The 62,250-nt window shown below is 40.2% G+C and overlaps 1 protein-coding gene across 2 annotated transcripts; it reads left to right on the plus strand.

The window, feature by feature from the left end:
• The first annotated feature begins 1,329 nt into the window (after window positions 1-1,329).
• Window positions 1,330-58,177, plus strand: COG2 (component of oligomeric golgi complex 2). Of its 2 annotated transcripts, XM_021677314.2 has the most exons (18): window positions 1,330-1,526; window positions 21,488-21,649; window positions 23,082-23,147; window positions 25,402-25,482; window positions 27,085-27,188; window positions 32,260-32,368; window positions 32,942-33,121; window positions 35,123-35,247; window positions 38,944-39,070; window positions 42,854-42,993; window positions 47,509-47,570; window positions 49,016-49,167; window positions 50,875-51,072; window positions 52,013-52,085; window positions 52,371-52,513; window positions 53,964-54,103; window positions 55,592-55,772; window positions 57,495-58,177. In XM_021677314.2, the coding sequence occupies exons 1-18, from the start codon at window positions 1,455-1,457 to the stop codon at window positions 57,594-57,596; spliced, it is 2,217 nt and encodes a 738-aa protein (XP_021532989.2). In that variant the 5' UTR covers window positions 1,330-1,454; the 3' UTR covers window positions 57,597-58,177. The 2 variants fall into 2 exon arrangements, with proteins under 2 accessions (XP_021532989.2, XP_021532990.2); XM_021677315.2 differs by lacking the exon at window positions 32,942-33,121 and having other exon boundaries at window positions 1,349-1,526.
• The last annotated feature ends 4,073 nt before the right edge of the window (window positions 58,178-62,250 follow it).

The raw sequence follows: 62,250 nt of genomic DNA on the forward strand, positions 1-62,250 counted from the left end.
AACAGGGACTTAGGATGCACTTTTCCCAATCGCTCCTCTGGCAGAATATTTTGATTCTCCAGCTAGCTTCCAGCTCTCATCCTATTCATCTGTTCTCTAGACACTGGCAGGAAATAGGTTCTTCAACAGGGCCTGCTAGGTCCAGTGCTAGGGAGTAGATAGTTTTGGATTCTACGCCTCCATTTTTTTTTTTTAAGTGACCAGTTTTCTATTCCAGATACTTGAAATACAAAGTCTCATGGTAAGGTCTTGCCCTCTGCTGTCCGATTCCTTTTTACTGGCTATCATGGCATTAATGTCATCTCCAAAGAGAAAAATTGGGAGGAGAGGCCTAGATTCCTCAATAAAAGCAGGAAGGAAAGGTCTGCAGAATGAAGAGTGTGAAGTGAGGTTTGTGGTTTGAGTCGTCAGAACGTAAAGGAGAAAAGAAGGAAAATGAATCATCATTTGACACGGTATTTACAGCTAGCGGAAGGGACAAGAGGAGAAAAAAGCAAGGGAGGAAAAGGAAGAACGTCTCAGAATAAAATTGGGGTGGGTGGGGGAGGAGGAGGAAGACAGTCTGAGAAATTGGTTTGGTTGCACAGTACCGGCCACAACACAAACATTTGTCCATTCCTGATTGAAATTAAAAACAAATATGCATACCCATGTATTTGTCTGCTGTGTTTAATCAGATAGCGAGGCATTCCTTTAAGAATCTTGAAGACCCAAAGTTGCGCTCAGAGGCTGCCCACCTGGGACGGAGCCCCAGGTTGAGCAGGAAGCTGCCCAGAGGACCCAAAGCTGCGTAGCTGACCACCTTTTTCCCTCTGAGTTCCCAGTAACTGAGCCCAGCAGAGGAGACGCTACACTGCTCTGTGGGTGCAGAAGCTAAGGGCGGAGTCTCCATAGAGGCGTCAGGGCCCACCAGGAGCAGTGACCCCGCATAGGGAGGTGAAGAATGCGACCACAGTGATAATGTCCAATCTGGAAAACGGGCCTGAGAACCAAAGGGCCAACTTCCGGCCATGCATAACGAAGCGGAGCAATCTCAGGGGAGAAGGCACTGGAAAAGCGTTGCAGGCCAATTTTTCCCAGTAGGAACGGTGCGGTGGGAGGGAGACCCGCTCACCCCTTTTGATCCACCCCTGCAGCTCAGCCACGCCTCCTCGGGAAGAGAGCTGCCTTGCAGGAACCCGCGCGAGGCTGCAGTGCCGCCCTCCGCCGCATGAGGGAAGCACGGCCTAACCTGAGCGGCGGCGGCGGTCCCCGCGCCCCTCTTGGCCAGAGTCAGGCGCAGGCTGGCTTGCGGTGCCGTCGCTCATTGGCTGCGGCGCGGGCGCTGCCATGTTGGCGGAAGCGGACCTCTCGTGCCTTGGAAACTGGCGGTGGCTGCGGCCGCCGCGTCAGTCTGCGCAGCCTCCTGCGTTTTCTCGCTTGGATCTTGGCACTGAGAGGCGGTGGCCGGCGGGATGGAGAAAAGTAGGATGAACCTGCCCAAGGGACCAGACACGCTCTGCTTCGACAAGGACGAGTTCATGAAGGTGCGCGCGTCCTCAGCTCCCCGGAGCCGGGTCATGGGGGTGCTTCTGCCCTGTGCCCTCTGGGGGCCCTCTCTTCTGGAGGCTGCTCCTGCTCGCGCACGCTCGGTGTTAGGTCCTCGGCAGAGACCTCGCTGCACTTCACGATGAGTCTTTTGGCCTCAGGTTTGACAGGTGCAGCCTGGAGAAAACACTTCTGTAAAATCGTGCATGTTACATGGAAAGGCCTGAAAGTTCTGGGCAAGTGGTTTTGAGCTGAATGTCAAAGCGCCTGTTAGCCGGTCCTGTTACCATGCAGTGCAGTAAGATTGCCAGTCCCCTTGTCGGAAAGAAGCTTGCTGACCAGAGCCTTGGAGCTCATTAATTGTGTGTTGAATCAATCTCCGAGCCCACGTACTTTCCTAGGGACTCGGGTCGGAAAAAAAAGAACTTAATCTAAAGTTTTGCCTAACATTCAGCTAAAGCTTCTGGAATGGGATATTTAGAAGCTTAGAACGTTCTTGCTGACTATTGCAGTACAACAAAGCAAACCATTCCTCTTTAAAGAAGTTGCTCAACTTCTTTTACATGATGCACATGAGGAAGTTGGTAGTTGTAGGTCATAAACTTAAATATAAACTGAAAACACTACGCTGATGATAAAGGTTGATCAGGCGCAGCCTTGAAAATGGCCAGGCTTTAAGTCAGAGCTAGAAGGAGCTTTGCCTACCTATTTGGTGTGTCCCTCTGGGTCTGCACTTGAAGCATTCAAAAAATGTTTTTATTTAATTTCCTAAGGCCTAGGATTTTTGACACCATTTAGTAGTTGGTTTCAGTGTTAACAAGCTAAAAGTTTTTAGCTTGTTAGTAGACACCTACAATTTTGAGCAAGTGAGTTGAAATCTCTTACTCTGCCTTCTTGGTGATTTACAATGTTTTCTATTTTTCTAGATTAATTAACCTATTTCTTTTGGATAATATTTGCATTCAGATTACGTCTCCAAAGCTCTATTTTTTAAAAAAGTATATATGTATTTTCTCCAGTGTGACCATATCATTTTTAGTGTGTAGGGCTTATCTATACCCAGAAATAGCGTACCTTGTTCTTGTACAGTGATATTCCTGCTAAACCACTGTACTAAAAGGTGTAACTTTATTAGGATGTCTGAAAGAGTGTACAGAACCAACTCATTGATGCAGAATCCCTTTGTTTTGCCCACTGGCTAAGAGCTACCATGAAATGAGGGTGGAAAGAAACAACTAAGGATACGTGCTGGGGAGAGGTGCTCTGGAAGAGGAAAGGCCACACAGATCAGGGCCCTTGTTGACCTGAAGAATCTGGGAGTACAGAATACTCTCAACTTGTCCATCTCTTGACATCTTCAGGCTTCCTTCAGGCTCAACACCAGCATCTTCTCTGACTCACTAGCCCCACCACCTTTCCCACTCTGAGTTGACAGAATGCCTTTGGTAAATGCAGCTTCAGGAAGTGAAATCACAGAAATGTAAGTTCTAAAATAGAACTTAGAGTGCCAACTGGGGAGGTGGTTGGAATGCCAGCGGTTGCATATGCCTCTGTGAATAAGCCGTCCATTTTGTAGTGCTTATAAATGTGACAACATACATAGAAGAAAATACATAGAACAGCTGTTCTGTGTAAAATACTGTTGATCTTTTAGGTGGAGTTTGACGATAAAGGTTATTTGCAATTTGTGTTTCCTTAAACATATATGAATATATATAAGTAATATTTCCATGGCAGAAAGGATGGGTGGAGCACTTGCTGTCCAGGGTGTATTTCTATGTTTGTGTCTCATTCAACACATTTTGTAATTGGATAGGTTTTGTGCATGTGAGAAGGTGACATTTGCATTAGGAGATTTGAGATTGCTTGAAATCCAGTCAGTTGATGGGAAACTGTGATTAGGTTGCCAAAGATCAGGAGGGCATGCTAGTGCACTGGTAGCAATTGTTCAGTCAGTGGGCTTTCCACGATCCCCTGCTATGCGCCAGGCAGCAGTCTAGACATGAAGGTACAAGGATAAATAAGATAGGGTTTTTGGCGCTCTAGCATGGTGATAGGAAGGGCATGTGTGCCGAGAAATGGCACTTGGTCCAAAGTGGCTAGCATATGGAAGGATGGCCAGGAGTGAGACTGGGTGGGGTTGCAAGTTGCAATGGGCCTTATATACTGTACTGACAGATTTGCACTTGATTCAGTATTCGTTGTGGAGTATAGTCAGGCTTAAAGCAGGAAATGACATGATCATATCTGTTGCCATTGGAGCTGACTGGTGGCAGGAGGCTACTTAAAAGTTATTTCATTGGGAGGCCGAGGCAAGGCTCGCGAGGTCAAGAGATCGAGACCATCCTGGCCAACATGGTGAAACCCCGTCTCTTCTAAAAATACAAAAAAATTAGCTGGGCGTGGTGGCACACGCTTGTAGTCCCAGCTACTCGGGAGGCTGAGGTAGGAGAATTGCTTGAACCCGGGAGACGGAGGTTGCAGTGAGCCAAGATTGTGCCACTGCACTCCAGCCTGGTGCCAGGTGACGGAGTGAGACTCTGTCTCAAAAAAAAAAAAAAAAAAAAAAAAAGGTATTTCAGTGGTTTTTATGAGATCTGAGAGATACAGGAGGGGATAGTTTGTGAAGAATATTATATAAGTGATCAAAAAGCAGGAGTGACAGATGAACGAATCACTTGAAGGGTCGAAGGTGGTGGTGGCATGATACTGTTGACTTCGTCAGCTTAAAGAAAGTATGCACCCCAAGCAACATAGTGAGAACACATTTCTACAAAATATTAAAATATTAGCCAGGTGCGGTGGCAGATACCTGTAGTCCCAGCTACTTGGGAGGCTGAGATGGGAGAATTACCTGAGCCTGTGGAGGTCAAGGCTGCAGTGAGCCGGGATTGCAGCACTGCATTCCAGCTTGGGCAACAGATCAAGACCCTGCCAAAAAAAGAAAAAAAAAGAAAAAGGTACAAACACCCTTAGAGAGGGTTGAAAGTCAGTAGATGAGTTGGGATGTAAGATACTGGGAGTAGGAGAGAGGTGATAGGCTAACAGGGATAACTTAAACACACTTAACCTAGGTGTGCTGTGGAAGTCACATCCTTCTGTCTCGTGTATGACTTCATCTGTTTTATAGAAAAAATAGTGGCCATCAAGTGGCAGCTCTTTCATCTTGCTGATAACAGCCTCATTCTTGCATTTGTATCTGTTCTCACTTCCATTTTTAACCTGCTGTGTAGGACAGTGGTCCCCAACCTTTTTGGCACTTTTAGAAGACAATTTTTCCAGAGACCAGGATGGTTTGGGGATGATTCAAGCACATTACATTTATTGTGCACTTTATTTCTGTTGTTACTATGTTATAATACATAGTGAAATAATTATGCAACTCACTGTAATGTAGAATCAGTGGGAGCCCTGAGCTTGTTTTCCTGCAGCTAGACAGTCCCATCTGGGGGTGATGAGAGAGACAGTGACAGTTCATCCAGCATTAAATTCTCATAAGGAGTGCCTAACCTATATCCCTCAAATGTGCAGTTCACAATAGGGTCCATGCTGCTATGAGAATCTAGTGCCACCACTAACCGGAGTGCCACTGACCTAACCGGAGGTGGAGCTCAGACAGCAATGCAAGCCATAAATTGTAAATTTATGAGTGGCTGTAAATACAGGCTGCACTCCTGCTGGCCACCTGGTTCCTGACAGGTAGTTGTGGACCCCTGGTGTAGGGGGCTTTCCTTCCTCGGGAGGTCTGCCTCACATGCTTGGATCTGGTGCCTTCTCCCTTCTCAGGATCCTATTATTCCCACCCTCTCCACACTTCTTCCCATTGGCATTCAGACACACTCGTTTCAGTTTCTTCTACTGGACCCTCCAACCTCCAGTTAAAGCCCATCACACTCTTCCATCTCACAGCCAAATGCTCAAGGGTTGTCAATACTTTCTCTCCCTTCACTCTTAGACTCACTTCATTCTGGCTTCTGGCCCCATCATTCCACTAAAGACTTCTCACCAAAGTTAACTAGATAGAAGTCGATCCACTAGATCTTTTCTGCCTCTTCCCTGACCTCAGTAGACCAAGTGCCACCTTCATTTGCTTTCTGAAACCCAGTGCTGTCTGGCTTTCTTTTGGCCTCTCTGGTCTACTTCTCTCTTTTGCATAATCATTGTCCTCCTCATAGCCATTAAATGTGGGTTATGAACTCAGCTGCATGTCTGTTCCTTTTCACAGGCTTTACACCTCTCCCAGGTGACCCACTTCATGGAGCTTCAGTGACTACTTGTAGAGGTGAACGGTTAATACTTCTGGCCCAGATATCTTCTGATCTGTAATCCCATGTGTGCAACTCCTTGACCTCTTCTTGGCTATCTCTGTGGCACCTCAAACTCAGCATACTTAAAACTAAATTTGTGGGGGGAAAATGAAAAAACCAAACTCTTCTCCTCAAACCTAGCTCTCTTCTAGTTATTACCTAATTTAGGTAATCCCTCCATCCAGTTGTGAGTCAGAAAACCAGGGGTCGTCCATGATAACACCTCTCTTCTTCACTTCCTCAAATCCAATCTGTTACTCAGCCCTGGGATTTCACTTCCCAGACGTCTCTGAAATTCATCTACTTCTCTCCATCTCCTCTTTTCCCACTTTCTTAGTCATCTTTATCTCTGGCCATTATAATCTGGTGACTTCTTACCATAGTCCCCTGGCATCCGTTCTTTCCTTCTAGTCCGTTTTCTACATCACAAGCAGGGTGGCCTTTTCAAAACGCATCTCAGTGCTTGCATGTAATAGGTGCTTGTATGTAATCAGACTGCCACCTGTGTATACTATGAAAACATGAGAAAGCATTTTCCAGAACATTTGGAAGTATTCCCAAGCAGCTCATTGCATTGATGGACAGTTTCTACTGATCAGCAGCTATCTTGGTTATCAGATTGAAAAAGCGTAGCATATATAGAGTTGGGTACTATCTGTGGTTTCAGGCATTGACCAGGGGTCTTGGAATGTATCTCCCTCACTTAAGGGGACCCCTTACTGTAGTTCTGAGGCTCCTCTGTATTCTAAGTGCATGAATAGGGAATACTGAAACAGGAAGTGTGTCCAAGAGAATAATGCCTTGCTGATTGAATAACAGTAACCTGGACATGTGGGCCCCAGTTTCATCTCTGCTAACCACTCACGTGTGATTTTTGTACAAATCACTGGCCTCTGTGGGCTTCATTTCCTCATTTGTGTTAAGGGGTGACACTTGTCTCAGTACTCTTTGCAGTGTCTCTGGCTTTTGACATTTTATGTTTCTGCGAATAAAGAAACTTACAGTTGCCCCTCGGTATCCGCAGAGGATTGATTCCAGGACACCCCTCACCCCTTCACAGATAGCAAAATCTGCAAATGCTCAAGACCGTCTTGTAAATGGTGTAGTTGCATATATATGTTATTTGCATATAACCTGCTTACATCCTCTGGAGTACTTTTAATCACCTTTAGATTACTTGTAATACCTAATAGAGTATAAATAGTTGTTATACTATATTTTTATTTGTTACTTTTTATTGTTTTAATTTTTAATTATTTTTTTAAAGGATCTTTTCAATTCATGGCTGGTTGAATTAGAGGATGTGGAATGCTCGGATACAGAGGGACATCTCTAGTAGATTCTTCCAGTTTGCAGATAAGGAAACTGAGGTCCAGAGGTGTTACGACTTCCCCCACAGTCACATAGCTAACTGGGGCAACCCAGGGCCCTTATCTCCTGACTCCCAAGCTTCAGTACTGGAAAAATAATCATGGCACGCTCTTCTTTCTAGATGGTAGGAACTTTGAGATGAGTGATTTTGAATATTATCAAGAACAGCCCAAAAGATGTCACATAGTCCCTATGCTAAAGCACATGCATTTTATCAGTAGGGACAAGATTGAGGGCCATCACTTGTTTAAAACAAATTGTAACTCTTGGCCTGTAGACAAAAAGCAGACGTAAGTGTGAAAGCAGCACAACCCAGTGTTGCCAAGTGCCTGGCACAGCATGTGCCATCCTCATTTCACAGCAGCTAAAATGCTGACCTTACAGGTTCACCGTTTCATTTTCAGTCTTCATGAAAAGCTTGAATTCTCTTTGGCTTCTGTTGCAACAGAAATAAATAATATATTTGAGACTGCTTGTCACTAAATTTTCTGATTACCCACATGTGGAGTGATTTCCTAATGTGAAATACTTTTTTTGATGGTATGAGATCGGTGCCATTGGATATACACAGTTTATGTTATAAAATATATTACTTGAATAAAATATTGAACTCGTGGTCCCTTTTTATTACTTGGGATATTTCTTTGTTCAAAGTTAGATAACATGATGTAAATAGATCTTTGTTGTTTAACTAATCATATACATTTAACATCATATTTCTTTGAATATTTACAAAACGAATCACAAACTGGGGCTTGGGCTTCCTCAGGTGATCCTAATACACCCACAGAGTTGAGTATTTCAGAATGAGATCATTCTGCTTAAGAGCTCAAGAAATTAAGTTGAGAAAGTAAGCTAAAAGACCACATAGATTATCATTAGTGTTAAATTGGGATAAAAAGGAGAGCAAAAGAGAAGAAATCAGCTGGGTCAGAGCACAGATATTTGTTAAATGGAAGTGACGGGATGTAGGTTTTCTTTGCCTTCTCATAAATATGTTAAACACAGGTACAATATTGAACAGAGGATTTAGACATTAAACTGATTAATCCATTTAAACATAGTAAGTTCTTTAGAACTTAAGTGCTACTATTTTATAAAACTTCTAAGATCATCTGTCCATAGATGCTGGAAAGCATTTTAGCATACATTTTGAATTTCTCAACCTTCAGTAATTTAGTAACCAAATAAAGGTTTAGAATGAGCTTTGGGAGACACGAGTTCCAGACTAACTGGGTCATGCGTCAGTCGGGCCACCCTGCACTGGGGACAGCACTAGGTTTGAGGGCGGGGCAGGACGGAAGAGGTCCAGGGACGTTTTTGCCCATGGCTTGCTGTTATGAGGTAGGGTGCCCTTTTTACTGTCTTTCCCATGGCTGATACCTTCGTGACATTCAGATCTCAGCTCAGATATCACTTTATAAGGGTCTTCTACCTCCTTTTCATCACTCGCTTTCATACGGTTCCATTTTATTTCCTTTGTAGCATTTACCACTCTTCATAATGTTTATTTGTTTACATGTTTTATTTTTTCTCATTTCTGCAATTGAATATATGCCCATTGAGAACTTGTCTTTGCTTTTTATTGCTGTGACCCCTGTACTTACAGCAGTGCCTGAGTTCCACTGTGAATATTTATTTATTGGGTATCTCATTGTGGTTTTATTTTTGTTACTTATTTTATTTTAGATCCAGGAGGTACCTGTGCAGGTTTGTTACCTGGTTGTAGTGTGTAATGGTGAGGTTTGGGTGTCTAGTGTACTCATCACCCAGAAAGTGTTGTACCCAATAGGTAATTTTTCAGCCCTCATCTTCCTCCAGTGTTTCCCCTTTTGAGTCCCTGGTGTCTATTAATTTCATCTTTATGTCCACATGTACCCATCATTTATGTCCCACTTATAAGAGAGAAGATGTGGTATTTGACTTCCTGTTTCTAAGTTAGTTCATTTGGGTTAATGGCCTCCAGCTCCATCCATGTTGTTGCAAAAGATATGATTTCACCTTTTTATGGCTGCATAGTATTCTGTCGTATATATGTACCACGTTTTCTTTATCCAGTCCTCCACTGATAGACACTTAGATTGATTCCATTCAGGTATCTTTTTTTAGATAATGATTTCCTTTGGGTGGATATTCCCTAGTAGGATTACTAGGTCAAATGGTATTTCTATTTTTAGCTCTTTGAGAAATCTCCATACTGTTTTCCATAGCACTTGTACTAATTTACATTCTCACCAACAGTGTGTAAGCATTCCTTTTTCTCACATCCACAGTGTTGTTTTTTGACTGTTTAATAAAAGCTGTTCTGATTGGTGTTAGTTGGTATCTCATTGTGATTTTAATTTGCATTTCTCTGATGATTAGTTATGTTGGACATTTTTTCATGTTTGCTGGCTGCTTGTATGTCTTTTGAGAAATGTCTGTTCATGTCCTTTGCCTGCTTTTTGATGCAGTTACTTGATTTTTTCTTGTTGATTTGTTTAAGTTCCTTGTAGACTCTGGGTATTAGTCTTTTGCTGGATGTGTAATTTCCAAATGTTTTCTCCCATTTTGCAGATTGCCTGTTTACTCTGCTGTTTGCTTTGCAGAGGTTTTTAGTTTAACAGTCTCCTTTGTCTATTTTTTTGTTGTTGCATCTGCTTTGAGGTCTTAGTCATGAATCCTTTGCCTAGACCAATGTCCAGAAGAATTTTTCCTAGATTTTATTCTAGGATTTTTATAGTTTCAGGTCTTACATTTAAGTTTTTAATCCATCTGGACTTAATTTTTGTGTATGGTGAGAAATAGGAGTCCAGTTTTATTTTTCTGCATGTAGTGAATATTTAATGTTTATCGAATATGCAGGGGCATTTATTATCTGTTGTCCCTTTGTCTTAAAGAATGGTTTGAAACACACAGACATACAAGAGCTCATACTAATCTTTTATGACTTTTAACCTGTAGTTTATTTAATGTACAGTTTAGCACATAATATTTGTACTGGTATGTATCTCAATGAGACTGAACATGTTTTGAGGGTAGAGATCGTGTCTTCAGCTTGGTGTTCCCTCTTAGAATCACCTCCCATCATTATGAATACAGAATGATGATGTCTGGGGGATTTGGGTCCTGTCATGGCTACAATAGCTGGTGATATGATAATTTTCTATATTTGGGGAACATTTTCCTTTTTGACATTCAGCATGAGGCACCTTACAGAATTTTGCTCTTCTGTTAAAAGTTCTGAGAGATCCAAGATGGCTGATGATTAGCAGCTCGGGCACGTACCTCCCAGTGAAAGTGTAAAGAACGAGAGGACGCCACACTTTCAGACGAATATTAGTTGCTCACGGACCAGGAGATTCCCAGTGGAGGAGCTCCACGGGTCGCCAGGGCGACTCTTGTGGCCGGCGTGACGGTTTTGCTGGTGCCTTAGCACGCCAGTTCTTGGTGCAGAGTCCGGAGATTCCTGGGCAGAAAAGCACCATCAATCTTAACACCGCTGTTTTGGCCGGCTCAGTGGATTGCTCAGATTTCGGCACAGGGAATCAACAAGTTGGACGTCAGAGACCCAGTTAGAAAGTCGGTAATTATAAAGACGACAGACGGACAAATATATAATGAAGGGAAGAAACCAGCGTAAAAAGGTAGAGAATACTCAAAATCAGAATGCCTCTCCCTCTACAGGGGATTGCAATTCCTCATCAGTAACGGAACAAGGCTTAATAGATTACACGTGTGTTCCAATAACAGAAGCAGGTTTCAAAACGTGGGTGATAAGAAACTTCTGTGAATTAAAAGAACTTGTTCTAACCCAATGCAAAGAAACTAAGAACCTTGAAAAAAGGTTTGATGAAATGTTAACGAGAATGGACAATTTAGAGAAGAATATAAGTGAATTGATGGAGCTGAAAAACACAACACGAGAACTTCGCGAAGCATGCACAAGTTTAAACAGTCGAATTGATCAAGCAGAAGGAAGGATATCAGAAGTCGAGGACCAGCTCAGTGAAATGAAACGAGAAGACAAGAATGCAGAAAAAAGGATGAAAAGGAATGAGCAAAGTCTCCAGGAAATATGGGACTATGTGAAAAGACCTAATTTACGTTTGATAGGTGTACCTGAATGGGATGAAGAGAATGAAACCAAGTTGGAAAATACTCTTCAGGATATCATTCAGGAAAATTTTCCCAACCTGGCAAGGCAGGGTAATATTCAACTCCAGGTAATACAGAGAACACCACAAAGATATTCTTCAAGAAGACCAACCCCAAGGCACATAATCGCCAGATTTATTAGGGTTGAAATGAAGGAGAAAATACTAAGGGCAGCCAGAGAGAAAGGTCAGGTTACCCATAAAGGGAAACCTATCAGACTTACAGCAGATCTCTCAGCAGAAACCCTACAAGCCAGAAAAGAGTGGGGACCAATATTTAACATCCTTAAAGAAAAGAACTTTCAACCCAGAATTTCCTATCCAGCCAAACTAAGCTTTATGAGCGAAGGAAAAATTAAATCTTTTGCGAACAAACAAGTACTTAAAGAGTTCACCACCACCAGGCCTGCTTTACAAGAGCTTCTGAAAGAAGCACTATACATATAAAGGAACAACCAATATCAGCCTTTCCAAAAATGTATCAAAAAGCAAAGAACTTTAACACAATGAAAGATTTACATCAACTAATGGGCAAAACAGCCAGCTAGCATCAAACGCCGGTATTAAACTTTTATATATTTTAATTGGATAAAAGGCCAAAACCCATCAGTATGCTGCATCCGGGCCCATCTTACTTGCAACAATACACAAAGACTCAGAGAGAAGGAGGAAGATTTACCAATCAAACAGAGAGTAAAAATAAACTAATAAACAAAAAGCAGGAGATGCAATTCTCACCTCTGATAAAGTAGACTTTAAAGCAACAAAGATCAAAAGAGGCGAGGAATGACATTGCATAATGGCAAAGGGATCAATGTAACAAGAAGAGCTAACGATTCTATAGATCAACGAGATAGAAAATTAACAAGGATATTCAGTACTTGAACTCAGACCCGGAACAAGTAAACTTAATAAACATTTATAGAACTCTCCACTTCAAATACACAAAACATACATTACCACCTCACGCCTATTCCAGAGGTGACTATATAATTGGAAGTGGATCACTCCTCAGTAATCGCATAGCATTTCATAGGTTTAAATTAAATATTGGTTGGCTGTTTGTTATCTTCTTCCCTTATTCCTTTCTGACTACATCATTAAGTATAATTATCAGTATAAAAGAGGTTTTCAATACCCATTACTAAATTGCATTCTAGCCTGGGCAAGAAAGCAATACTCCCATTCTCTCTCCCTCTTTCTTTTCCTTCTCCCTCCTCCCCATTCTCTCTCTCTCATTCTCTTCCTTTTTCCTCCTTCCTATTCTCTCTCTCTTTCTCTTTAAAAAAAAAAAAAAAAAAGTTCTATGAATTTTCTCGATGTTAAGGATATTGATATTTGGCTCTCAAGTAAGCTTTCACTGATTACTTCCCCAGTTCTCGTGTGTTACTCATTGTTTGCCATCATTGTGTGCAGCTAGTTATTAAAGCAGCTAAACTTTTAAACTTTATTTGGTTTTAAATTGGACTGTCACTGCTATTCTAGTTAATGGTTCTTAACAAACCACAGCTGATTTGTTTTGCTGTCTTATTATCCTGTATTTGATTTGTTAGTCAACATCTAGCCTTTTGGGGCATTTGTACTTTACCTGGGTTTAAGTCAGAAATACCAGTGGCTCACGCCTATAATCCCAGCACTCTGGAAGGCCGAGGCGGGTGGATCACGAGGTCAAGAGATCGAGACCATTCTGGTCAACATGGTGAAACCCCATCTCTACTGAAAATACAAAAATTAGCTGGGTGTGGTGGTGGGTACCTGTAGTCCCAGCTACTCGGGAGGCTGAGGCAGGAGAATTGCTTGAACCCAGGAGGTAGAGGTTGCGGTGAACCAAGATCAAGATTGTGCCATTGCACTCCAGCCTGGGTAACAAGAGCGAAATTCCGTCTCAAAAAAAGAAAAAAAAAAAAAGTCAGAAATATCTCTGAGTATAAAGAGAGATGATTTTTCTTTTAGTTTCTGTTCTTACAGAGCATAATTCTTGACTTCTTCCAGCTTTTCATTCATAGGCATATATTTTAACAAGAAAAAAGTCTACTTTAAAATAATTGCCTTTTAACTAAAATAGCTTATTTTAAAAAGTGAGTACTGTTCCATTCAGGAAAAGAAAGTTTATCTTCCTTAATGTTTTATAATTAATAGACTATTTTTTGGAGCAGTTTTAATTTTATAGAAAAATTGAGCAGAAAGCACAGAGGTCCCATCTATCCCCTCCCTTCCCACGTCACAGTTTCTCCTATTAACATCTTGCAATAGTATGGTACCTTTGTGTCATGTATTCACTATTACAGTATCATACAGAACAATTTCACTGCTTTACACATCCCCCATGCTCTGCCTGTCCATTCTTCCCACTCTCCTGGCACCCTCAGCATCCTCCCATCTCTAACCCTAGGCAACTACTCATCTCTTTAGTCGCCATAGTTTTGCAATTTCCAGAATATCTTATATGTAGTTGGAATCATATAGTATATATACCTTTTCAGATAGGCTTCTTTCACTTAGAAATAAACATTTAAGATTCCTCCATGTCTTTGTGGCTTGATATAGCTCATTTCTTTTTATTGCTGAATAATGTTCCATGTATGGATATACCACAGTTTGTTCATCTATTGACCTACTGAAAGAAATCATATTTGCTTCCAAGTTTTGGCAGTTAGAATAAGGCTGCTATCAGCATTCATGTGCAGGTTTTTGTATGGACATACATTTTTAACCCATCTGACTAAATAAGGAGCATAATTGGTAAGACTCTGTTTAGTTTTGTATGGAACTGTCAAGCTGTCTTCCAAAGTGACTTCCATTTTGCAACCTTTCCAGGAATGAATGAGAGTTCCTATTGCTCCATAGCCCCAGCAGCATTTGATATTGTCAGTGTTTTGGATTTTAGCCATTCTGTTCACTGGTGTCTTGTTTTAATTTGCAGTTCCCTAATGATATGTCATGTTGAGCATCTTTTCAGATCTTTTGCCTATTTTAAAATTAGGTTGTTTGATTTCATACTGCTTGCCCACCCCAGCTTTATTTAGGTATGATTGTCAAATAAAAATTGTATGACAAATAAAAGTTATATGCAGTGTGATGATTTGATAATGTGTATACGTTGTGAAATGATTACCATAATGAAGATAATGTATTCATCAACTCACATAGTTAACCTCTTTCGGTAGTAAGAACACTTAAGATCTACTCTCTTAGCAACTTTCAAGAATACAGTATATTATTAACTATAGTCATCATGTTATACATTAGAACTCCAGAATTTATTTATTTTATAACTGGAAGTTTATATCTTTTGACCAGTATCTCTCCATTACTCCCAACCTCAATCTCCATTCTCCAGCCCCTAGTAACTATCATTCTACTTTTTGTTTCAGTGAGTTTTACTTATTCATTCATTCTTTCATCCATTCATTCATTTATTTTTTGGAGACAGAGTCTTTGCTCTGTTGCCTAGGCAGGAGTGCAGTGGCACCATCTCGGCTTACTGCAACCTCTGCCTCCCAGGCTCAAGCAATTCTCATGCCTCAGCCTTCCAAGAAGCTGGGACTACAGGTGCATGCTACCACACCCGGCTAATTTTTGTATTTTTAGTAGAGACCGGGTTTTGCCATGTTGGCCAGGCTAGTCTTGAACTCCTGGCCTCAAGTGAACCACCCACCTTGGCCTTTTAAAGTGCTGGGATTACAGGCATGAGCCACATGCCCAGCCAGAGTTTGACTTTAGATTTTACAAAGACGCTCTATATTAGTGAGTGTCTAATTTTGTGCTGCTAAAACAGAATACTTGGTACTGAATAATTTAGAAACAATAGAAGTTTATATGGCTCACAGTTTTAGAGGTTGGAAAGTTCAAGATCAAGAGGCCACATCTGGTGAAGCCTTTCTTGCTGTGTCATAATGGGGTGTAGGGCATCATGGGCAGGGGTTGGATGGGAGGAGCATGTAAGAGCAAGAGAGGGCTGAACTCACTTTTATAACCCTCTCTCAAAAATGAATCCACTCCCATGATAACAGCATGATACATTAATGAGGACAAAGCCCTCATGACCTAATCACTTAAATATCTCCCCTCTACTCTTGTATTGGGGATTAAGTTTTCAACACATGAACTTGGGAGACATTTTCAAACCATACTAGTGAGATGATACAAGTTTTGTATGTCTATGTCTGGCCTATTTTACTTTGCATAAATATCCTCCAAGTTCATCTGCGTTGTTGCAAATGGTAGGATTTCCTTCTTTTTAAAGGCTAAATAAGATCCCATTGTATAGAAATACAACATTTTCTTTATCCATTTGTCTGCTGATGAATACTTAGGTTGTTTCCATGTCTTGGCTATTGCAAATAATGCTGCAGTGAACGTGAGAGTGCAGATACCTGTTGAGATAGTGATTTTATTTCGTTTGGATATATACCCACTTGAGGGACTGCTGGGTCATATGGCAGTTTTACTTTTACTTTTTTGAGAAACCTCCATATTATTTTCCATAATGGTTGTGTGTTTTCTTGTTATTTTAAATAGTTCCTTGTGCATTTAGGATTCATCTACTTTATGAGATATGTTTTTTGTGATTATTTTCTCCCAGCCTGTGACTTATCTTTTTATTCCCTTAACAGTGTCTTTTACAGGGCAGAGACACTTTTAATTTTAATGAGGTCTAACATAACAATGTTTACTTTCATAGATTGTGTTTTGGTGTTATATCTGCAAAATCTGCCAAATCCGAGGTCACCTAGTTTTTCTCCTATGTTATCTTCTAGGTGCTTTAGTTTTATATTTTAAAGTTAGGTCTGATCCATTTTAAGTGAATTTGTGTGAAAGGTCTGTGTCTCTCTCTATATTTTTTACATGTGGATGTCCAGTTGTTCCAGCACAGTTTTTTGAAAACTGTCTTTTCTCCAATGTATTGCCTTTGCTCTTTTGTCAAAGATCAGCTCACCATATTTGTATAGGTCTGTTTCTGAACTGTCTGTTCTTTTCCATTGATCCTGTCTGTTTTTTCAGCAATACCACTCTGTCTTAATTGCTGTAGCCTTAATAATAAGGTCTTAAGATTGAGTAATATCAGTCCTCTAAATTTGCTTTTCTTCTTCAATATTGTGTTGTATATTGTATGTCTTTTGCCTTTCCAAATAACCTTAGAATCAGTTTGTTGATATCTACAAAATAACTTCCTGGGATTTTGACTAAAATTGCAGTGAATCTGTAGGTCAAGTTGGGAAGAATTGACACTTTAACAGTATTGAGTCTTCCTATCCATGAACATGAAATAGCTCTCCATTTTTTAAGATCTTGTATTATTAGGGTTTTGTAGTTTTCCTCAAATAGATGTTATAAATATTTATTTGTACCTAAATGTGTTATTTTTTCTGTGCGAATGTAAATGGTACTGAGCTTTTATTTCAGTTTCACTTGTTCATTGCTGGTCTATAAAAAAGCAGTTAGCTTTTGTATATTAGCCTTGTATCCTGCAATCTTGCTATAATCACTTATTCCAAGAAATTTTTTGGTGATTCTTTGGGATTTTCTACACTATCATGCCATCTGAGAACAAAGATAGTTTTCTTTTTTTCTTTCCAATCAGTATACCTTCTTAATATCCTTTTCTTATTTTATTAGCTTGGACTTCCAGTAAAACGTTAAATAGGAGCAGTGAGAGGGACATCCTTTCCTTTTCCATCATTTTAGGGGGAAAGTGTCTAGTTTTTCATTAATATAATGTTAGCAGTGGGGTTTTTTTGTTGATGTTCTTTATTGAGTTGAAGAAGTTTTCCTCTATTCCTAGTTTTCAGGTTTTTATCACCATGGATGTAGATTTTTGTCAAATACTTTTTCTCATCTCTTAATATGATCAATTTTTCTGTTGTTGTAATGGATTACATTAGTAGATGTCCTGATGTTGAACCAGCTTTGTGTATCTGGTTATTTGTGGAAATAAATCTCATGGTTATGGTGGATGATTTTTTAATACATTATTGGATTTGATTTGCTAACACTTTATTAAGGATTTTTGCATCTACGTTCATAAGAAATGCTGGTTCGTAATTTTCCTTTCTTGAAATACTGTATTATTTTGGTATTAGGGTAATGCTAGCCTCATAGAATGAGTTGGGAAGTGTTCCTTCTGCTTCTGTTTTCTGGAAGAGATCACAGAAAGTTATATAATTTCTTGTAATTGTATAATTTCTTAATGTTTGCTGAATTCACCAGTGACAAGGGTGATGGCCCCTCTCTTCTCTGATATTTGTGGCTTTTGTTTTTTCTTTTTTTCTTGTCTTGGTTTTCCTGGCTAGAGGTTTATCAATTTTACTGATCTTTTCAAAGAACCAGCTTTTGGTTTCATTGATTTTTCTCTATTGATTTTTGGTTTGTAATTTCATTGATTTCTACTCTTATTTTTTCTGCTTACTTTAAATTTAATTTGCTCCTCTAGTTTTCTAAGGTGAAAGTTTGTGTTACTGATTTTAGATCATCTTTTCTAGTATTTGCATTCAACGTGGTATTTTCCCATTTAAGCACTGTTTTTGCTGTACCCCACATATTTTGCTAGGTTATCTTTTTATTTTCATTTAATTCAAAATGTGTTATATTTTCTCTTGAGACTTCTTTGTCTTATCTGTTATTTAGAAATGTGTTTAATCTCCAAGTATTTTGTTTTTTTTCAGACATCTTTCTGTTACTGATTTCCAGTTTAATTCTATTTGGTCTAAAAATATATTTTATATGATTTCTTTCTTTTTTTAAATTTAAGGTGTCTTTTATGGCTCAGAATGTGGTGTTTCTTGGTGACTGTTCCATGTGAGCTTGAGAAGAACGTGTGTGTTGCTGTTGTTGGATGAAGTGTTACGTCCAGTTGATTAATGGTATTGTTAGTTCAGCTATGTCCTTACCACTTTTCTGCCTAATGAATTGTGCATCTCCAAAAGAGAGATCTTAAAGTCTCCAACCATAACAGTGGATAATCTTGGAAGAGAATAGATGGGTAATTCTATGTTTAACTTTTTGAGGAACTGCCAAACTGTTTTCCACAGTTGCTGTATTATTTTACATTCTCACCAGCAGTTTATGAGGGTTCTAGTTTTTCTACATCCTCATCAACACTTATTTTCCATTTTTCCTCCCTTTCTCCTTTTTATTATAGTCATCCTCATGGGTATGAAATGATATCTCATCGTAGTTTTGATTTTCATTTCCCTAATCACTAATTATATTGAGCATTTTTTCATGTGCTTTTTGCCCATTTGTATATCTTTGGAGAAATGTTTGTTCAAATCCTTTGTCCATTTTAAAATTGGGTTATTTATTAAACCCTTGTCAGATAAGTGATTTCCAAATATTTTCTCCCATTCTGTGGGTTGTGTTTTCACTTTCTTAATAGTGTCCATTGATGCATGGACGTTTTTAAGTTAAATTTATCTGTTGTTTCTTGGATTGCTTATGCTTTTGGTGTCATATCCAAAAACCATTGCATAATCTAAACTCATGCAAATTTTCACCTATTACCTTCTAAGAGTTTTATTGTTTTAGCGTTTATATTTAAGTCATTGAGCTGTTTTGAGTTAATTTTTTTTGTATATGATATAAGGTTAGTGTTTAAATTTCATGCAGATTTTCACCTATTTCCTTCTAAGAGTTTTATCATTTTAGCTTTTATATTTAAGTCTTTGAGCCGTTTTGAGTTAAATATTTTTGTATATGACATGAGGTTAGTATTTAAATTTATTCTTTTGCATTTGGATATCCACTTGTCCCCGCACTGTTTCTTAATCCACTGAATGCTCCTAGCACCCTTTTCAAAAGTCATTTGGCCATAAAGATACTGATTTAAGTTATTTCAAAATACTTAATCTAAAATATAAAGTAAAAATATTTATGGCAAATGAAAAAGTGTCTGCTGTTATGAGTTTTGGGTTGCTTGTTGTCACAGCAAATGCTGCCTGATACAAAAACTTAGTTCTTATGCTATGTAACATGTTTGTTTTAGACAATTGTGGAATACTTCATCTGACAACAGCAAAATACACTCTCAAGTTCACGTGGAACATTCACATAGCATAAGAAGTAAGGTTCTTAGAATATCCGCATCAGGTAGCTTTTGATATAGAAGAAATACATAAGTGACAAGAACAAGTAAGTGGTAAGTAGCAAGTTGAGTACTCATATTACCTAGTAGCATTTGCTCATTGGAGCTGGATTATACAATTTAGAATGGCTTCATGAAGTTCAGATCTGGACAAACTTCAAAGAATATTTAGCTGAGGCAAGTAAAGTGATCTAGCCTAAAGCCATACGACTGGTTAGTATCAAGGCTGTGATTATAAGCCAACTCCTGCCTCCATGTTCTTTCTGTGATGTGCCATGTAACTGTGAATGTAAGGTGGTGTCTGAAGTAGTCTCAAGAAGCAAGATGTCTAGGCTGATTCTGGCCCCAGATAAAGAAACAGATGGTTTTTCAGTAAGTGGCTATGAAATTATGGATTGGAAAGAAATCCTCTTATCTGACACTATCAGGGCAGGTATTTGATTAACTAAAAACATAAATAAGTACTCTGAAGGAATGATGCATACAGACCTTAATATTTTCTTTTCTTCTTCTTTTTTTTTTTTTTTTTGAGATGGACTTTCGCTCTTGTTGCCCAGGCTAGAGTGCAGTGGTGTGATCTTGGCTCACTGCGACCTCTGCCTTCCGATTTCCCAGCAATTCTGCTGCCTCAGCCTCCTGAGTAGCTGGGATTACAGGCACCTTCCTCCACACCCGGCTAATTTTTGTGTTTTTAGTAGAGATGAGGTTTCACCGTGTTGGTGAGGCTGGTCTCGATCTCCTGACCTCGTTATCCGTCCGCCTCGTCCTCCCAAAGTGCTGGGATTACAGGCATCAGCCACCATACCCAGCCCTTAGTGTTTTATTTTAAAACATATATGTGTATATTTATTCTCCATTGATGTAGTACCAAACTCTTTTATCTGAAAATTGATCTGCTGATTAAGTTTCCATATTTAGCATTCAGTTTTTGTTTCTTTCCATTGAATGAGGACCTGAAGGCATTTCCAAAGAATCTAGGTATAGATACTTTCTGGACTTGTATTGTCCTCCTGCTCTCTGCCCTCCCAGGTTCATGATTATTGCACCCATATCTAATTCAACAAACATTTTCTTAGTAGTTTGCCTGTATGAAATCTTTTCCAGAGCATCTATCTGCCTTAGTTCTCATAAAAAGTTATCTTTTTCCCACTCATATTCCATTGGTTCATACAATATTTAATAAAATTACATAATCGTGGTAATAAGTTCAAGTGGCCTTAACAAGTTTGGGAATCATCCCATCTGATTCTCAGTGATCAAAGAACATAATGGATAAAAGTCAAAGTCACAGGTGAAGTTGACAGTAACTTGCTAGCCATAAGCATATCAGCCTTCTAGGGGCATCAGAATGCTATTCAGGGGAAGCAGAGATCATAGCTAATCATCTGAGACCAATACCTGGAAATTGGTTAAGCAAGCTTCTGCACATCTTGTTCAGCGGAATACATCCATGTAAAACGTGAATGCAAATTTATATGGATTATAAAAGACATCCGAGTTGTATTGTTACATGGGAAAAAGCAGTTTACATAACAGCATGAGTATTAAGATTTTGTGTGTGCATGTGACACATAGAAAAACATCTGGAAGGATGTGAATCACAATGTTAAGTAGAGACAAAAATTAATAGTGCTTATCTCTACAGCATGAGAATTTGGTTGTCTTTTTTTTTTTTTTTTAAGTCTGATGGAGATTTTTAATATAATTCTTTGTTGTTTGAAAGTTTTACATTGAACATTTGTTACTTCAAAATTAAGGGGAAATATTGTTTCTATTTTGAGAAGAACCTGATTGAATTGTGTTGTTTTGAAAAAGAAGTTCACTTTTAGAATTTTAGGCGACAGGAGAGAATGTTCTCAGTCAGGGGCCACGCTTCTTGGCACCTTTATAAAGTGAACAAGCACCTTCGTACTGTCATGTATAAGCCAAGATGCTTTCTTCCTGCAGCAACATGGCCTTGTAAATGCTGGGAATGGACTTTCTTATTCTTTCTTCCATTTCATTTTTATATGTCACTGTGATGTCATTGCCATAATTTTTTCTTCTCTGGTTTCATTTTTTAGGAAGATTTCGATGTCGATCATTTTGTGTCTGACTGTAGGAAGCGGGTCCAGCTGGAAGAACTGAGAGATGATCTGGAGCTCTACTATAAACTTCTTAAAACAGCCATGGTCGAACTCATCAACAAGGATTATGCAGATTTTGTCAACCTTTCAACAAACTTGGTAAACTTTAAATCCACAGTCCCTACATTTACGCACATACCATTTCTTTCTCAGTCATACTTATTCTTAAAAGTGTTGTTTGTTTTTAGAAACCTTTTAGTTGATGTTCCCTGCAGAAGTTTGAAGAGATCACTAATCTCCTCAATAAAATAACCAAACTTTCACGCCTGTAATCCCAGCACTTTGGGAGGCCGAGGCGGGTGGATCATGAGGTCAAGAGATCGAGACCATCCTGGTCAACATGGTGAAACCCCGTCTCTACTAATACAAAAAAATTAGCTGGGCATGGTGGCGCATGCCTGTAATCCCAGCTACTCAGGAGGCTGAGGCCGGAGAATTGCCTGAACCCAGGAGGCGGAGGTTGCGGTGAACCGAGATCGCGCCATTGCACTCCAGCCTGGGTAACAAGAGCGAAACTCGGTCTCAAAAAAAAAATAACCAAACTTTATCGATATACAGTTTTGCTTTTTTACTCATTTAAAACTATTCTAAATTGAATATTTTTTGAATTTGATATTATTAGTGAAAAACAAGGGCTAGTAATAGCATAGTGGTTGTTTTTGTTAGCTGCTGATTACCATGACATCTCTCTGGTTTAGACCGATTTGCAAGAGCAAATATCAACTCTTCTTAAGGAAATATTTAATTTACTTTCAGATACATATGCTAGCCAGAGCTAGATTGAAAGAACATTGGCCAATATTGATCTTTAGGAGGCTTGGTTTTATAAAATGTAAGAATAGTTTGTCATGATTAACACTATTCTGACTGTTAGTTTTGTCATATCAGTTGTTTATAAACGTAGATTAGAAGTGCTTATGTTTTAATACTCTCAAAGTTGGCCTTTTGGTCATCCTGTTCCCATTTTATTTTACTTTTTAAGCTCTGTCCAAAGAAGTACAGAAAGTAGCCATTTCCATGGAAATTTTAAGAAGCATTAAAATTAGTGAGTCATATTTGCATTTGGGCAATGTACATCTGAGATAAATGTTGTAGTAGGATTAGAAACCTAGAAAATTATATTTCCATTCTATTTCATTTGGATTTTTCTCAAGGGTTATAATGGTTAGGATAGATATAGTCCTTCAGACTTCACATCAGCCAGTCAAATATTATAAATTACAAACATAGCTTTTTACCTCCAGTTAACATTTCTCAAATTCATTAAAATATTTTATTCAGTCACAAATTGTTTTATTTATTATGACTTCTCTTATTTTTATAGTTTTCATGTACATCAAAGGTTTTTTTCACATTCTATCAACAATGTTTATCATAAACTAACATTTGTTGTTACTTAGCAATATATGGTTATTCATTTTATTGTACAGAAAGAATAATGTAAGTCTAGCAGTGCTTTGATCATTAAATAGATACTTAGCTAGTACTCCTGATTGTGAAGTGTGTGTGTCGGCATGATTTCTGCCTTTAGGTTGGCATGGACAAAGCCCTCAACCAACTTTCTGTGCCTTTGGGACAATTACGAGAAGAGGTTCTGGTAAGTTTCCCAAATAACAGTAAACAGTTTACCATAAGGCGTGATTTGCTTGTTTGGCCCTCCAAAAAAGAATTCCTTTAATCTGTTAGGTTGTTATTTTTGTGTTTTGAATGTTTAGTAATTATCATACCCTCAGAAAAGTTGTAAATCACTCTTTTTTTTTTTTTTTGCATGTGATACTAAACCAAAAAATTTATGTTTGATTTGAAGATGACAGATTCTTAGAGTAGATAGCTTTAAAATGTAGGAGGAGGAGAAGGCTATTTGAAAACTCAACTTGTTCCTGTCAGCTCACTCATATATGTAGGTAGTCACCAATTTAGGAATAGCTTCTATTTTTAAAATGTGTAGTTTTACAAATATTTCCCTAAATAATATATATTGTTAGGTTTCTAGACTAGTCCGCAGAAGTGCTTTAAACCCTAATATAACTGAAGGATAATGTAAAATTAATGTAATAACTAATAGACATTGTATTTTATTTTAATGTTTCTATGAGATAATGTCTGCTGTGAGTTGGGACTTGCCGTGTCTAACCCATTGGAGACAGGGACTCCGTCTGGATGAACAGTAGAGGGGGGCGTTTTGGCATCATTTTCAACAGAAAAGTGTGCTACCCTGCACTGTCCCTGCTGGTCCACCCTGCAGTCTGTCAGGTGCCCTGACTTCCATGCTCTCTTAGCATTGACTAGCTGTCATAAACTTGCTTCATTGCATCGTTATTACCTGTATATGTCACCACTAGATCATGGGCAGTTTGTATGGCCTTATGCACTTAGCCCCTAAGACAGTCTCAGGCACATAGTAGGCTCACAGTAGGTGACATAAGTAAACATTCAGTGTATGTGTAGTGCTGAAAAAAATGCAGAATAATAGAAATGTCAGTGTTTAGAAGTCCATAGGAATACAGGCAAGAAGTCTTGAGTGGTGCCTTGAACTAGCAAGTATTTTCAGATGTTTATGTCTTGTTTGATTTTTTTAAAAAAGCTTTTAAAGTACTTCTTCTTGGCATGGAAGGAAAACTGCCTTTGTGGTTCACTGTTGGATTCCACGCTCTGAGTGGCTCTTGCATGGCTCTTGGGTGGCTTTCCTGTCTTCTTCTCGATGTACCTCTTCCTACTCCCAGCCTTGGAGATAGGCTGTTTTCCAAGCATCCATCCTCAGCCTTCTCCTCTCCTGTCTTCTCCTCTCTAAATTCTCTCCCATGGAGGTGGATTCATTCTTCCAGCTTCTGCTCTGGCATTAATGACTGCTCTGTCACCTGCAGGCTCTAGTCTTCACTTTGCCACCTGCCAGCACTATATGCTCTCCCTCTTCCCACAACTGTCTCTAGAACCACCTTTTTCCTGATTGGTTTACCTATAGACCTGTTCTTGCTTTTTGATCTCCAACTCATGAAGGTACTCTATGAGATTCTGCGATTATTGAGAAATGAGACTATTTCTATCTTGTTCACCATGGCGTCCTCATTGGCTTCCACAATAGCTGACATTTAATAGGTATTTCGTAACATTTGTGGAATGAATGAATTCACTTTTCTATAGAATTTTTGTTTCTCCAGTTTATTCTAGTTTTTCCTTTACCTTCATTTTGGCCCTGATTTCTGATTAATTCATTAGCTTCTGGACATGTTTCTCCACTTATGAACTCGCCCTTTTCCTTGCCTCCTATTCTTGACTTCCTGATTCTGAATCTTCCCAAAACAACTTTTTCATGATATATTAGTACTTTTAAAATGTGTAGAATCTAGTCTAAAGATCTTCTCACGGCCCTCTTGAATTAACCCCTCCTGTTTTATTTCTACTTTTGTCCATGTTGAAGCCTGCAGTACCCCCAGATGTATTCCTCACTGGTCCTGAAATATGTCATAATTGTTCTGTCTTTCTACCTTGTCTTCTGATAATCTTCTCTCTGTGCTCGTCAGCATCCACAAGTTTTTAGAATCTACCTCAAGTCTCATCTCCTCCACCAGACATCCTTATACTCAGCTTTCTTTACCCTGATCACCTGTAATGCTCATTGTATGTAGATTGATTTTCTTTTGGCAGCCAACCCTGCATGACCTTAGCTTTATATGTCATTTTTCCCCTAAATCATGAGACACAAACAGAAATTGTGTCTAATATTTTATAATTTGTCAATATCTGCATAATACTGGCCTGTAGGTATTAAGTCCTGTGGAATTTAATTAAATGTGTAAATTCAATAATGTTACAAAACAATCTCTGCAGTACTTTTTTTTTTTCTTTTAAAGAGCCTTAGATCATCTGTCAGTGAAGGAATTCGGGCAGTTGATGAACGAATGTCTAAACAAGAGGACATTAGGAAAAAAAAGGTATACTCAAATATTTATAATATTAAAGCATTGACTCACTGTAGCACCTTGTAGTAACAAGCACTTTTAGGCATATGTTCTGATTTACTCTTCTTGGTACTTTTGCAGAGAGGAGCATGATGTCTCTCTTTTATACACAAGTGTTTTTTAAATTTATTTATTAGATGTATTTATGTATATATTTTTCTTTTGATAACTTTGGTACCCAAGCACACTTTTTTAAATTTCAAGGGAGAGAAGCCTATTTTATTTATTTTTATATTTTATTTTTTGAGAAGACTATTTTAGAGATCTTCTGTTTGATTCTCCCTTAGATCCCTTCTCAGCTTTTGTCCAAAGATTCAGGAATGTAGTGCATTGTTAGAAAAGATTGTCCACTTCATGAGAGAGGGGAGTTTTGCCTGTTTGATTCACCTATGTCCCCAGTGTGTAGAAGAATACCTTGGTTCATAATAGATGCTTTGTAACTGTTTATTTAGCGAATGACTTTTTTTTGTTGTTGTTATTTTAACAATGAGTTTTTATAATGTTCCTCAAACTCCTTGATAATATCTGCCTTGTATAATAAACGTCTTTAATGAATTGGCACTTAAGTTTATCGGTATATCGTGCACATGTAAATGAAGAGGACAAATATGATCGAAAACTAAAACATGAGAAAAGGATCTTAAGAAAATAAATGTACCAAAATAAAGGTTTATTTAAGATGGGGAAGAGGCCAGGTGTGGTGGCTCACCCCTGTAATCTCAGCACTTTGAGAGGCTGAGGCGGGCAGATCGCTTGAGTTCAGAACTTTGATACCAGCCTGGGCAACATAGCAAAACCCTGTCTTTACAAGAAATTAAAAAAAAAAAATAGCCAGATATGGTGGTCTGCACCTGTAGTCCCAGCTGCTTAGGAGGCTGAGGTGGGAGGATTACTTGAGCCTGGGAGGTTGAGGCTACAGTGAGCCAAGATCACAGCACTGCACTCCAGCCTGGGTGACAGAGTGAGACCCTGTCTCAAAAAAGATGGGGAAAAGAAAAAGGGTATAAAGATAAAATATAAGAAATCAGCCAGGCACAGTGGCTCATGCCTGTAATCCCAGCACTTTGGGAGGCCGAGGCAGGCAGATCATGAGGCCAGGAGTTCGAGACCAGCCTGGCCAATATGATGAAACGCCATCTCTACTAAATTCAAAAATTAGCCAGGTGTGGTGGTGCGCACCTGTGATCCCAGCTACTCAGGAGGCCGAGGCAAAAGAATCGCTTGAACCCCAGAGGCAGAGGTTGCAGTGAGCCGAGATCATGCCACTGCATTCCAGCCTGGTTGACAGAATGAGACTCCGTCTCAAAATAAAAAAAAGAATATAAGAAACCAAAAGAGCTAGGTTTTTTTAAATTCTAAAATTGTGATAGAATATTAAAATGTGTTTGTTCTAAAAAGCCAAAAGATTTGCATTCTTTGGAATTTAGTGTTATGTAGAAATACTAAAAATGTAAAATGCTGTAAGTAATTTTATGTTGACTTTTGGCTTTGTACTTTCCTGCACTTAGGATGATGAAATAAGATAATTAAGATTAAACATGACAATAACTCTTTTTCCTTAATTTTTATTTCTAGATGTGTGTGTTGAGGCTTATACAAGTTATTCGGTCAGTTGAGAAAATTGAAAAAATCTTAAACTCTCAAAGTTCTAAAGAAACATCTGCACTAGAAGCAAGCAGGTAAGTATTTTTTACTAAATAACTCATAAATTAATACTTTACACCCAGGGTAAAAATTGTTTTTAGTTAGAACTCATTTCTGATAAAAAAGAAAATCCCAGTCTGTGGCTTAGTATTTTTAAATGTAGCTCAAGCAAAGCAGAGTACATGAAATGGTAAAGCTTACACATGTTATTATATAGAACTTGATGGTCGTAGGCCACTGTTCAACACAACACGTTTCAGGGAGTCAGAGAACGTGTGCTTTCTGTGGAAGATTTTTATTTTTGAAATTGCCTTACCCGTGGACTAGTAAAATTCCTATTGGTCTTCAAGGTGTGGAATAGCAGTCGTCTTAGATTACTTAGACAGGCCCAGAGTATTCCAGTTGTTGTATCTTGAGGTTCAAAAGGCATGAGTGTTACATAATTAACAAATAGTACAGCACACATTTCATTGAAATTTATTAACAGCAAATAAGAAGCTTACGAAATAAGCAAAAGATGACTGTTTCCTTTGTTACACTGTAATGTCTTATTACCTTCCTACACTGAATTTAAAATCATCCAGGTAGTTGAGTGACTCAGAAAGTAAATTGAATGGATCATTATGAACACCAATGGGAAGCCCCATGGTACAGTGGAAAGAGCATGGGCTTATGTTGCATGTACCAGCTGAGTAGCCTGAGTCAGGTTACTCCACTTTATGTCTTGGTGTTGTCGTCTCTCATATAAGGCAAATAGGAAGTTCACTTGCAGGATTGGTAGCTATAGAGTAGACCCTCATACGTGTCTAGTTTGGGCCTAACACAAGCATCTCTGAAATTCACGTCGATAGCCATCATATTTTTCCTTGACTAATATGGGATAAGCTGCAGGAAAACCAACCAGGATCAAATGGAATATACCTGCAGTTCAAAGTCCTCATCATACTCTCAAGGAAAGTTGGATTTCTTAATTTTAGGAATCAGAAGTTTGGATTTGGAGAGACTGTAGAGACAATATGCTTCATATCTCTTATTTTATAGATGAGGGGATGAGGCATCCCAAAAGGAAACCATTCTCGTATCCTAGGTCTCTACTTTCTTTCCTGATCAAGATGTATAAATAAGTGGTCAGTCCCTGCTGTCTTTGTTTCTTCAGCCTATGGTTCTTGTGCTTCTGTCCCTTCTGTTCCCTTTCATCTGCGCTCATCAGAGTCCCCATCAGTGTCTGTTCTGAGAGCCCAGTGGAGCCCTATTCGACTAACTGCTCTGCTCTGTTTTCCACTCAACAGCATTGACAGCCCCTCCCTACTGTGTCCTCACTCGGCATCTGTGATACCTGCTCCCCGTTTTCTTTTCCTCCTTCCCCATTCCTACTCTGTTCCTTTGATGGACTCCACTGCCCTCTTTCATGCCAGCTTTCTCCAGGGCACTGTTTTTGGTACTGAACCCCATGGTTTTAATGGCCTCTTGGATGCTGATCTGTTTATCTGCAAACTTCTGTAGTCCTCAGACCCATCAGTCTGATGACTGTGGGGAGTCTAGTGGACGTCCTGCAGGCACCTCACATTCATCATGTTGAAAACTGAGCTCTCTCATCTTCTTTCCCTGCCTCTCTCTACCAGCAAAAACATTTTATTCTTTTCTTTCATTCCTTGTCTTAGGAAAGGGTGCCTTCATTTCCTTCAGTAACCAGGCTATACATCTTGGGGGAGTAATTTTCTCCTTTTCTTTCCTTCATCTCCTTTCATTCGCTAGGCAAGCCCTGGAAAGTCACTGCTGTACTGTCTCTGAGATTTGAGAGTTGTCTGCCTCCCGCTCTGCGTTCTCCCATTGTCTCATTTCAGGGATGGCTTCCTGACTGCCCTCTCATTTTCTCTAGGACAATTAAATCTCTAGCTGCCAAATGGATTTTTCAGATTTGTCTAATCACATCTTACTATTTGTGTTGAAAAATGCCGCTTTGAATGAAGAGACCTTCCAAACAGGCTTTGTGTGAGCAACATGGCTGTTTATTCACCTGGGTGCAGGTGGGCTAAGGCCAAAAAGGGCATTAGCAAAGGGCAGTTGGATAGGAGTTGGTTTTATAGGTTTGGGTACTTTTTTGGGGGCAGGGGTGTTGCAGAGGAAGTTCAGTTACAGTGGTGGGGAGTAGGGGCAAGGAGTATACATGACCACAAGTTCAGTTACAATGGCAGGTTTGAGTGAGACGTATTGTTCAGTTACAATGGCAGGGTTGGGTGAGAGGTATTTACATTATTATAAGAACAGTTAAGATGGCAGGGTTGGGTGAGGGGCTTGTCCGGGACAATGGCGAACGCAGGCAGTGGGCGGGAGACATCAGCCGAGGCAAGCAGGACTTCAGACTTTCAGGCTACAGGCTTGCATATGGAGACTTGACAATTTGATTGGGAAACAATGGTTTCCCAGTGTTTTTAGGGTAAATCTTAAGTGCCCAAGCTGCTCCTTGCCACTCTGTATTCTTCACTAAAGCTATTCAGAATGACTTGCGGTTTTGTGGTTCCCTGACTGCTCATAAACCAGCATTGCTGATTTCTGCTTCCTTCCTTTTATTATGTATGGCCATTTGTTGTAGTAAAAACCCTTCCTTTAACTTCTACCACCCTTTCACCTGCCTGATTTCTTTTATTCCATCCAGATCTAGCTCAAAACATGCTTAAAGTATGGAAAGGTTCAAGACACTGTGCTAAGTGGGAAAACAGGTTATAAAACTGTATGGATTTGTTTTGTAAAATGTATTCTTCTCTCTTTTGTGGGATACTATTGATCCCTCTTGCTTTCTTTAAAACTGTCTCACTGAGTTCTGTGAGAGAAAGTACAAACAAGATACCACAAGAGTTCCCTTCCATAAAACTCGATTACAAGACCACCTCTTTTAGGAAGTCTTCCCTGACCTTTCAGAGTTAGACGCTCCATCTCCATGCATGCATCAGGCCTCCGGGGCATCCACCAGACAACTATGGTTGAGGCTGGAGCTGCTGATTGACTTGCATGCCTTCTCCATCAGTCTGTAAGGCTCCACATCATCACACTCACAGTGTCTGGAACTAGTAGGTACCTAAGAAAAGATACCAAACATCACCCACTAGTGGGGAACGGGCTTCTGATTACCTCAGTGATTTCTATTTTAGACATACTATTATATGATTGTATTCTATTCTATTCATTATGTTATTAAAACAGGAACAGCCTCAAGAAACAAACATCTAGGAAAGAAGGGGTGATTTATTCAGCCAGGACCAAGGCAGCATAGTTGCCTAACAGCCAAACTCGAGTTCACAAAGAAAGTCCCTGCCCTTTTAAAGGCTTACAGCTCTAGAAATTACATGTGAAAGGGTCTTGGGCTCACAGCTCTGTGTAAAAGGGTCTTGGGCTCACAACTCTGGAAATCACATGTGAAAAGGTCTTGGTCCATGGAGTAGGTATGGTGTATGTGGCTTAGGTGGGGGTTTGATCTTGTTTAAGTAAAAGCAATGCCTTCTGGAAAGATTCCTCCATACCATGCCTGTAATCTATAGGAGGACGATTAAGGTGGCGCCCAGTCTGCCAGCCTTTACTTCTCCTGTTGAAATGCAAGGGGGAGGTGGTTAGGTCTCCTTTCTCATTATATTCAGTATAATAGACACTGCACTCTTCCTTGCTCTGAATCATCTTTGAGGAACTTTTCTTAAATTCAGATCTACAAATTTGAGCTAGGGGAATATTACTGAATAGTAGATATACCATGCTTGTTAAGCCAAGAAACATTTAGATGATTTATAAATAATTAATTCGCACTAGATTATTCAGGAAAGAGTTAAGGATATTCAAGACAGAGTTAACCTTGTTGGTTGGTCACACTGGGCAGTTCCCATTCCTCTAAACTAGTTTGGATGCTACAAATACAGAACTGGGTAGACCAGTGATGGTCTCAATGTGGCATTTCATATGTCTTTATGATGTGGACATTTTCCCTTACTAACTGGTGTCATCATCAGATAGAGGATGCCTCAGCATACACAGCAGGCACTTATGCCTTTATACTTCTCTGCTATTTTACTTCCTTTTGAGTGATATTGACACTTTATAATATATTTGGGGGGAGTGCGTTTATTTTATTTTGTGGCAGATATATAAAGAATGTCCTCTCACTAGGACCCAGAGCATATAGGTTGACTGCTCTTGCTGTTTGGCAAATGTAATTTTAAAGTAAGCTATTACTATTTAGATTTAAAATAAGGTATTTTGAGATATTTATTGCTGCTAGAGGGTCAGTTTCATTTATTGAGGAGGCAAAAGTGTTTGGTATTTTAGAAATACTTAGAAGTACTGTAATCCCAGCACTTTGGGAGGCCGAGGCGGGTGGATCACGAGGTCAAGAGATCGAGACCATCCTGGTCAACATGGTGAAACCCCGTCTCTACTAATACAAAAAATTAGCTGGGCACGGTGGCGCGTGCCTGTAATCCCAGCTACTCAGGAGGCTGAGGCAGGAGAATTGCCTGAACCCAGGAGGCGGAGATTGCGGTGAGCCGAGATCGCGCCATTGCGCTCCAGCCTGGGTAACAAGAGCGAAACTCCGTCTCAAAAAAAAAAAAAAAAAAAAAAAAAAAGAAAAAAAAGAAATACTTAGAAGTATTTTAGAAAGGAGAATGAGGCAGGCAGAGAAGTAGAAAGGATCCAGCTATAAGAAGTGGGATGGAAAGAGAAGTAGGTAGAGGGGCAAGAGGGAAAAAGAAGGGAGGTTAAAGCTGAAGAAGAAGGTCATGAATGGGCGAGCTTAGAGTCAGTGGCAGAAACACAAAATTGCATGCACCCAGGCCTAGCCAGTCCTGCTGCTGTCTGGTCCCTGTGGGTCAAGGCCAGGCAGCATCAGTAGCTTGTACTCAACAGATTCCCCAGTGCACTCAGAACGTGCTGTGCATACGGCTCCTGAGGAGCATTGATTGATGGCACAAAAGACGCTTCAGCTTTCACCTTGTAACAAGGCGGCTGTGTAAAACACTGACAAAAGTCAAAACATAGTGGATGTGAAAGCAGTCGTGTGATGTGTTCTCTTGGAAATACAGACCTTAGGGATTAAATTTCTATAATTGTTTTCTCTACTAGCCCACTTCTGACTGGACAAATTTTGGAGAGAATTGCTACAGAATTTAATCAGTTACAGTTTCATGCCGTTCAAAGCAAAGGCATGCCTCTTTTGGACACAGTAAGACCGGTAAGTGTTGTTTTGGATTTCCACAGTTTGGTGTTTAGGAACTTGCTAAATAATTTTCGTTTAACCTAGAAATGTTGTTGATCTACAGGATTTTGAAGCTAGCCTTGAATTTTTTTTCAATTTTTAATTTTTTGGGCCCCAGCTTCCTAAGTGTCACACATTATTATGTAGATTTTGTGTAAAGACTCAGTCACATTCTCCAGATTGTAAGAGTAAAGTTAATTCTGAATTTCATGGAATTGGATGTATTATATGATGTGGACAATTAATTTATCCAAAGCCCTTAACTGGATTTTGAATCCATGATGTTTCCTAAAGATTGACTCTGTAGCTTAAGTGGAAGATAACTTTTTCTCATTCTGTAATTCTGTCTAAATTCTTCTCTGATGAAGCAGAGATGTACTTATAAAGACATTGGGGTGGGGAATTTATTGTTATTCTCCAGGAAAAGTTATTATTTTGATGTTATATATGTCACCATCTATTGGTGTGAGAGGCATGTTATGTATCTATTTGCAGCTTCAGAAATTGTTCCAACTAGAGCTTTTTTTACTTACTCACCTTTTCTTGCAGCGTATAGCTGGCATTACAGCCATGTTACAGCAGTCTCTGGAAGGTCTCCTATTAGAAGGCCTTCAGACTTCTGACGTCGATATAATACGGCACTGCTTACGGACTTATGCCACGATTGACAAGACTCGGGACGCGGAGGCCTTAGTTGGCCAAGTGCTAGTGAAACCATACATAGACGAGGTCTGTGAACCTCCCTTAACTAACGTTCATGAGCATCTGCTCGTCTTTGACTCTTTACTGGGTGTGAGGAAGATAAGAAGATAGAACAGAAATCTTTCGGGAAAGATTCTCAGTTCCTACAGTATCAGCTGTAAGGAAGGCTTGGTCTCTGTGGGTTACAGTTGGGAAGTAATGTTACAACGCCAGGAATTGGGCGTGCCTTCTCAGGTGTCCTAGCTATGCTGTGGCTCAGGCTTCAAGAGCAAGATTCTCACCTAGGGAGAAGGTGTGCATCCATGTGTTTTTAGGTCAATTTTATGGGAGGCAATTGTTCCTCAGTAGTTGTTAAAAGAATGTTTTCCAACCACTGGTCTTGTGGGTGGACTAAGGCAGTTAAGCAGTGACAACACCGCAGTGCAGGAGGAAGGTGCAGAGAGCGCTGGGGTAGACAGTGGTACCCTCAAGTCTATAGGAAATACATGACATTTGGCCCACACCTTGAAAAATACAGAGGAGTCTGCTGGAGTGGGAGGGTGAGAGGAAGAATATTCAAAGATCAAGGGCTTTTATAGCAAATTAGCCAAGTAATACCTTATCTCTAGAACTCGGCTATGCAGTATCCTTCACCTATTAGGATATAGTTAAAATATAGAAAGTAAGTATATCCTGCATCTGAGCAGCCACAGTATAGATTGTGCCATCTGAGTTTGCTGATACTCAACAGTTTATGAGATATAGAAACAGCAGCGTCATCGAGTTCAAACTGACAGAAGCCACTGAGCCCATCCTCAGTGTTTGGGGACTTCCCTCCAGTGTTCTGTCAGTGTGAATGTTCTGACTGTTAGTAAATACAAACATTATACTCACATGATTTCAGGGCGAAAGTTTTTTATTTTTTTATAGCAGAAAGTTGAGAATCCCAATTATAAAAATGAAATTTAGAGACTAATTTTAATTATTTTGACCTTGTTAAGATTACTAAAAATAAATGATCTTTCATTTCTCTCTGTTTAAATCCTGTTATATTCCATAGCTGTCTCTATGGGGGTGAAAAAATTATGTACATTATTTCTTTGTCAATAAGTGAAAATCTTTTGTGTGTGCGTGTGTGTGTGTGTGTGTGTGTGTATGTGTGTGTGTGGTTCTGGGGACAGAGTCTCACTTTATTGCCTAGGCTATAGTGGAGTGGCGTGATCATGGCTCACTGGTAGCCTCAACCTCCTGGGCTCAAGCAGTTCTCCCACCTCAGCCTACCAGGTAGCTGGAACTATAGGTACACACCATCATGCCTGGCTAATTTTTTTTTTTTTTTTATTTTCCGTAGAGACAAGGTTTTGCCATGTTGTCCAGGCTGATCTTGAACTCTTCAACTCAAGTGATCTGCCCACCTTGGTCTCCCAAAGTGCTGGGATTACAGGCATGAGCCACCGCACCCAACCAGTGAAAATATTTTAGTCACTAATGTATTCCTTTTTCAGTGAACTGAATCTAGTGTGATAAAGAAATATTTGAAGTTTCAGTGGCATGTTAAATTAAGTAGCCACATTGTATTTTATTTAAACTCATCTTGTCATATTATTCTTGACTCTCAATTTTATCACAAAAAGTAAAATAGTAAACTAATGTATTTCCTTCTATCTTTCTCTGCCTCATACTTTTCCCTAATCTGAATGATGGTAGAAGAAAAGGCTAGGATGAAGACAGTGAGGAGTTGTAGTGGAGAATTGTGTGCTCTGCTTTAAATCTTTTTTTAAAAGGTGTTATTTTGCTTTCAGACCCACAGGGAAGCAGATCAGTGTGCATGGTTTATCAGCCCATGTCTCCCCCACAGTCATAACTATGCAGCCTAATCTGACGAACTAGTTTTGAATGTGACCTGTTATTTACTGTTTAGAAAATGTGTCACAGGGAGGAGGGTGAGCGTGAGGAAGCACATTTGAAAGGTTTATTGTTTTTTCTGAAACATATAGTTTGCACTTCCCTTTTAAATGCTTTTTGAAAAAATGATATTCCTTTTAATAGGTGATTATAGAGCAGTTTGTTGAATCTCATCCCAATGGCCTTCAGGTCATGTATAATAAACTTCTGGAGTTTGTGCCTCACCATTGCCGCCTTCTTCGAGAAGTTACAGGAGGAGCCATCTCCAGGTAATTTAAACGGCCCCGCGTGGACCTTCACCTTCCTTTTAGTGACCACACCTATTAATTGCAGGTGGACAACTTGTATGAACTGAATCCATTATGAATCGTGATTTCATTGTCTCTACCTTCGATACTGTGAGACAGGTTCCATTAGTCTCATTTCACAGATGTGGAAACAGAGGTGAAGCCGAGACTAAAGACTGCATCTCCAAATCCAAAGCCTATCCTTTCCTCTTCTCTGCACTTTTTCCTAAATTTAGTTTGAAGTCACAATGGCTTTCCTTCTGTGATTCTAATATGTCATAGTCTGTCTATAAATATCAATTCAATTTACTTCAACAAGTTTTATACTAATTGTGAAGTCATCTTCATTTTCCTCCTTTTGTTCGGTTTCTATGACTTCCCGATTCTCTTTCATAAATATCCCATTACTTTTCCCATTGCTATTGCCCCAGTCCAGGCCTTGTCATCTGCTGTCCAGAATCATAGAATCTCCCACCCTGTCTCCTTGCTTCCAGTCTCTCCCTCTCTAGTCTTCTGACAGTCACATTTACCCAGAAATCTGAGATTCATAGATTTCTTCATAAATCTTCAGTGGCTTCTCAGTGTGCATGGAGGAAGATCCAGGCTTTTCTAAGCAGGGCATGAGGCCCTTTCTGAGCTGGTCTGGCAGCTGTCCACTGTAGAACTCTCTCTGCCATGGAACATTCCCTCCATAGCCCTGGATGCTCCAGCCACACAGTGCTGGCTGCCTGACCCCAGCTCCCCTGTACTCACGTGCTTCTGTGTTTTTCCTCTGCTTGCTGTTCTTCCTGTGTCCTTTGTCTTCCTGTCAAACTGCCTCTCCACATGAAACTCCAGCTCAGATACCACTTCCTTCAAGAGGCCATTTTTGGTCGGGCGTTTTGACTCACACCTGTGATCCCAGCACTTTGGGAGGCCAATTCGGGTGAATTGCTTAAGACCAGGAGTTCAAGACCAGCCTGGGCAACACGATAAAACCCCATCTTAAAACAAACAAACAAACAAACAAAAACCATTATTGATCCTAATGCTCAGCATTCATCATGTCCTCTGGATTGTAGACGTGTCGCTCTTGCTTCTGCTGAGTGCTGATTGCCATCTTGCATTGTGATCAATCTTGCACTGCTCACACCTTCCCCTGCTTCTTGACACGTGGTTTAGAGCTAGCAACTGCCCAGTTAGTGTTTGCAGAATGAAAGAGTTAACCGTTTTTAATGATTGAAAGGCAAATAATGTCTCTGTTTTTATGGAGCAAGCAATATATTTGGCCTTGAGTTTTTGTTCTTTCCAGAAATACGGGGTGATTAATATGCTGCTTGGCCTTTGCAGTATCCTCTCTATTTCTTCTGCACCACTTAGGATGAAGCCTAGTTTTGCTACTTTTGTTTATAATTATAAGGATTTAGTTGGATTCGGGGATAAGAATGTAGTAGAAATCATGATATAAAGTGAAAGAAGCTATAGATATGAAACAACCAGCCATTAGATTTGACAGGACTAGTCTGGGTCCAGCTTCAAAGCTTTAGGGGATCTTTTCCGTAGTTTTCAGTGTGGGAGAATTCGTGTAGAAGGCTCAGAGATTTGAAAAATCTGAACTGTACTTTGCAAGATCATCATCATCTGCTGCTAGCCCATCACTGTGTTGTGGTAGGTTTTTCGTATCCCTTTCTTTCCCTTGCTCAGCTCCTGGCTTCAGATTTCCAGATGCTTGGTGCTTCCCTGGACACTCTTTTCTTTTATCGTGTATCACCCTTCATGAACTTTATAATCAGCAACACCAGCAACATTTGTATTTATTCTCCAGAGTATACAGATGAGCTTTTCTAATCAGTCATCTGTGTCAACTGTTAATCTTGCAGGTTTTACATTTCTCTTTGGGAGCTTTAATTAGACATTAACTTTGGGAATGAGGAAATGTTGTCATTTAATAGTGGTTATATTATGTATATATGTAGTTTAAAGTCCTCAATTTTGTGCTTTCTTTCTCTAGATACCTTAACAGAGCCAGCTCTTACTATTATTTGAAAGTGTATAATCTGATGTGTGGAACTGGATATATGGGAAGCAGGCATCTTCTTTCCCCTCCCTCATCCTCCTCCATCCTCACCAGTAATTTCTTATCAATACTTAGGTGAAACTATCATAACTTTATTTGCTAGCTCTTCCTGGACAGTGAAGCAAAGCTTCCTTGATAACTTACCTGTCTTGATAATTTTTGTTAAGCAGGAAAATTATGAAAACTTTAAAAAAAATTATTTTGATAACTTACTGGAATGTTAAGTCTCACCTTGATATGACAACTTAGTTACAAAACTCCCAGTTTTGCTAAAATAAGAACAGTTATTAAATTGTTTACCATTTTTAAAAATTACCTTAGAGTAGAGCATAATACACAATACGAAACAAAGTGGGCAGATAGTGAAATGGTTTTTGCCTAGAAGAGATGATTACAGGTCTTTAAGTTTGTGAGAGACTTAAGGAATCTCCCTTACTTATTAGCTTATTTATTTAACCATTTCTAACATAGGGCTTTTACTGTACGTTAGGCGCTATCCTAAGTACTTTACAACTATTAATTCTTCTTTTTTTTTTTTTGAGATGGAGTTTCGCTCTTGTTACCCAGGCTGGAGTGCAATGGCGCAATCTCAGCTCACCGCAACCTCTGTCTCCTGGGTTCAAGCAATTCTCCTGCCTCAGCCTCCCGAGTAGCTGGGACTACAGGCGTGCACCACCATGCCCAGCTAATTTTTGTATTTTTAGTAGAGACGGGGTTTCACCATGTTGACCAGGATGGTCTCGATCTCTTGACCTCGTGATCCACCCGTTTCAGCCTCCCAAAGTGCTGGGATTATAGGTGTAAGTCACTGCGCCCAGCCTACAAATTTTAATTCTTATAATGACTTTGTGAAGTTGGTACTATTATCATCACCATTTTAAAGATGAAGAAGGCAAAGCACAGAGAAGTTAAATAATTTGCCCATGCTTCAATATTTGAATCAGGTACACTGTCTCCAGAGTGCATACTTTTCTCTCAGTGCTGCCTGTCATCTATGTTTGGGAATTTGGAATTTAAAATCTGGTGCTAAAAAAAAGATAAAATAAGACAGGCACACACAAAAGAACATTGTTCCGTTATCAGATTAAAAAATAATAATTTTTTTGTCAAGATTTGTGATAAAATTTTACATTTGATAGTCATAGAATTTTAGAACCGAAAGCAATCATAGAGATAGCTTAGTAAGTACAAAGCTGTTAGTAATTTATAAATTACCATAATTTAAAATGCTGTGTGGTTTAGTGGTGTTCAGTAACGTGAAGGTTATTTTTCCTGTGGTATTAGACTACTGTACTTTGTTTTCCAAAATAGGAGTATAAAGGTGGTGGCCTATTTTCGAGGGAAAAGTGTACCAAGGTGATTTTATGTGGTTTGCCCGCCCAGCCTTGACACTAGGTGGACGAGTCAGGATCCAAGAGATTTGATAGGTTTGAGGTGAGACTGACGTTAAGGAGTGAAATAGAAACCCGAATCTAGAAACAAACTAAATTACAAATACAGTTTTTAATAAAGTTGAAATAGGTTTTAGACTGTGGATCTTTTGGCAGAAGCAACACAGTGGAAATTTGCTCTTTGTAAATAGGTTATGGTATATTTTATTGAAATGTGCTCTTATTTTACAGTGAGAAAGGCAATACTGTTCCTGGATATGACTTTTTAGTGAATTCTGTCTGGCCACAAATCATACGAGGATTAGAAGAAAAGTTGCCCTCACTTTTTAATCCTGGGAATCCCGACACATTTCATGAGGTATCTCCCCCCATCGTCTTTATTCTTGAAGATGTTAACCGGAGACTTTAGAAATACCATGTTGTCTTCTACTTAGTCTTGGTTCTGTGGTTTATTAAAAATAAAAATTTGAGTTGCTAAGTGAACATTTACCTTAAAACACACACATTGTTTTATCTAAGATATGACCTATGATACTTTTAGGAATAAGAACATTTTCATTTTATAAAGTATAATTAAGTCTAGATACAAGTGTGAGTAGAAATGTACATTATTTTCTAACTTTCTTAAAAACATCCTGAGGACCATTAAAAACCAGTGTTTTCGCTTGTACATCTCTGCTGTATAATTTTGAATGAAAACAAAAAGTATTCATTGGATTTTTTTCAAGCAGCAAGTACAAAGGAATTGGATGGATTATAAAAAATGCTATTTAAGTGTCCTTTATAATTTAAAAAGAAAGCCCTAATATTTATTTCCTTTTTAAATTTATTTTAATTTTATTATTACTGTTACTATTTTTGAAACAGGGTCTTACTCTGTCACTCAGGGTGAAGTGCAGTGACACAGTTATAACTCACTGCAATCTTCAAGTTATAACTCATTGCAATCTTCAACTCCTCGACTCAAGCAGTCCTCTGCCTCAGGCTCCTTCTTAAGTAGCTGGGATGTCAGGTGCACACCACCATGCCTGGTCAATTATCTTTTCTTTTCTTTTTTTTTTTTTCTGTGAAGACGGGTCTCACTGTGTTGCCCAGGCTAGTGTTGAACTCCTGGCCTCATGCAGTGCGTCCCCGTCGGCCTCCCAAAGTGCTAGGATTTCAGGTGAGCCACCATGTCCAGCCCTATTTTCCTCTTTTTTTTTCCTTAAAAAAGAAATCCTTATTTAAAAGATTTCATGATTAGAATTTCAAAAGTAAATGTCTAAGTTTGTTTTCCATTGTATCACTTTAAAGGCAGTTTGTAGTGTTGTGGGTTAGAATGGAGACAGATGGCCTGAATTCCCATCCCAACTGTCCTGTTTAACTGAGTTGCTCAGCCTCTTGGTACTTTTCTTCCTTCTCTTTCCCTGGGTTTTGGTTTCTTATGCAGTGAGATAATCTTTGTCGTTTAATTAGGTACATTACTAAATTAACAAAGATTCTATTGTCAATGCATTTGGCTTTTATTTTGGACTTTCTATTTGCCCCTGTTTTCTTCCCTTATTTCCTTCCTCCCATCTTTTCTTCCTCCTTTTTTCACCTTCTTTGTATTTTAGACTTCTGGGCATTTGTTTTCCATCTTGATTGCATTTTGTCGCCTCTACTAATTTGGAAGTTGTGTCCTTTATTTCTGTATATATTGAGTAACCTTAGTGGTTACTTAATGGAATCTGAAGTTGATTGATGTTCTTGAGCCTTCTTGTTAACACGAGGAACTTAGAGCACATTAACGCCAACCACCCCTTCTCATAGTGTATGTTTTTGTTTCCTGGCTCGTACTTCTATTTTTTTTTGTCTTAAAAACTGGGCATTTTCATTGTTTTATATAGTCACTATCCTCTCAGAATTACCCTGCATGTTTATTGCTTACTGTTCCTTTTTGAATGTCAGCTTATCCTTCTTGGAACATTTTTCTTCTTCCTGAAATTCATGTTAGAAGACTTCAGTAAGGCTCTGTTGATAATAATTGTTTTTTATAATTTCTCAGTTTGTGTTTGTCTGAAAATAACTGTATTACTTCTGTTTGAAAGATCAATTTGCTTTCTATTTCATATTAATAGAATTCTCAGCACTTTGAATATTGTCTTTTGAGTTGTATTTTTAAATTAGCTGTTAATTTAATTGTAAATCCTTTGTAGTTAATGCCTTTTTTCTCTGGCTGCTTTTAAGATCTTCTCTGTGACTTGGGTGTGCTAAGTTCTGTTGTGATATGTACAGTAGGACTTTTTTTATTATTCTTAGGATTTGTGGGTTTTCTGAATCTGAGAATTGGTGTCTTTCATCTATTCTGGAACATTTTTATTCATTATTTCTTCAGCTGTGCTTTTCTTTCATTCCTCTGTCATCTCCATCTAGATCTCTTGTTTAGACTGACTCACCCTATACTCTGTATTTGCTGCATTCTCAGTAATTTCACAGTCTGTCTTCTAGGTCACTAATTCCTTCCTTGGTTGTGTCTAAACTCTTTTTCACCTGCACATTGAGTTTCCAGTTAGTTATCATGTGTTTTATTTCTAGAAGTTATATTTGTTTCTTGTCTAGTTTCCCTGGTGAATTTGTTTATTAATTTTTTAAGTGTAGAGAGGCACAAGATGAACATAAAGAGCCTGGGGCCCAGCAAGTTTCACACAGGTAAGACAGCACATTGGGAAGTTTACCATCTCAGAAATGCAGCTTACCTGTTCTCTTGGCTGATTGTGCCATGTTACAGTGCATTGAGTAACAGGATTGTGCTGTTTTCAATAAATTTTATAGCAACAACATTTGTGTTTTTAAAAGGTAGGGCTTTTAAAATAAGATAGCATAAGGAGAGTGAAACAATGGCTTTAAGCACTAGCAATTGTAAGCTTTCAGCACTAGCAAATGTAAAGATGCTCTGTAATTTGCTATGTGCCTTAGAGATGCATATTGACCATGTTTAACTCAGGAAATGTTTTAGCTCAGAAATGAACATTTCTGATAGAACTTGACTTTGGAATTTTAGGCTAATACTTAACGTTTGTGAGTATAGTTTCCAGCAGATATGTATCCATTTATTTCCAGAAATACTTTCAGCTTTAAACCTTAATATAACATGTTTCTTGTGAAGAGAAAAATATCTTTGTATTTTTTTTTAGCATCCATTACATGCAGAGGTATAGTTTTGTCCCAAAAGGGGAAGAATAATCCCTATTTTTGTCTCAACTCCACACACCTAGACCACCCTCTGGGATAGCATAAGTTTGCCCAAAACCATTTGAAAGAAGTTTCAAGCCTGTAGTTTTTACTACTACAAAATCCTAAATGTGGACTTTAGCATATTTAGATTAATGGTTTCGTGATCCCAGATTGAATCCCTTTTAATTGAGAAGAACATAAAAAATTCAACAGTATTCTCCTTAGAGCCCAGGGACTTGGGGAATGAAGTACCCACGAAAGCAACATGCAGCCAGTTTTGCTCAACTGACTGACCAGCATTCTGTTTACTCTACCTCCTAGCTTCTTTTGAGCAGGTTCTCCGTGAGCCTCAACAGAAGAAGCAGCATCATTTATAAAATGGGGGATGATGATGATGATAGTAGTTACCTTGTAGAGTAGCTTTAAGCACGGTGTATTGATGGTAGATGCTAAGGGTTAGCTGCCACTCTTAACGGTGTTGGTACAGCTCCCTGTCAGTTTTTATACTATCTTACTTATAAAAATGATGTGAATACTCACATGGTTTGATTCTTTCTCTTCTCTCCCTTTCTTCAAAATGTTCTCCTTCTCTTGTTTCTCCTTTGTGAGGCAGTGATGAATTATGTCATTTAATCTGCTATCCTAATTCCAGTGAACTGGGGTAGGGGGCCCTAGAACATGAGCACTACTATTTAAAGAGCACTGGACATAAAGTACCTGAGTCTCAGATGGGGTTTGCCGCGGAAGACATATCACAGAACCACTTTGGGCATTTATGCATCTTTAAATGGGAACATTGGAAGGAAGATCTCGTAAGGTCCCTGTTAACTCTAGAAACTGATTCTTATGTGTTGACCTTGTTTATCTTGAATACAGTTTTCAGTACATGCTCCCTGTTCTAGTTACTTTGCTGATAATGAAAATTCCCCATTTGTTTTTATTTTAGAAATATACCGTAAGTATGGATTTTGTCAGAAGATTTGAACGGCAATGTGGATCACAGGCCAGTGTAAAAAGATTAAGAGCACATCCTGCCTATCATAGCTTCAATAATAAGTGGAACTTGCCTGTTTATTTTCAAATAAGGTTGGTTATTTATTCTGGCCCCCCTCCACCCTTCTAAAACAGAATTTGAATGCCATTTAAGGATGTTGCCCCAGTTAGTGGCTCCTTTTCTCTGATCATCATAGTAGGCTTTGGGAGACAAAATTGAAAGTGGAGAAAGATATATAAGAAGTATTATGGTTGCCAAAGTCTGGCTTGCATGACAAAAAGATAAGTTTTATTTTTTGGTAATTGGAAAGCTTAGAACACCAGAGTTGGAATGAGCTGACTCCAAGCCCAGCCTCATTCCCACCCACTGCGTCCTCATTCATTGTGAAAAGAGAAAGTAGGCGTTATATAGCAGCTCTTTTTTCCCATTTTCCCTGTTTCATTATCTGCCTCAAATAATGAACGTATCCCACATCTGTTTTTGTTCATCTGAGATATTTTTTCCCCTAGAGGGAATGGGGAGAAGCAGAGCTTTAAGTGTTCTTTGCAGCTGGTTCTATCTATTAGTTTATAAGAAGCCTAGTCATTATTTCGGCCTTCCTTATAATCTTTGTGACATTTTGTGCTCTCTATTCTGGAAAATGGTGACGTTTTCCTTCCAGGTTTCATGAGATATCACCTATGTCAGTAAGCCATTCTATAAAATACTTGGAGAAATTTAGGATAAAACCTTAACATATACTGCATTGGAAAAACAGATGATAATAGCCATTTTTGCAGATTCTCTTGAATGAGGTCATGGTATACTCTTCCATAGAATGGCATTAAATAGCACATTTTACTTGAAATGCTCTTTGAAGAATCATAGGCTCTTTTGTTTAAATTGCTGAATGCTTTCATTGATTATGATGCAGTCCTTTCCCCTAGAGTTCTGAGGAATAATTACAGAGAGAGAAATCAGGAATTAGGTACCTTGATGATAATTGCTTGAGATGATTGAGAATATATGTAATCATCTTTTCATAATGAAATCACAGTTTTCAGAATGAAGTAGTAAGGTGCCCTTTCACTGTGTTTTATGCTAACTTTTCCAAGGTTGCATCTTCATGTAGATTGTCTCTCAGCAGGAAATCATGGATTTGTTCATCTAAGATATTAATGGGATGCACTGGAAATAGTTGTTATATGATAATCAAGATTAAGCCAGAGCAAGAAGCGTTTTTGATTTGTGAGCAGGATTCAAAATAGGAAAGCATCATTTTACAAAATGATACTGCAATGGAGAAATAATGTTTACATTTCCCCATCTCTTTCTGTAGTCCGGGTTTGGAGTTAGGTTGCTTGAATTATCTAATGTCGTCACCTCACAAACATACTCCTCTGCTTTCTGCCTCCAAGCTGTTTCCTGATCCTTTTCCTCAGACCCTGGGACCCAGGCACCATCACCTCACTCTCCTATCCCACCACTGCACCTCCTGGAGCCCTTCTGGGCTGTTTCAACCCATGCTCTTGGCTCTGCCAGACTGGGCCCGTTGGTGATGGCACAGCTTGGCTTCAGCTGCATCTTCCTTCGTTCCAGTTTCTCTCAAAGCTGGTAATTGAGCCTTAAACTATATTGAAACTCAGTCAGTTCCCTGAAAGTCTTTTTTACCTTCACCAGATTTCAGCCTTAAGCCTTCGAAGGAGTTGCTTAGCCTTTCTTTTAAACTCTTTTATTTAAAATTCATGAAATTAAAAAAATATATATTTGAGTTATGAAGTGTAGAACTTGTTTTTAGTAGATTTGTTTTTCCATCTAAAAACTAAATTTCATTAAGACTTTGTAGAACTTTCCTGTTGATTTTTATCAGGTGTTGGGTTGTTTGCTCTGAAGGATGACAAAAAGTTTCGCAAACATGGTTAGGGTCAGAGTTGCATTGTCATCAGATTCATTTCAAGGTCATTTGAAGTAAACCTAAAGACAGTCGGGTGGTGATAGTTGGACATTTTTCTAAGAAGAAATATTAATACTTTACTCTTAGTAACAGTTTTCTGCTCCTGGATCTGACTATATGCCCACATTCCAATCATCTTCAGGAAAAAAGGCCGCCATCACCACCATTCTTGTGAAATCATTTTGTATCCTCTCACTGTTCCTGTGACCTCCACTGTGTCTACATTTCATTTGCTCCTACGGGCATATTGGAAGGTAGATGAGGACTTCGTTTCTCATAGGAAGAAATTAAATGCAGATGTGACCAAACAGCCTCAAATTATAATGAATCAAAAGCTACCTGGAAACTACAGGTGTTAGCCCTTTAAATGCCAAAGGCTAAGTTTTAGTTTGCTGTTCTTTTTAAAATAGAAATCTTTCTAGTACATTCACATGTTCACATGTATATACTGTGGGTATTACATAATATATGCTGAACACAATCAGTCTTAAGATGTGGAATCTACATAGTAGTATTAAGGTGCAGGTAGCCCTTTCCTTTCTTGTCCCTGTTCTCAGATATGTGTATCCACAAGAGAGGGTGCACTTATACTTTTTCCAATACTTCAGAGAAAAATATAATAGGTATCACTATTATTATCACCATTGTTATTTTTATTTAAGTATTGTTGTCGACCTGTGATGTTCGTGGAGGAATATGTCTAGAGACCTTCCCCAGGCCCATATTTAAGAATTTAGAAATGTTTATATTTGGGGTTGCTTTTCTTACATGGATACTGTTAAGAGTAGAATGACATTCATGTGCACATGAAAACCACAGCATGGCTTTTCAGATGTCAGCAGAGTATTCCGTCTCACTTTTGGCCATTTTCCAAGAAGAAATAGGATCTGTTGCTTCATTCCCAGAAGTTACGGCACAGCAGAGCTGTGTGAGGGGCTGGTCCCGTGGCTGGGAGCACACCTAGGCCAAGTGACTCAGGCGGTTGTAATCACGCATTGTTGCACCCGTTCACAAATAGGCAGGACTTCTATGTAAAGTGCAGGCTCTGCTGCATTTTTTGGGTCCTTTTTCATTTGTATGCTTTTTAGAGTTATTGTAAATCTGCATATAACTTTGTGTTCCATGTCTTTGCCTAATGCTAAATTATACCTATTTTTCCTTATCGCTTTAAAGCATCAAGCTTTCTACAATAATACTGCATATTAGTCCGTTGAATATTCCACAGATTCCATAACCATATGCTTTCTTTTGGCCGTTTAGGTTGCTTCCAGTTTTTTCCTGATAGAAATGGTGCTGTGCTAGCTATCAGGCCTTTTCTGTATCAGGGCTAACTTCCTATTTGTTGTTTAGATTTTGAAAAAAGGGTACTGGGAGTCTGAGGTTCCGCTCTGGGTGCTGGTTTGCTCTCCCAGGTGCAGAGCAGCCCCTTCTCCCGTGTTCTGTGCTCAGTGTCACTGCTTCCTCTGACTGCTGTTCCTGGGCTAGTTCCCAGTGCTCTCTTATCCCCCTTTTCCATCTGTCACTTATTCCTTCTGTGTCTCTCAACTGCTGCTTGAAAAGACTAGCCTTTTGTAAGTGTCACTGGACAATTAGAGAGTTACTTTCCTTCCATGGGGCAGATGGGACACCTACTGGAAACCAGCCAGCTGTAATGGTCCAGGATAGCCTTAGTGTCTTCATGGCTCAGCTGTGTTGGGTAGGGCTGCTGCTTTTGTCTCAAGCTGTTCTTTTTACTCTTCAGATGATTGCCGTTAGCTCAGTCTCTGAACCGCTTTTTAAAAGTACATTGTGTACTATAAAAAATAATTTAATATCAGTTGGATAAATTGATACTGAGCATGCATCAGAATTTATTATTAGCAAGGCAATTAGCAGGTGACAAAAGAGTATGCTAGTACAGAGAGGTATGAAATTGGAAGAGTTATATAGTTAAAAAAAAAGTGCCTGCAGAAGCAGTTAGCTTAAAAAAAAACTATGTAACACATTTGCCTTTCACAAAGTCATAGAAATACGTCCATACCCATTGTTAGAACAGAGGTCTGTGTCAGGATGAGCTGAGGTGCCAGGTGAGCCGGCTGTCATCAGGGAAAAAAGAACGCCTATGTAGGAAGCACTGGTACAGACACTGAGCAGTAGCACCTGAAGGGCAAGTACCACAGACGTGAGAGGGTCCGCAGATTAGAAGAGCACCAAGCAGCAGTTCTAGTTTTAACTGCTACTTCCCGAGACTTTTCTCAGGTTGCCAACACAGGTACAGAATGCAGCTTTCTTAGCTTGGGGCCATTTACATTGCTGTGATGGTGTTAGGATAGATGAGTTGGAGTAACCAAAGTTTTATGGCCTTGAGGTGATTAGAGGATCATAACCAGGTGCTACTCACCAGTAACAACTTCTTATTGGAGACTTCACTGGCAGTTTGTTTAATTTGAGAAACATGGGGTGAATTATGATTCAGACCAGCTGCAAATAACAGAGAACCCTTATGTAACAGTGGCTTAGTCACGATTTCTTGTTCAGTTTAAAAAAAAAAGGCTGGGAGAATAGGCATTCCGTGGCTGGACTTAACAGCGAGCAAGAGAGGAATTTGTGTTACTTAGGAAAAATGGAGAATGGGTAGGGAAAAGCATCTGTCAGAGTCATAAACATTAATGTGTGTTCTTGTTTTTAATCTCAGATTTAGAGAAATAGCAGGATCCTTAGAAGCAGCACTTACAGATGTCCTGGAAGATGCCCCAGGTAACTCTTTTAAAGTGATAAATGGCATGGTATCCTAAATGAGTTAATTCAGCTCTGCAAGTTGGCTAGATTGTAATACTCTGAGCATACTTTTACCATTTTCTGTCTTACAGTAAATTGGACCTTAAAATTCTCCTTTTTTTTTTTTGAGATGGAGTTTCGCTCTGTTGCCCAGGCTGGAGTGCAATGGCATGATCTTGGCCTACTGCAGCCTTTGCCTCCTATGTTCAAACAATTATCCTGCCTCAGCCTCCCAAGTAGCTGGGATTACAGGCGCACACCACCACACCTGGCTAATTTTTGTATTTTTAGTAGAGACAAGGTTTCACTATGTTGGCCAGGCTGGTCACAAACTCCTGACCTCAAGTGATTCACCCACCTTAGCTTCCCAAAGTGCTGGGAGTACAGGCATAAGCCACCATGCCCAGCCTGACTTCTTTTTTTAATAAGGTAAAAAGAAACCAAATAGTTTTGGTGTATAGAGTTTCTTGCTTTATAGAGATGAAAAAGGAGTAAGAATATAGGAAAGAGACCTCATTTTCATTCCTGAATATAACATGTCCAGGGGATATGGCCCCTTGGTGTGCTTATGTGATCAGCTGTTTTTTTTTTTTAGCAAATTGGCTGTGATCTGCCTTCTTCCCAGGCTGAGGACTGGTCTGCATGGTAGAGGGTCAGGGTGCTCCTGCCTCTCACATTCTAGTCTGTGAGTCATTCTAGACTCACAGCTGGAGCATAGGAGGCCCAGGCCACCTATTGTGGGATGCTGGGCAGATAACAGTTGTAGGTTTGTGGACTTACCAGTACATGTTAGCATACCCCGACAGCCTCATTAATTTCTGTATTATGTATTTCGTTCCTAGTGACCATTGAAATACTGTGTGCTTATATCTAGGTTCCTCGACTTAAATTTCTACTCTTTTATGCACCTATATCTGCTGTCATTTTGAATCAAGTTTAGCCTCAGAGTTAGTTTTCATCTGTCTTTGCCAAAAATGGTCATATATAGTTAACTACTTCTATAGAAATAAGAAGAATGTTGAGATAGAGGAAGACTCTTGTGACACGAAACAGGACAAATTTGAAACTGAAGTTTAAACCTTTGCACATGATTGTGACTCCAGCCCATGCTTGTTGATTTGGTATAAAGTGCCTATTAAACATTACTTCTGAATGCTATATATATATATATATATTTGATATTTATCCAAACACCTGGGAGATAGTGTCATATAAAATTATGCGTGGCATGAAGGATGTGGTAGGGAACGTGGATCGTGGCCAATCCTCATCCCTGTGCCTCCACCAGCTTTGTTGACCACATGGTTTTCTTCAGAAGGCCACTTTCTTTACCTTTGAATCATACATCAAAAATCTCACATTAGATTATAGCCTAAAATTGCCTGAAATTCTTTAAATATATGTTCTTGTTGTTTTTTCTGTAGCTGAAAGTCCATATTGCCTTTTGGCTTCTCACAGAACATGGAGCAGCCTTAGGAGGTGTTGGTCGGATGAGATGTTCTTGCCATTGCTGGTGCATCGCCTGTGGAGACTCACTCTGCAGATTCTGGCACGATACTCTGTGTTCGTCAATGAGGTAAGGGCTGGCTGTGGAGCTCATCCATAATCAATACTGATAAAAATTAAAGATATGTTAGGCTAACTCCTTGAGTAAGATTTTTTTTACTGCCATGTTGTCCTGAGAGGTTAATTTAGAGGACGACAATAGTCTGACTTCCCAAGATTGTCTCCAGCTCTGCTTCTGTGTTTCATGTTCACTCCTGTAAGTGTTGCATTTAGGGTTGTCTATTATCACAGACTTGTTTTGTTGAAAAGCACCACTCTGATAAGTCCATTTTTTTCCTTCTCAAAACCAGAATCTTTGAACTGCCTCTAAATTTTAAAAAAAGATGTTATTTTAAGATGATTATGATGCTTAGAAATAAAAATATATGCATTTTAATACTTAATATATGGAAGTTTACAAAATGATATTGTCATCAAGATAAAAAGGTATTAAAATTAAGTAATCTTTTCTTTTTTGAACATCCTTTTCCCTTTTCAAATAATTAAATGTATTAAATATCCACATGCCCCTGATGACTTATTAATACTCTACAAAAAGCCAGAAATTCTTGATCCACAAGATCGTTGGTGCAGCTCAGTGCTGAGCACCAGCCCGCAAGTCCTTGCTAGGGTCTTGGAGTGCAGTGCTGCACTGCCTCTGGGGACAGCGTGAGTGACAATCAGGTAAACCAGTCATCTCAGTATGAGGAGTATGCAGAGGAGATGCGTTCTAAAAAATAAAAAAGATAACATGGAGAAAACAACACACTTTGAATAAAAGCTTTGTTATTTGGAGTAGGAAAGGAACCCAGTACTCCTCTTGCAGTGTATTTTAATGGAAAGAGCATCAGCTTTGGAGTCAATGTCAAACATTGGCTCTTCAGCTTTTTAATTCTGTGGACTTGCAGAAATTAAGCTGAGTCATCATCTGGAGAATGGGAAAACAGCTTCTGTACGTGGCTGTTGTGAGGACTGATTTGTACTAAAGTGCCTGTCAGTTAATGGGAGTCCAGTGAAATCTAGTTTATCTTTCCCTTTTGCCTCCCCTCTGCTCAGAAGGGTCTTAGTAGACCACCCTGGGCCATCAGCTGTTCCTGAAGACCACTGTATGATTCCCCTGACAGATTGGGATTAGTACGATTATTCACTTAGGCTAAGCACACCTTCTTGCTAGCCAGGAATTTTCTGTTTATCTAATTGATTGCTTTGCCTTGAATGTACATTATCCCAATTCTATCCCATTCTTTTCTTGATGCTAGCATACTTCTCTTTGATTTTTCCCTTATAAACAATGTTATGCAAAGAATATTTTGTGTTTTGTGTTTGAAGGTTTGGATTTTGATATTATACCCTTATTAATTATAATTACAAATTTATTATGGTATGTTATTTACCCTAATATAATTTATTTTTTTTAAACCTGTGATGTCCCCAAAGTTAATTTTATTGTGGTTTGGGCACTTTATTTTTACATGTTTTTTTTTTTTTAATCACCAGACATTAAACAAGTTCTGGAAGGTAAGTATACACAGGGCCATAGTTTGTCCTTGTTTCTCTATTAGTGCTTCACTCCCTCCTGCAGAGATACAATATGATGTACTTTTATTAGTAACTTCTTACTAAATGGCATGTCAACAGCTAGCATTTAATGATGCGTTGTTGACGCACACACATAATATACAAATGCTCATGTATCTTGCTAGTGTAAAGGTAGTTAATCAGTGAAATTGTTTTTCAGCTTTCACTCAAGCCCATTTCTAATGAAAGTCTCAAAGAGATCAAAAAACCTTTGGTAACTGGTAGCAAAGAACTTTCCATTACCCCAGGAAACACTGAAGACCAAGGAAGTGGTCCGTCAGAAACAAAGCCTGTGGTTTCCATTTCCCGCACTCAGCTCGTGTATGTGGTTGCAGACCTGGACAAGCTTCAGGAGCAGGTAAGCCTGTGTCCCAGAAGAATTCCGGGTGCTTGGTTTAATGTTTTCACAGAAGGTAGTATGTGTAAAAGGCAAACACCATTGGGTCTTACAGGGCTTAAATTGTGGGGCCCATAGGTACCCCAAGAGAGAACCACTCACGTCCCTTTCTAGGTGTGTTTCCAGCTGTCCCCGACAGATCATGTCTATATGGGGTTTCTGAGAGTTTGCATGTCTCCTCCTTGTGTGGTGTGCATTCTGTTACTGTATTCACCTCCACCTGCTTCCTTTTCAGTAGTGATGTGACAAGCTTGAGCAGCCATGCTCCCCCTCCCTTTTCGTTTTTTTTTTTTCTATTAGCTCACCTTTTATTCTGCTCAAGCAATCTTCAGTGGGCTGGATTTTAGTTATTTTACGTTCATTTATCTGATATTTTCTGTTGATGTTTAATCGTCAGCTATACTTTGAAAGTGCTAAAATATTAAAACTTCTTCCTCTATTTTCTCTGTATAGATCCATATGTTTTTTCTTTTAACAGTAACTCGGTGGGCTGAATTTAGTGGTTAAGTCCCCTGATACACAGTTCTGCTTTCCTCAAGTTTAGATATTTTGTGGTGCTTGAATAAATACTGTTTTGAATTTTAAAAGTTGTATGTTTTCAGTAAGAATATGGTCTTAGTCTGAGCTATTTTTGTATTATGGAGAACAATAGAGTAGAAAATGTTTTTGCTTATTCTCTGTGCCTCTTAGCAGCCATTAAACCGTGTGATTTCCCATGTTGAAATCTTTTTATAGTGAAAGCATTAAAACTCTTTATTTCCTTTGATGAAAATTACTTAAAGTCCTGATTTTAGGTTCACCATTCATTAGCAAATTCTAGAGTTTGTAGATGCAAATAGAATCGCCTCTTTCTTTGCTTTATAATAAGTAACTGAATATATAAAGTGCATATTTATTTCAGCTTCCAGAACTCTTGGAAATAATCAAGCCAAAACTTGAAATGATTGGCTTTAAGAATTTTTCTTCTATCTCAGGTAAAAATGAATCTTGACTAAGCAAATCTTTAAATAAGAAATTATTTAAAATAAAATTTCAGAGACTGTAGGGTATATTTAAATTAACATTTTCCTCTGTAGTTGTAAATCCTTGGTTGTTTCTCTGTTCTGTTCTGCTTATAACATCCCTGAATAAGATGTTTTGTTTAATTCATTTGATCTGATTTATTATAGTACACACTGTAAATGCTGTGACAGTATTTTAAATGAAGTTCGTGTCTGGGCCTGAGCAGGATGGTTAAATCCAGTCTTTAATCTCAACAGCAGCCCTGGAGGACTCCCAGAGCTCTTTGTCAGCCTGTGTGCCCTCCTTGAGTAGCAAGATCGTCCAGGATTTAAGTGACTCTTGCTTCAATTTCCTAAAAAGCGCCCTGGAGGTTCCCAGGCTTTACCGAAGAACCAATAAGGTCAGCACCATTCATGGGAGAGAAGTTTGAGGTGGGGAAGTATGTATTAGGAAAGCTAAAGAGGAAGGGAGGAAGCGGTGGATTCCAAGGTCGCTTGAGGCAGACTGAGCTCATCCCATTCCGAGACTGGTGTTGATGAAGAAAGAAAGGTTCTGCAGGGGTGCTCAGGGGCTCTGGGCCACACACCAAAAGTTAGACCCTTCCCATCCTGTCCTAAAAGTGTTTAAGGATATACTCAATTTCCTTTTGGCCTTAAGGAAAAGTATGTTTTTCAAAAGAAAGCATTTTAATAACATTTTGAAGTCCTATACGTTTTTGTCTCCGTATCTGGCATTCTGCACTTTATATCTTGTTCCCTCTTGCTACTGGAAGTATAGGTGGCCCCTCTGTCCCCAGGTTCTGCATCCACAGAGTCAACCAACTGTGGATCAAAAATATTTAGGGAAACAAATAACTATAACAATAAAAAATAATACGGGCCAGATGTAGTGGCTCACACCTGTAATCCCAGCACGTTGGGAAGCTGAGGTGGGAAAACTGCTCATGCCCAGGAGTTTGAGACCAGCCTGGGCAGTGTAGTGACATCTGTCTCCACACACAAAAAAAGTTTTTATTAAAAAAATACAAATTTTCGTAATCGAAAGATTGATTTAAACTATACTGAAGGCTGTGCATAGGTTATGCAAATATTATGCCATTTTATATTTGCTCTTTATGGTCTGATTTGAAGCTGCCACTGGAAGTGGGAGAGAGAGACCTATTTATATTGCCAAATATGTTATTTTTCTTTAGTAATCTACCAACTCTCCCTTTCTATTCAATAGGCTATTACAGTAATCTATTTATTAAGAGTTTGTGTTATGGGTCAGACACTATGCTAGACACTTTACGTAGTCTTATTATCCTCCTACAAAGTGGGTGCTAGTATTGTCATTTGCAGATGAAGAAACCAGAGCTGAGAAAGATTACATTACTGACCCTGGATCCTTGCTTCTCGAATGTGTTCTGGTGATCAGCAGCATTCACATCACCTGGTGGGAGCTTGCTAGAAAAGCACAATCCCAGAACTCAACCCTTCCACCCACTGCCCCCCAACAGAATTAGAACCTGATTTTACAAGATTGCCAGGTGGCCATTGGAGACATGAAACTACGGGAAGCAGTGCCCTCGTCTCAGTGCGCTGAGCTGTGGGTGGCTGCACCAGCCAGCACCTGAAGCCAGACTGGCTCCAGATGTCACCTTCTTGTGCTGGTTCTTTTTACTCCCTCGTGTTCTCCAGGCAGCTTTCTGTGGACCCCAGTGTTACTTTTGGGAGGAATGGAAATTGACCATGTCTCAAAACTAGAACATTAATAGTATCCTTTTGGACTTGAGGTCTTGAAACTTACTCTGTTTCTTTTGTTTTTTTTTTTTTCCTATGCCTCTTTATCTTCTACCAACATCATTCCAGGAGGTCCCAACCACAGCTTCCTCCTATGTGGACAGTGCTCTGAAGCCCTTATTCCAGCTTCAGAGTGGACACAAGGATAAGCTCAAACCAGCAATAATTCAGCAGTGGTTAAAAGGCGCCCTCAGTGAGAGCACTCATAAGTAAGTAAATTAAAAGTAGACCTTGTGGGTCTTGCTTAGAAGAGTCTGCGGCAGAAACCCCCAAGGCCATCGAGCACTGCATGTAGATAAGGCAGTGAGACTGTGGATGAGTCAGTGTGGTCTCGCTGCAGTTGGCTCCCTCCCTCCCCACACGCGCTGGCTGCGTGCACAGTGCCCCCGAGTCTCCCGGCCCTGTCTATGTTCCCTGCAGGTGCTGTTCTCCCAAGTCCAGCCACATTCTTCTTGGAGGCCCTTTCTTTGCTCAGGCCCTGTCAGTCCAAAATGCTCTAATCATACCAGATAATCAAAGGACTTAGGTTGGTGAAACCCTTGTAATCAAGGAAGAGAACACATACATTTAGAAGTTTAATTACACCTGACAAGGAATCAATTCCTAAAACCTTTAAAATGCTTAAGTGTCTTTTTCTAATGAAATCTACTTTTCCCAAATCAAAAAGTATGTTACTCAATTTTGCTATTGATTTTGTTTATTAATTATTTTGCAGTAGTACTTTATTTCATTTATTTTACTTAAGATTTAAGCTGGCCGGCCGTGGTGGCTCACACCTGTAATCCCAGCACTTGGGGAGGCCGAGGCAGGTGGATCACGAGGTCAGGAGGTCGAGACCAGCCTGGCCAATATGGTCAGGTGAAACTCTGTGTCTACTAAAAATACAAAAATTAACCGGGCATAATGGTGCACACCTGTAGTACCAGCTCTTCGGGAGGCTGAGGCAGAAGAATCACTTGAACCCGGGAGATGGAGGTTGCAGTGAGCTGAGATCGTGCCACTGCACACCAGCCTGGGCAACATCGTAACTCCATCTCAAAGCAAAACAAAACAAAACAAAACTTTAAGCAGCCATTTATGGGTTTAGAACATAACAATGAGGTATAATACAGTTTTTGTGGGCAAATGTATTTCAGATGTCAAGAAACCAGCTTGTAAACAAAACTTTGAAATATAACTCATTTATAATTTGAAAATTATATTGAGAGTATTTTGAAGGCAGTGAACTTTATTTAAAATTCTGAAATACTTTTATACTCCAAAAGATGAACTGTTCCTAGAACTGATTGGAAATGAACTTGTTACTTGATCTGGGGCATGAGGTACAGATGTCCTCCCTCAATATATGAAAGGCAAAATTGGTCTATGATTTTTTCCATGTTCAGGATTAAAATTTTAAACAAAATTCATACACATACACATTTCTTAAATTCTGAGGGAATGCCATGTTAGACACTTAAGACCATAATACACACACACACACACACACACACACACATACACACATCTATATATACATCTATATATATATATATATATATATAAAATGATCTTAAGAAACTTAAATACTTACCATGGCTGAATTTTTGTTGGAAATGAATTTTTATCTTAAAAATCTTTTTTTGGTCCACAATAAACTCTATTTGGTGTTATACACCAATGCCTCTTTTCACCAGTAAACGTGTCTTGTGCTCAAGGTACTATGAAACCGTGTCAGATGTACTGAACTCTGTGAAGAAAATGGAAGAGAGCCTGAAAAGACTGAAACAAGCCAGAAAAACCACTCCCGCCAACCCCGTTGGTCCCAGTGGCGGCATGAGCGATGATGACAAAATCAGGCTGCAGTTGGCCCTGGATGTCGAGTACTTAGGAGAGCAGGTAACCATCAGCTGCTGGCAGTTCCAGCGAGCCTGACACCAAATTCTGGAGCCTGGCAGTTACGTGGTGGCTCACGTGGCCCAGAGAAGCTGTTGCGATGGCTACAGCTCGGCTTCCCCAGTTTTAAGGGTAATAGGAGTCAGAGCTTCCAAATGACCTTGCCCCTAGGCGATATGAGAAGGAAAAGCTAGGAGAAAATGGCAAGTTCCCTTTGTGAAGTCCAGTGGCGTGCTCTCTGGTGCTGTTGCATCTGCTTGGTTCCCCAGTGCTTGTGCTCGCAGAGCTCACTATGCTGGGACTTTTTGGTCCAGTGCCTGATACCTAATTGGTGCTAACCCCAGGCTTTTTAAATATTTGCTGATTTAGCTTAAAATAACTGAAAGCATTATCCCTCTATGATGCATGAGAAATCCTTTGAGCACAACTTCTCTGCTTCCCTGCTTGGCTTTTATAGGTTTCCTATAAAACACAGATTTTGGAGTCATGGCTCAACATTAATGAGGATATTATCACTTAAGAGGTGATACGGATAATGTGCAATGAATGTCTTCGTTTTCACTGAAGTGAAATCCTCACAGCATCATAAAACCTCTAGATGTTCAGAAACGGGCCTTCTCAACTGTTAAGGTTTCCTACATAGTAGTAGGTCCTCAAGAGAGGCCTTTCCAGAGGGGAAAAAAGTGAAATCAAAGTTTCCATAAGAGGACACTTGGTAGTGATTTGGAGAACTGAGACAATGTTAATAGAAAAAGCAAAAAAGAAAAGCAATCAAACAAGACACTTGATTTTCTAGCTCACTAAGGAATTTCTTTTATACATGCTCATCACTGAAAATTCAACTTCTGTCTGCTTTCAGATGAATTTAGAGATGCATCCTGGCAAAAGTCAGCTGCCATGTTTATTTGGCAAAAAAACCTAAAGACTTTTTACAAGCCAGAGAGTATGTTATAGAAACATGAACAGCCAATGAGCAAAAGAAAGGGCAGGAAGGAAGGAGAGTGGAATAGGGAAATAAGAGGGAAGAGAAGGGAAAGAAAAGATGCTCCCGCAGTCCCAGGACAAACCACAAAATGCTGAGAGACTTGGTGCGTGTCTTTCCAGATCTTCCTGTGTATGTGTGGGGTGTGTGTGTGGGGGGGGGGTGTGTGTGTGTGTGTATGTGTGTGGTACATGTGTTTGTATGTATGGATGTATATACGTCTTTGGGGGGGGTGTGTTGTTATTGTCGTTTTTAAACAAAAGTGGGAACATAGCGTGCCATGTCTTTGTGACCAAAATAATCCATGGTTGTTGCTGTGCCAGACAAAGTGTTTTCAACTCATCGGATTCTAAAAGGTTTTTGTGATATGTTAAGAAACTAAGAGCAGGCCAGTACTTTCTTGAAAATTCTTTACTTAAAAAATAGTGCACTTTTTAATTTCTTCCAGTGTGGATTTTCTTTTTTCGAATTTTTGTTAGGCCCACAAAAGAGGCTCTGATCCTGTCTGATTTGATGGACTGAGATAAATTAACATACTGGCTTCTTAGAATGCTAAGTGTTTGACCCCAAAACCTCACATTTTATAACAAGTTTGCTCTAGAGGAAAAATATCCTGCAAGTCTTCGGGGAACTGTCTTCTGGTTTAGTGGAAGATGGAGATTCTCTGTTTTTTATAAGGATCTTTTTTTCCTCACATTCAGCTTAAGTTGAAGTAACCTAATTCATTCTCATGGCCTTTGCAGATACAAAAGTTGGGACTGCAAACAAGTGACATAAAAAGCTTCCCAGCTCTCACAGAGCTCGTTGCTGCTGCCAAGGACCAGGCAACAGCAGAGCAGCCTTAAGCATCTTGGAAGATCCGAGGTTAGATTCTCAAGCAAGAGGAGAGTTGGGCCTCCAGGCTGAAGGGCAGAAAGTGACTGTTCTCTTAGCAACTGTCCGTAGCAAAGAGGAGCTTCCAGCAACACGCCCATGCGTCTTCTCTCAGCGTATTTGGGTCTTCCTTTGCCCAAAAAGAACACAAAAGCCTTTTTCCATTGTATGGAAGATAGTTTTTAAGACATTTGAATCTTTCTACTATAGTTTACAGAACAAATTATTTTATTTTTACTGTAAATCTTAGCGTGGAAGAGCTGATTTCTAAAATATGATTGAAGTAAATATATATGTATGAATATAGAGTCTTCTCCCTGAGCCTGCAGTTGGAAGTGACGACTGCAGTGGAGTGATGTCCTGTGCAGAAACGCCCTTCTCTGAAATGAAGAAGAGAACTCCTGGGCTTTGTAGAGCAGCTGCGGGAGGCCATCCTCTACTCCCACTCAGTGTGAGAGCAGTGCTTCTGATCCTGCTGTCACCCGGACCTCTGTCAGGAGCCAGCACCAGTAGGAAAGATCTACTTCCTAAATAAAAGAAGTGTCTCCCATGAGTGTGTGCTCCTTTTCTTTGGGAATTCTCCACCAGGGAACCACTCCTCATCCCTCGTGCACTGTAATGACACACGTTCCCTTCCAGGCGATGCTCATCTTAGCACCGATGGGAAGGGTCCTGACCGGCACCGACTCTTCAGACGCGCAGGAGTTCCTTTCCTTGGAGGGGTAGCACAGGCACCTTCCTTAGGAATCAGCAGGCCCCACCCTTCCTGGCAAGCTTGGAGGGAAGGCACACTGCCCTGAGAAGAAGACCTGGGAGCACCAGGGAGAGGCACTCCAAGAGTAGTTGGTTGGTTTAACTCACATAGCCAGCATGGAGCGCCATGCAGCCCCCGCCTCACTGGCTTCAGCCCTCCCAGCCTGATGAGGACCTGAAAGCAGCTGTGTTGAGTCCTTAGCCTTGTGTTCCTGTGCATCTCAGTCCCTTTGTTCAAAGGTCAGCTGTAGGGAGAGGAAGGAAAAGAAGTAAACAGTAGGGAATGAGCAGGTCCTACAGGCGTGAGTGTTTTAGCACAGACCAGGATGAGGAGGGCTAGAGGAATCAGAAGAAACCCCAGTGATGAAAGCATCAAGAGCCAGGTGTGTGTGGAGCCCCAGGGGCTTCCACGCAGCCCCCAGCCCACCACCAAGAGGCTGGTGACAGACCTTGGACAGTGGCCCCCTGTGTAGAGGGCATCTGCTCTGGGCTTAACACCGGAGGCCCTGCCCCTGAAGGGGGAAGTGTCCAGTCCTGCAGTTCAGTGTTGGGAAATTTGGTCAGTGACAGAACCATGGGAGAGACAGAGAAGGGATTTCTTCTCAGGACTTGACCTCCCTGGTGTGGGAGCCGGCTCACCTGGCAGGGCTGTGGTGGGATGGGGTGCGGTGCCATCAGCAGGGGGCCATCGGAAGGAAAGGCGTGCAGTGGGGAAGCGAGAATAAACTGGAACCCGTGGGGATAAATGGAGCCCTCATCTGGCTCCGGCTGCCTCCTGGTCTCCCCAGTTCTGTGATGGGGTGATGCGCAGAGGAAGCTGCACGGGCACTTGGCCCAGGATTCAGGAAAGCTGAAGGAGGAGACCCAACAGGGGCTGAAGGAGTTACAGGCCCGCCTCCTGCCCCAAGCCAGCAGGAGAGCCTGCAGCTCTGGGCCATCGTGCTGGGGACTGCAGCAGCCTGCTGCGTGTGAGCATGTGGCCGCCTCACCCCGCCTCCTGCGGCTGTTTCCTGTGGCCAAGGCCAACCTCACACCGTCCCAGCAAGGGAGTCGTGGGGAACACCAGTCCAGCCAAGCTAAGCTGATCAGTGCAAAGCTGCCTCAGTAGCCACATGGAGCCAAGCTACTTCCTCCAACCCAGCCTTCATCAGTACACCTTAATGTCTGTCCCCATCTCCCTGAGTGCTCTGCCCCTCTCATTTGTCTGAGAACATAGGAGGAGAGGGTTACAACTTGCCAGCCCTTCCAATCCAGCATTGTTTCCATTTTACAGATGAGGAAACGGACAGCTTAGGTCATCATGATAACTCATAAGTAGGATTTAAACCCAGGCAAGATCATTCCTGAGCCTGGGTTACTAACAGGTAGTTCTCCATCCCTAATAATAGTACAACAAAGAAGTTGACAGGGACTGGAACTCAAGTCGTTGATTTCTTTGACCCTATCAAGCCCCAGGCCGGTTCTCAGTGACAGCCTTGATGCCGTAACACCTATTTCTAAGAAACAAGAATCTTTGGGTAAAAAGTGAAAGGCTTCAGAGCATTTGTTCGTGGCTTCCCCAGAACATCTTTCTTTGGTATGTGTTTTATTTGCTCTGCTTTGGAGAAATTACTGTTGAATAAAGCGTAAAGATGAAATAATACTTATGTACTGTAAACCTGTCATTATTTTCAATTTTGTAATATATAGGTTCAAAAGACGGCGTCACCCATAGGGGAAGTTTCTTTTTTGTTCTGTTGTAACACTGCTGGGGAGGCAATGAGTAGGTCATTTGGGGACTCGCACTGACTGGAAGTCGGCCATCTCTGTCCTATGGCTTCCAAGTTCACCCTGGGGGAACCTCCTGCATTCATTTCTAGGGCCGCCGTAACAAGTGACCACAACGGTGCGGTGGGTTAAAACAACAGAAATGCATTCTCTCACCGTTTTGGAGGCAGAGGTCTAAACTCATGGAGTCGGCCGGGCTGTGCTCTAGGGAGATTCCTCGCCTCCTCCATTGTCTTGCGGCTCTAGGTGTTCCTTGGCTGTGGCAGCATCACTCCAGCCTCTGCCTCCGTCTTCACGTGACCTTCTCCCCTTCTGACGGATAGGGACACTCTCATCGGATTCAGGACCCACCCGGTTAATCCAGGATGACCGCATCTTGAAATCCCTTGTTTCATTACATCTGCAAAGACCCTTTTCCAAATATATTCACATTCACAGGTACCGGGGGTTGGCACATGGACATATCTTTTTGGAGGCCACCATTCAGCCCACTCCCTCTCCACTGCAGCCTACGAGAAAGGGAGAAGCATGCCTGAGCTCCAGGGTGTGGCTGTGGCCCCAGTTTGAATGAACACAAAACCCTCCCCTTCACTCCAGTGCCTGGAGTCAGGCATGCGGGGCCTGGAACTGCAGTTTCAGCTGTGTGTCCAGGAAGGAAAGGAAAAAGGGATTTGGAGCTTCTGTAGACAAACTCCCCAATCTCTGACCTAGGATCTTTACTGGTGATTCCTTGCAGCTCCCTAGAACTGCTATATGGAGTTCCCCATATGAGAACCGCACAGTCTGGCTGCCCATGGCTTCGTTATCCTAGTGATGGAATAAAAGCAGGGGTCACTCAGGAACGCTAGCAGGAGGTAAGGGCTGATTTTCCTTTGCAGTGTCCTTCTCAATAACTGAGAAGCTCTCTGGTACTGGGGTGTAGATGTCACTAACAGCCGCAGCAGCCCTAGTGGCACAGTAGTTGGAGCCAGCATGATTGAGTCGTTGACAGCATGGACACCTCCATGCTGTGTTTATGTCTCAGAACTCAAAAGCAGTGATGAACTGCAGTTGCTGATCTGTTGGATTCTTTCTTTTCTTTTTTCTTTTTTTTTTTGAAACGGAGTCTTGCTCTGTCACCCAGGCTGGAGTGTAGTGGCGTGATCTCAGCTTACTGCAACCTCCACCTCCCAGGTTCAAGTGATTCTCCTGCCTCAGCCTTCTGAGAAGCTGGAATTACAGGCATGCTGCCACCAGCTAATTTTTTGTATTTTTAGTAGAGATGGGGTTTCACCATGTTGGCCAGGATGGTCTCGATCTGTGGACCTCATGATCCACCTGCCTTGGCCTCCCGAAGTGCTAGGATTATAGGCGTGAGCAACTGCGCCCTGCCTGAACTGTTAGATTTTAAAGCAAGATCTGTTAGGGGTCCATTTCTGAAGGCAGAGTTATTTTCTCTGTTCGTGGCATCTGAACACATCTGGTGTATGTCTCCCTCCCTATCAGGAGCCAGACAGTCCAGATGGTTCCAGCAGTTTGTGAAAAGCAGGCCTTTGCCAGTTGGCAGTCCTCTCTCCGTGTAAGACCTCAACCTCAGTGCCCTAAGGGAAACACTGCCTGTCCTTTGAGATGTGCAGACACTCCTGGTTCTGCCTGTGAGTCTCAGTTTCTGCCCTGAAAATATCCTACTACTTTTGATCAGCCACTAAGCTTCGTGTTGGATGGCTGTGAATATCTGTGAATTGTTGAGTGAAGGAAGGATTACCTTCATTTGCTTGTGAAAGTCTCTCCATGTTCCACTCAACCCTCAACTGGTTTTCACGTGGAGACTAAATTTCAGAACAATCAGGATTCTCATTTTTCCTTAGCTCTAATCTTGAATTAAGATGTATTATTGGCCGGGCACAGTGGCTCACACCTGTAATTGCAGCACTTTGGGAGGCCAGGGTGAGCGGATCACCTCAGGTCAGGAGTCCCCAGACCAGCCTGGCCAATTTGATGAAACCCTGTCTCTACTGTAAATACACAAGTTAGCCAGGCGAGGTGGCGGGTGCCTGTAGTCCCAGCTACTCAGGAGGCTGACACAGGAGAATCACTTGAATCCTGTAGGTGGAGATTGCAGTGAGC

This window comes from Aotus nancymaae, unplaced genomic scaffold, assembly GCF_030222135.1.
Source record: "Aotus nancymaae isolate 86718 unplaced genomic scaffold, 86718_ANA_hifiasm-v0.15.2.pri h1tg000032l_0, whole genome shotgun sequence".
NCBI lineage: Eukaryota > Metazoa > Chordata > Mammalia > Primates > Aotidae > Aotus > Aotus nancymaae.

What these genes read in the sequence shown, in the direction of transcription:
- COG2 (XM_021677314.2), top strand. Translation starts at nt 1,455, where the DNA reads ATGGAGAAAAGTAGGATGAACCTGCCCAAGGGACCAGACACGCTCTGC. An exon ending in AATTACGAGAAGAGGTTCTG is followed by an intron (nt 23,148 to 25,401) that starts GTAAGTTTCCCA and finishes TTTCTTTTAAAG; the next exon opens with AGCCTTAGATCATCTGTCAG. An exon ending in TGTCCTGGAAGATGCCCCAG is followed by an intron (nt 47,571 to 49,015) that starts GTAACTCTTTTA and finishes TTTTTTCTGTAG; the next exon opens with CTGAAAGTCCATATTGCCTT.